This window comes from Lissotriton vulgaris, chromosome 1_1 (assembly GCF_964263255.1).
Source record: "Lissotriton vulgaris chromosome 1_1, aLisVul1.2, whole genome shotgun sequence".
Classification (NCBI taxonomy): domain Eukaryota; kingdom Metazoa; phylum Chordata; class Amphibia; order Caudata; family Salamandridae; genus Lissotriton; species Lissotriton vulgaris.
In genome coordinates this window covers 117,472,976-117,545,064 of record NC_141685.1, presented here as the reverse complement: position 1 = coordinate 117,545,064, position 72,089 = coordinate 117,472,976, and the positions used below count along the sequence as shown (strand labels likewise).

At 45.3% G+C, this 72,089-nt stretch overlaps 1 protein-coding gene and 1 long non-coding RNA gene across 2 annotated transcripts; both read left to right on the top strand.

Moving 5' to 3' along the window:
- Nucleotides 1–25,864: 25,864 nt before the first annotated feature.
- LOC147737691 (uncharacterized) lies at nucleotides 25,865–49,677 on the top strand. The gene is made up of 3 exons (XR_015300642.1): nucleotides 25,865–25,989; nucleotides 37,833–37,935; nucleotides 48,918–49,677. It is a non-coding gene; the product is annotated as an uncharacterized LOC147737691 (long non-coding RNA).
- A 555-nt stretch (nucleotides 49,678–50,232) lies between these two features.
- Nucleotides 50,233–51,168, top strand: LOC147737690 (uncharacterized). Its single transcript, XM_086924875.1, has one exon. The coding sequence runs from the start codon at nucleotides 50,314–50,316 to the stop codon at nucleotides 51,166–51,168; it is 855 nt and encodes a 284-aa protein (XP_086781001.1). The 5' UTR covers nucleotides 50,233–50,313.
- Nucleotides 51,169–72,089: the final 20,921 nt, after the last annotated feature.

Sequence of the window (72,089 nt, the reverse complement as noted above, 5' to 3'; positions counted from 1 at the left end):
TCACATTGGGTGAACAGACTCGTCTCTGCTACATACATCCACTCTGTTCTCAAATTTGCTTGGGGCTGTCAAAATACAAAGAGCTGCAATATATTCTTTACACTTTACTGACTACCTTGTTTTAAAAGGGTGTAACGTCCAAGCGTGATTCTTGGTTCATCTGCAAGCTGAATATTTTGTAGAGGTTCTATTGCCACACAATAGTAGTCCCACATTCCAGTTTGTCCACAGGGTGTTTCAACCCTGCTAGGTTATCAACTGCCTGTTTTGCAGATAATTTCAGATAGTTTCTGTAAGAAACGGAATTATTATTTGTCGTAGATGAGGAACAATCACAACCATTGTCAGAGTGAACTTTCAAAGCCGTTCAATGAATCTAGGATCAAATCCCTGGTACCTAAGCACCGAACAGGCAGGCTTAACTTAAGGTAATATGTAAAATATTTATGCAGAAACCAACAAAGTAAAAGTCAAAATGCAAAACAATAAAAAACCCAAACGGAAATAGAAAAATTTAAGTAAAATGTATTGAACAAAATGACACTAAAATGACAAAATCCATTAAGGGGAATGAGATATGAACTGTAACGCTGTAAGAATCACAAGGTGCCAATGGATGAGGGGCCCGGGCATGGATTAGTCACTCTGGAGTTGACTGCCAAGTCAGAGGAAACCGGAGGCCATGGCCTGCAAGCACAAAGTGCAGGAATTAGAATTAGTGGTCCAAGAAGACATCTAGTGCTCCAGGCTCAGATAGGGCTGCTGGCCTACAGGGGGATTTACGACAGATTCGGGCGCAAAGTACTTAGACTATTGAGAACAAGCAGCAGATGCTCAGCAGGGCAATAGCAGATGGTCGATGGCAGCAAGGCCCAGGCGAGACTGAAAGGGAGTAACACCTCTGGCCCTCACCATCATGCAACAGTGTATTGGAGCTCAGCGGGAGGACAAAACCCGATGACAGCGACCCACTGGGGCTGGGACCCCCACAACAAGGCAGGCCGGTCTGGTGGTGTGGTAAGAGGTATAGCAGCCATGTCCTCAGAGAGAAGCAAGAAGGATCAGAATCTAAAAAATATGCTGACCAAGCTCCTGATGACCGGCAGAGGAGAAGGGAGGATCTCCCCAATGACACAAATTAGCCAAGATGCAGACACCTCTGAAGCCCCAGTTACCCGCACCTTTTTAGAGTCGCTATTTGGTGCATTACGAGGCGACTTGCAGATGCTGAAAAGGGACATAGCGGGGGAGATGAAGGAGATAACCGATGAAGGCCACACGTTACCAAACGGCATCAACGTCCCGCCTTATGATAAGGCGGGACGTCGATGCCATTGGGGACCGCGTGGCCTCCATTGAGGATTAGGAGCAAGCCTGGGAAGAGGAGATGGAGCATCTACAGCAAGAGACACTCGGGCTCAAGGCTCAACATAGCGATCTCCAGGCACACACAGAAGACCTGAAGATTCTGTCTTGGCGAAACAACATCCGCGTTAAGGGAGTACCCCCTAAAGAAGAAGGGCCAGACATCACACAATACCTGCAGGGTCTCTTCAGGAGCATACTGGGTGCCCCCACCGGATATGTTGGCTTACACTCCAGACTTTCAACTAAAAGAGTGAATACTACGTGCTGCCAGGGACAAGCAACACTAAGATATTAGGCCGACTCCATAGCTTTGTACCAGGACCTGGCTCTAATACCCCTTCAAAAGTGTTGGGTGTTCCGAGTGGCAACCACGCGTCTTCGAAATCAAGGAATACCGTATTCTTTGGGTCACCCTTTCCGGCTGATTTTCATATGGCAGGGCAAACTCCTCCAGCTCAGATCCATGCAGGACACTTGCCAGGTGCTGGGCATCGAGAATCCAATCCAGGAGGAGACAGAGGGCCCACAGACCAAAACTCCTCGAGAAAGATGGCATAAGCTCTACAGGAGGCGTAGTGAGGTTCCGTGACGATTTGAACCCGTGTTTTCAACATTGTCGTAAATTCATAATTTTGATACCGATGAACCGCAAATGATCCATTTAGTATATCCTGATGTTTTCGCTACGCTACGAGCAAGAGCACTCCTGTTATAACCACATTTCTGATACACCGATGGCATCCATTTTAGATCATGGCATCCATCTTGTTTTCTTGCCCTCACATAGTCAATGAACACGCAGTGACCTCTGATCATTTGATTTCAATTAAGGACACGTAGGCTTTAGCCGGCGTTTCACCTCTCTTGTGACACGTGCACCTTAGGACAGAAACGCTGTGGCCGCATGACTCGGCAGAAGCTGCCTCCTCTGCCTGAGGCCAGTCCCGCTATACTGGTTCTCGTGTTCGTTGGCCTGATCATGATTAGGTGGCCGAAGCTGGTAGCCTTGCCCATTTATGACCCACAAACAACTCTTATCCTGCTTTTCTATCTTCTGCACCTGGCTCTGCTCCTTTCCTTCTGGGCCTTTATTAGGGGGAGGTAACGAAATTTACGATGAGGCGGTCCGGCTCTTGAATGTAAAGATGACATGGGATTATGATGGAACAGTGGGAAACCTCTCACTCGTAAAGTTTTGACATCAGATATGGTTGACGATTCCTGTATAACGCCAAATATTTATTGTTTAGGACATCATGTTTGAGAAACACACTAGTATGTGGAAAATGTGTCCCCCAGCCAAATATTCTGTATTTAAGGAGCAACCAATTAATGCAATTCGAACAGTCTCCTAGATTCTGCCCGTGTGTAGTTTCTGTGACTTCTGTGTCCCTGCAGTAATAAACCTTTGGTCTTTGACGCCACCATCGAGAAGCCCGTGTTTCTGTTTATTTGTGCACCGAGACAGGTAGAACTCAGGGGTCTTCGGGTGTTGTCCATGACACCTCTGGACGGTACCAAAAAGTCCAGAACTCCAATTGGCGCCCAATGTGGCGCGACGTCATTCGGTTCCGGTCCAAAAGCCTGAAGAGTTCGAGAAGCTTCGTGTGAAGATTCCGGAGGGAGGCGCCCCACTTCATCGATCCCGGCATATCGCAAAAGTGGCCCGACGTTCTCTTCCACGAGGGTTCCCGTTCGGCGGCTACAGTGGTCCGTTGCCTTGACCGTCGCCCTGTCTTGGACCCGAGGTGCAGACCTTAGTACAGCGAGACGTGACAGGTTTCTCCTTGGTGACGTCTTCAGTACCTCAGTTAAGTATTAAGTGGTTGCGAGTTGTTTGGTTACTTCGTAAGGGTTCGGATAATCCTTTTAGTTCCTTGGTTTGGTTTGGTTTTGTAAGATTATCACTGGTTGCTCTAGTTAGGATAATCTTTTGGTTTAGTCTGGGTATCGATACATTTGTTCTCTTTGGTAGGCCTAAGTTCGAGTGCGCACTGTTGTTTGTGTTTGTTCTGTGTTCCGGTTTATAAAATGGTAAGTCGGAAAAGTTGTATGTTTTCATGTTTTGGTTGCAACAGTGATTCCCGGTTGGAGGACTCGTGTTCGGTTCCTCCGATTGGAACTCCCCTTTATGATCTTTATTGCAAATTTGGTGTGGGCCCTATCTCTTATAACGAGGTATGGATCCGCTATACGGAGAAAGATGGTGTCCTTAGTTGGCCACTACATGGTAGTTTCGAACCTGAAATTCTCGATAATCTAGAAAGAAGATTGTTTAAAAAGAAAGCCCGGCCGGCAATGTTTGATTCTTTCCGTTGTTGGCGAAAAGAATCCAAACAGAGAGAGACTAAAAAGTTGAAAAAAGAACAGAAAGAACAGGAGTTGACTCTAGAACAGTCTGCTAAGCAGCTGCAACTCAATGAATCTGAGAAAGCGATAGAGGTAACCGATAGAGAGCGTAATTTAGCGGTAGACAAGTGCTACCCTGCTTTACCATCGAGTACAACCAAGATATTGGAGGATTCTGAAAATGATCCTCTGTTGTCTTATTTGTTGAGGTCACCTCCACCGTATGCACAGGGTGCTACGGCTCCACCTCTACCGAATGTTGTGTTACCGGTTGCTGGACAGCCTGGTATACCTGCTCCTGCTCCCCTGAATCAAGCTCCTGTCGTCCCTGTGGTTATCAATGTTCCTCCGGCACCTCCTCTTCCAGGGTACCCAGCTCTTGCTCCTTTGCCTATACCTGTACCGTTAATACCTGTTACCTCGCAAGCTACTTTGCCTGCTACCTCTACTGTTGCTATTTCTTCTGTCCCGACTACTACTCTCCTTCAAACTTCTGCAAGCTATATGACTCTGCTTTCTGTTCGTCGGAGAATCACTGATTCTGTCACTAATATTCTATCTCCCTTTTACAAAACTTTGATCAGGAGTCCTGTCCATTCAGAGACGTAGTCAGCTTCCTAGTAGTGAAGAACGTGGAATATTAGACTCCACTGCCCTTAGGTGGATTTCGAAAGTTGGAAGATATAGTGTGCGAGATGTACTAGATACATTCATGCAATGGAAGGAACCGACACAGCGCTATATGTTTGATGTCATGTGTTCTCTTTTACGTGAAGAATGGGAAGAGAGCGAATCAGAACAGGTACCGGATGAATTAATCCAAGTTCAACAAAAATTTGCTGCAGGTATGATAGTTGGTCAGGAGATAAAAGAAGCAATGGAATTAATTTTAGATTTTAGATTCGATCCTTCCCTTCGTTCACCAAGAGAGTTAGAGAAACGTAGTACGAAAAAAGGTCGTCAATATCCTATGAGAGAAGTTCCTCCAATATGGCGCAAAGCTGTACAAGCTGATGCGGCCCATGGTATTGCAGCCGCTCCGGACCAATTCCAGAGAGTGTGGATACACATTCCGTGAAAGCGAGCCGAAGTGTTAGCAGTGAAACAGGCCTTGCCAGATCCGCGTAAAAATCCAGCCGGATACTACAAAGAGTTAGCGCAAACAGTTGAAGCTTGTGTAATGAATCTATCGGATATTGATATGCTATTTGGTAATGTAGTACCGCAACCAATTTGGGCTAAAATTCGTAAAGAAAATCATCCAGTTGCCCTAGGTGGTGACTGGGCAGCTATTATTGCAGCAGATGGTCAACAAATTGGGGGTTCTAAACCTGAACCTTTAATTGCTAATTTGCCCGGTAGAATAATTGATTTAATGAAACCTTTGATGCCGGCATTGCGTGTTAATTGGGACAAGTTGTCCGCATGCAGGCAGAAGAAAGACGAAAGTGTCTCTGACTTTTCCACCAGATTCGAAGAGACTTTCGTAGATCACAGTGGTCAGGATATGAGCACGGAAGGAGGTCAGAGATTATTTGTTGATAAATTTGTGCACAATCTATTGCCAGAGCTTAGTAATAAATTGAAGAATTCTGAAAGTGCGTGGGCTGTCTCCACGACTGCGCAAATACTTGCAACTACTCAGTATTATGAAAATAGGGATAAAGAAGAGAAGGAAAAGTCAGATAAAAAGACGAAAGATTTAAAAACTAAGGTCCTTTTGCAACAAGCGTATCCGCCTCGCATGAATCAAACGAATACACAGCAAGGGTCATACCAGAAGAATGACTATGGTTCACAGAGACCGCAATACCAATGGAATCAATGTGCTTATTGCAAAAAGGAAGGTCATTACAAGAATGAGTGTCCGGTACTGGCACAGAATAATGCTGCAGCAGCTCAGAGAGGTCGTGGTGGTTCTATGCAAAATTCTAGAGGTCGAGGACGAGGTGCTATGCTTCCACAAACGAATGATCGCTCTTCTAATTATTTTGATCAACGTAATGGACAGTCTGCCCAACCAAATAGATCTCAACAGTATCACGTTGAAGACTATTGTGAAGTTGTTGAGGAATTTCAGCAAAATGAGTACTAGGACAGCCATGGACAAAGAGAGGGAGTAGTGTCAGTTCCAGTAGACCAGAGTGGGCCTTATGTCGCAGTAGCAACATCAGGTATAGTCGAACCGTTTCTGTTGGATACTGGTGCAGCAAAAAGTTCTATCATACATGCAAAACTCCCTGGCGCACCTTTGTCCGGCTTAACAAATGTTTCTGTAGGTTTTTCAGGCGCCCCTGTTCACAAGCCCGTTTCTGGTCCTTTGTCTATTTCTGTTGGGCCACGTCAATTGAAAGCTCCCTTAATTTTGACGACTGGTTGTAATGAAAATCTACTTGGTTTAGACTTGTTAAAACGCCTATATGCGACATTGTACTGTTCTCCTTCAGGAGTACAGCTTACATTAGGTAAGAGAATCATCTCCCCGATGTATTTGTCAATGGATGCGCTCCCACTGGAGCTGCGTTCTCTCCCTGAAACTCTTTGGGCGACTGGTCCTAACGATGTAGGCCTTTTGGAAATTCCACCCTATGTAGTGACTTTGAAAGCAAATGTTAAATTTCCACGAATCCCACAATACAAAATTTCTAGTGAAGGTGAGCGTGCGCTCCTATTGATAGTGCAAGATTTGATCAAGAAGGACGTAATAGAGGAAACTAGAGGAAATGTCTGTAATAGTCCTGTATTGACTATTCTGAAACGAACGGACCCCACAAAGCCTCCAGTCTATAGATTTGTAATTGACCTTAGAGAGGTTAATAAAATTGTGATTCCACAGTTTCCTGTGGTTCCGGACATTACTGCATTGTTAACGTTGATCCCTGCTACAGCCACGTGGTTCTCTGTGATCGACTTGAAGAATGCCTTTTTCAGCATTCCGATAGCCGAGGAAAGCAGAGATATTTTTTGCTTCTCTTTAGGAGGACGAAGCTTCAGGTTTAAACGTGCTCCACAAGGCTATTGTGAAAGCCCATCCATTTACAGTCAGGCATTAAAAAGTCAGTTAGATTCTTTTGTACTTCCTCCTGGTTCTGCCTTGGTGCAATATGTCGATGATCTTCTAGTGGCTGCCGATGACAAGAAAACTTGCAGAGCAGCTACAATTTCCTTATTGCATCATTTGTCTAATTTAAATCACAAGGTGTCACCTTCCAAAATGCAATACTGTTGCCAAGAAGTGACCTACCTAGGTCATCTCTTGTCAAAGGAGGGAAGAAGGTTGACCCCAGAGAGAATAAAAGCAATTACGCAGATGAATGTTCCTAGCACACAGAGAGAAGTGCGTGCGTTTTTAGGTATTACCTCATACTGTAGGCAATGGATCCCAAATGTTTCTCTTTTGGCAAAACCATTAGTGGCTTTGACTGGGAAAGGTGTTCCGAATCCAGTGCCATGGTCTGACGAATGTCAGCAGAGCTTTTCTGAGTTACGAAATGCATTGTGTTCAGCTCCTGTGTTGGGTACACCTGACTACAGTAAGCCATTTACACTCTATGTCCACGAGAAAGAAGGTTGCGTGTTGAGTGTTCTGACGCAACGATTTGGTGATAAACAACGCCCTTGTGCGTATTTTTCATCAACATTAGATCCGGTAGCCAGAGCGTTGCCTAGCTGCTTGAGAGCTACAGCGGCAGCCGCAGCGTCCATTCGACAATCTGCTGGTTTGGTCATGAACAACATGCTAGTGGTCATGGTTCCACATGCCGTGGATACACTCATGAACCGAACAAAGACGCAGCATCTTACCAGTGCTAGATTATCAGGCTATGAGCTGACACTGTTAGCGAGTCATATTCAGATCAAAAGATGCAATGTATTGAATCCAGCAACATTGTTGCCGACTAGTCAAGAGTCGAGTGATTCCGAACCACATGACTGTTGTTTCAGAACTGAGGAAGAGACAAAAGGAAGAATTGATCTTAAAGACACTCCGTTACCAGATCCAGATGGCACGTTGTATGTTGATGGGTCTTGTTTTACGTTGGAGAATGGTGATGTGACAGCTGCCTATGCAGTAACGACTTTGAGTACGATTGTGGAGACTGCAAGAGTGAGTCAGAATTCTGCCCAAGCTGCAGAATTGATCGCGTTGACTAGAGCGTGTGTTTTAGCTAAGCGTAAGAGAGTGAATGTGTTCACAGATAGTCAGTACGCATTTGGCGTAGCCCATAGTTTTGGACGATTGTGGAAGGAAAGAGGTTTTATTACGTCCCATGGGACTAAGATACAGCATGGTCAGCTAGTTAATGACTTGTTGGAATCTCTAACCTTACCAATGGAAGTTGCGATTGTGAAGTGCAGTGCTCACCGAGCAATAACGGATGATGTTGGTCGAGGAAATGCCTTTGCTGATGAGACAGCAAAACAGACAGCTAGGAATCCGATGAGTAGGATGTATGTTGCAACGTCTGCAAGATGGGTTACTGATTCGGGAATGTGTGAAGACACCGTGGAAAGTGTGAAAGCAATTCAGGAAGAAGCGACTGAGGAAGAAAAGCTTGCATGGAAAGAGAATACGGGTAAATTGGACTCGAATGGATGTTGGATTGATTTGACGGAACAGCAGCGTTGGATGTTGCCTGATGCGTATGTGCTTGCGGTAGTAACGATGGCGCATGGAGCAGCGCACATCAGTTCTAAAGGGATTTGTAAAATGTTGGCTCCAGTCTGGAAGAATGATGAAATTAGTAAGTGTGCAGAAAGAGTAGTGAGAAACTGCATGATATGCCTGATGCATAATCCTGGCAAGGGAACCCCTACACCTGCTGGTCATTTCGCTCCTCCTTCCTGTCCCTTTGAAGTGATTCAGTTAGATTTCATCCACATGGATCGATGTAATAATCTTAAGTACGTCCTAGTGGTAGTCTGTGCTTTTTCAAGATGGATCGAAGCTTATCCACTTAAAGACAATACTGCTTTGTCTACTGCCAAAATTCTCCTCAAAGAATACTTCCCCAGATATGGTATGCCACGGATTGTATGGTCAGATAATGGAAGTGAGTTCGTAGGGAAAGTTATGCAGAGTGTGTGTGCAGGCTTAGGAATAAGGCAAAAATTCCACAGTGCGAATCATCCCCAGTCAGCAGGTTTAGTTGAAGGGTACAATGGCACCCTCAAACTGAAACTGGCCAAAATACAAGCCTCCACGGGCTTGGCCTGACCAGACGCCTTACCTTTGGCCCTGTTATCCACAAGAGCGACTGTGCATTCCCGAGTAGGGCTTAGTCCCTATGCGATAGTGTTCGGTCGCCCTGCTAATATTTGGGGGGGTACCAAGACCTAGGGAGTTTAAGCAGCTGGAATACCCAATGTTAATCGATTATCTTTTTGACTTGACTGCTAAATTGAGTCTCATTCATCAACAGGTTTTCGATGCATTGCCAAAGCCTCCGGAAAGTCCAGGCCATCAGCTGAAACCTGGAGATTTTGTCGTCGTAAAGAACTTTGGACGAACCAGAAATCTTCAACCAAAATTCGTTGGACCATTCCAGGTGCTGTTGGCGACGAGGACTGCTGTACGAGTGGCCGGTAGAAAGAATTGGATCCACGCGACGCACACCAAGCGTGTTCCCTTGCCACTCCCTTACGATAACTGGGTGAGAAAAGGAATTGGTGCCTCTGAAACCGAACCAGTTCCTAGATACATTCCTTTCAGCGATGCAGAACTAATTACTGATTCACCGAACTCTGACTCCCCATCTGAAACTGCCCCTCTGAACACTGAGCATTTGTCCTCTGCACCAAACGAACACTTGTCATCTGCGAACCTGAACATTGTTACTCCTGCTGAACACAATCTATTTCCGGATCAAACTACACCAGGAAAATTGAGATACAACTTACGTTCTCAATCAAAAGACTAATAAAGCAGGAAACTGCCTATTTTTAATCATTTTGCTCTGATACATTGCCTCTAGCCAGGAAGTTTGCTAAACATTGTTCATTGCTATTTGTGCTTAATACCTTGCCGTCTGGGTAGCCGTAGGGTCGTGGCTTTGTGCCTAGTTGAATCTGCGGGGGCCAGACACAAGGTCGGTCTTTCTGTCAGTTCTGGGAACTCCCAGGGCTGGTAGAGGCATTTTCAACTACGTACATACCATCAGTGGTCGCGAGCGGTTGTAGAAGATGGAGCTTCCTGGACTAAACCGAGAGAATGTAATTTATGTTCGCAGAAATAGACTCTACAAGATTCTTCACAACAAATGTTTTATGATACAATGTGCAGTTATGTTTTTAATTATTTTAATAATGTTGGTGGGTGGAATCGTCTTAGGCGTCCATTTGATTTTTGCCCCGATAACAACTACAGTACCTCCCCTTGATCCTGTTTCTTCTACTATTGCTTCTTACCATTCCTTTCATCCGTTTCCTGAACACGAACAAGCTCGACGCTCAGAATTCATAAACAACACTTTTGTACAACTCTTGCATCAACACCAACTGGTAGTTAACACAACAGACTGCTGGGTATGTGGTCTGATACCACACACTATGGATAAAGGCATTCCCTATCTGGTCTTGCCTTTTAGCTATAATGGATCATTTCAGGCCTTTCAGACTATTTTTGTCTATGCCCTTGAGACCTATCCCCCGCGTCCACCACGTTCCACTAAATATAACTCTGCCAATAAAGCTTTAGTCAAGGGAATCATAGACATGATTAAAGACGTCAATAACACCCCATCTCATCCTAGAGATGAATTACGAGTATATCTGAGTTGGAATTCTACGGAGTATCGCATTAGTTTGGGTGAAAGCAAGCGTAAGAGCTCCACTCCAATTTGGGTCGTACCTCACCGAGGTCAAGTCTGTTTGCAAGGAAATGGGAGAAATCCAAGAGCTCAGCTAGGGAAGAGTGAGTGCGTTGAGACTTACGTGTATCCGTCTAACTCTTCCCCTGCCTTCCTTACTGCTAGGGGTACCTACTTCATTTGTCAGGATAGGGCATATACATGGTTGCCTACTGACTTTTCAGGGTCATGCTATATTGCTCGACTATTACCTCCGACATACACTGCCTCTCCAGATTATCACAAGACCAGAGTAGCAAGAGGTGTTTTCAGAAAGGAAGATACCGCTGGTCAGGAAGCCGGAGACTTCTTCAAAGGTTTCCTTCCGTTTTGGGGGCCCATGGCCAATAGTAGAAATATACGTCAGCTAACACGGGTAGTTGAATCTACTATTACAGAAACTGCGGGTGCCCTTGGTAATTTAACAGCTGAGCTCCAGGCGGATCGTTTCATGACGTTGCAGAATCGTATGGTTCTTGACGTAATACTTGCAGATCGAGGTGGGGTATGCAGAATGATCCAATCGAGTGCTGTGTGCTGTGTTTTTATCCCCAATAATGCTCCGACAGTATATGAAGCGATCTCTAAGCTTCATACAATTTCCGATTCTATCCATGTAGACAAGGGAAACTGGTCCTTAATGGAATGGCTCTGGACTCTACTCTCTGCATGGGGATGGAAGGTTCTAATGGTCGTTGGTATTATCTTAGTATTTCTATTCTCGTGCTGCCTTATTATCCAATGTGGTCCCGCTTTGTGTAGTCTCTGTGCTGCAACCTGTTTCAGAAAACCACCTGTGTTTGGAGACAAGGTACGAGAAAGGATGATGATGCAACAACATATCACTGACCTAATGAACATCGAGATAGACTCTGACATAGACTGAGTAATTGCCTATGTAAGGGCAAAAGGAGGGTCTGAGGTTCCGTGACGATTTGAACCCGTGTTTTCAACATTGTCGTAAATTCATAATTTTGGTACCGATGAACCGCAAATGATCCATTTAGTATATCCTGGTGTTTTCGCTACGCTACGAGCAAGAGCACTCCTGTTATACTGGCTTCCAGTGGCGCAAAGGATATTATTCAAGATCCTTGTGTTAGCATACCGAGCACTCCACCTAACAGGCCCAACCTATCTGAGAAAAAGATTCTCTCTCTATGCCCCCAATCGCCCTCTCAGATCAAGCAATCTCCATCAAATGACTGTACCAAAGTTCAAATATAGCAGGCTTGGTGGACAATCCATTTCTGTTAGAGCAGCGAGAGCTTGGAATACCCTGCCTCTGCAACTGAGAACAGCCCCTTCCATCATGGCTTTCAGGAAAGGCCTAAAAACCTACCTCTTCAACACCAATGCCTAAAGGCTGTTCCTCCTTTGCATTTACTGTGATCTGTCCCCTTCTTTTTTCTCATCGCGCCAGGATACTATACTATTTAGTAGCAGAGCGCGCTACAAAAGCCTCTATAATAATAATAATATAATAATAATAATAATAACCACATTTCTGATACACCGATGGCATCCATTTTAGATCATGGCATCCATCTTGTTTTCTTGCCCTCACATAGTCAATGAACACGCAGTGACCTCTGATCATTTGATTTCAATTAAGGACACATAGGCTTTAGCCGGCGTTTCACCTCTCTTGTGACACGTGCACCTTAGGACAGAAACGCTGTGGCCGCATGACTCGGCAGAAGCTGCCTCCTCTGCCTGAGGCCAGTCCCGCTATACTGGTTCTCGTGTTCGTTGGCCTGATCATGATTAGGTGGCCGAAGCTGGTAGCCTTGCCCATTTATGACCCACAAACATCTCTTATCCTGCTTTTCTATCTTCTGCACCTGGCTCTGCTCCTTTCCTTCTGGGCCTTTATTAGGGGGAGGTAACGAAATTTACGATGAGGCGGTCCGGCTCTTGAATGTAAAGATGACATGGGATTATGATGGAACAGTGGGAAACCTCTCACTCGTAAAGTTTTGACATCAGATATGGTTGACGATTCCTGTATAACTGTGAACGACTGAGGGATAGATAAGTGACATTTGTAAGGCTGGGTGGGCGGCGAAGAAGTCTGCGGGGAGCGTAGAGACACGGGGAGTGTAGAGACACGGGGAACTGGCCACACACGTTCCCAACTATTCCGACTTCCAAGGACGCACACGCATGAAAGGCGGGCCCTGGACAATTTGAGGTTAATGGGTTTCTAAGTTGGGGTTAGGGAGGGGAGGGTGGAGAACGGGTATGCAGGTTAAAGGCATTGAAGAGAGGATCAAAGTGCAATGAAGGCCAGGCAGACGTTGGGAGCTCAGGGGGAAGAGGGATCACAGGGACCCACATACTGGCCAAAGCTAGTGCACTCACTATGATACGCTATTTCCCAGCCCACATTGAAAATTCTTACTCTCAATGCGAGAGGTCTCAACAATCCCAATAAAAGGAGGTCCATCCTTTCCTACCTGGATAACATGGAGGCAGATGTGTGCCTCCTCCAGGAGACACAGCTCCTCTCCAAAGATTGGCACAGGAACTATCTTTCTGGTTCTGGGAATTGGCTGAACCACAAGAGTCAAAAAGAGGAACTATCTTGTGTAAAACAGAGACCATCTGCTCTCTGGCTTGCAGTCAAGGACAAGTGGATGAGAGCAGCAGATCAGCACAGGAGAAGAGAACAGGGAGTTAGAGAAGGAGTTGGGTGGAAGAGAGCAGCAGATCAGCACAGCAGAAGAGAACAGGTAATTAAAGGAGGAGGTGGGGTGGAAGAGAGCAGCAGATTAGCACAGGAGAAGAGAACAGGGGGTTAAAGAAGGAGGTGGGGTGGAAGAGAGCAGGAGAACAGCACAGGAGAAGAGAACAGGGAGGCAGAGAAGGAGGCGGGTTGAAGAGAGCAGCAGATCAGCTCTGGAGAAGAGAAGTGAACAGGGAGTTTGAGATGGAGGTGGGTGGAAGAGAGCAGCATAACAGCACAGCAGAAGAGAACATGTAGTTAAAGAAGGAGGCGGGTGGAAGAGAGCAGCAGATCAGCATAGGAGAAGAGAACAGGGAGTTAGAGAAAGAGGCAGTGGAAGAGAACAGCAGATTAGCGCAGGAGAAGAAAACAGGGAGTTAAAGAAGGAGGCGGGGTGGAAGAGAGCAGCAGATCAGCACAGGCGAAGAGAAGAGAACAGGGAGTTAGAGAAGGAGGCAGGGTGGAAGAGAGCAGCGGAGGGCATGAGGGTGGTAGAGTGGTAGAGTGAGGGCGGTAGAGTGAGGGTGGTAGAGTGAGGGCGGTAGAGTGTGGGCGGTAGAGTGGTAGAGAGGGCGTGAGGGCGGTAGAGTGGTAGAGTGAGGGCGGTAGAGTGGTAGAGTGAGGGCGGTAGAGTGGTAGAGTGAGGGCAGTAGAGTGAGGGCGTGAGGGTGGTAGAGTGGTAGAGCGAGGGCGGTATAGTGAGGGCAGAGTGAAGGCCGTAGAGTGGTAGAGAGGTTGGTAGAGTGAGGGCGGTAGAGTGGTAGAGTGAGGGCGGTAGAGTGAGGGTGGTAGAGTGGTAGAGTGAGGGTGGTAGAGGGGTAGAGTGAGGGCGGTAGAGGGGTAGAGTGAGGGCAGTAGAGTGAGGGTGGTAGAGTGAGGTCAGTAGAGTGGTAGAGTAAGGGCAGTAGAGTGAGGGCGGTAGAGTGGTAGAGTGAGGGTGGTAGTGTGAGGGCGGTAGAGTGGTAGAGTGAAGGCGGTAGAGTGAAGGCGGTAGAGTGAGGGTAGTAGAGTGGTAGAGTGAGGGCGGTAGAGTGGTAGAGTAACCGCGGTTGAGTGAGGGTGGTAGAGTGGTAGAGTGAGGGCGGTAGAGTGAGGGCGGTAGAGTGGTAGAGTGAGGGCAGTAGAGTGGTAGAGTGAGGGCAGTAGAGTGAAGGCGGTAGAGTGAGGGCAGTAGAGTGGTAGACTGAGAGCGGTAGAGTGAAGGCGGTAGAGTGAGGGCAGTAGAATGGTAGAGTGAGGGCGGTAGAGTGGTAGAGTGAGGGCGGTTGAGTGAGGGCGGTAGAGTGGTAGAGTGAGGGTGGTAGAGTGAAGGCGGTAGAGTGAGGGCAGTGGAGTGGTAGAGTGAGGGCGGTAGAGTGGTAGAGTGAGGGCGGTTGAGTGAGGGCAGTAGGGCGGTAGAGTGAGGGCGGTATAGTGGTAGAGTGAGGGCAGTAGAGTGGTATAGTGAGGGCAGTAGAGAGGTAGTGTGAGGGCGGTAGAGTGGTAGAGTGAGGGCGGTAGAGTGGTAGAGTGAGGGCAGTAGAGTGGTAGAGTGAGGGCGGTAGAGTGAGGGCAGAAGATTGGTAGAGTCAGAGGTGTTGGTAGGGGTACCTGTCAGACAGTGCTTTATGAGTTGAATATGCGCTGAGATGGTTTCTTGAGGTGGGAAAGCTGGTATGTGTAAAGCAGTGTCCCCAGAGGTGGTAATGGGGCACGTGCAAAGCAAAGCTTCCAGAGTGACATTTGTGATTAAGTTGTCCCCTTCTTCACATTACATAGTGCTTTGCTTAACATTTTTGTCTCTTGTGGTACAGGATGAATTCATGAAAAGAAATTGTGAATTGGAGCACCTCCATCGTAGCAAAATGTCAAAAATAAAACTCAGGAGATTAACAACATCCACGAAACCAACAGAGTCCTGAGAGGTAGGAGAAGTTTTTGAAAAGAAATGAAATGTGAATAAACAAGGAAGGGTCAGTAGTGTGTTGACGAAGGAGAAGAGAAGTGGGGGCAGAGCGTTGAGTAGGGCTAGCAGCAGTGCGAGGAGGAAGGGGAGCAGTAGCACATGGAGGAAAGGGGAAAAGCATTGCCACTAGGTGTTGGAGAGCAACAAAGGAGACGGTGGGGGAAACAATGGTTAGTCGGCAGGTGAGGGAGCAACCGAGGTGCTTGAGACTGACCAGCTGCACGAAGAGGAAGAAAGTATTCGCAGAACTTTAAAAACCGTAACATGCTCCTTGGAAAATGCATTTACAGTGAAGAAATTTGTGAACGTGTTTGGGTTAAGTTTTAAGTGAATTTTACGTTACCCTACAGTGAAGTTACTGACCTTGTAGAATATAAGAGAGCCAGACTGAAGAAAGAAATAAAACAAACAAGTGGGGGGCTGCTGGTGGACACTCATGGAGTGCTTAAACAACAAAAAAAAGTGCTTGGCGTGGCGCAGCCTGCAGTGGCCCGGAGAGGACAAGTAGTTCACGCAATCTGAACACATACAATATTAAATGTACAAAAGCAGCATGTGTCAGTGTTCATACAGCGTGCTCAGCTGGCTACTGCATGCAAATGAGATATGCGTCACTGTTTCCCTTAACAGATCAAGAACATCGCCGAAAGAAAAAACAAGAGTCTAACAGAGGGCAGAAGGGCAGAAAAACGGAAAAAACGAGTCTAATAGGGGCAGAAAGGCACAAAAAGCTAGACTAACAGGGGCAGAAAAACGCAAAATGAAAGCCTTTGATGCAGCAGGGGGCGGAGCGGATCCCTTTGAAGTGAAGCTGCTGGCGGCACCACGCTGGGGAAGCAACAAATGGCTGGCTTTGATGTGGTGATGCCAGGCAGGCAGGCAGGCGGATAGAAGCGCGTGCACTGGACACATGCACTTCTGGAAAGCCGCATTTTTGAGAGCTTAGTTTAGCTCTTAGTTTAGCCCCAATAGTCTCTTCCTATTCTTTCCTTGCGGAATGGAATAGGACGAGACCTAAAAAACATTTGTTTCAAAAAGCTTTACATTTAAAATGCGATTGTCTTAGAAGCATTCAGAGTAATTTTAAAAGCGATACATTCAATCGTTCAAAAAACTCTGGCTTAAAAAGACTGTGCAAACAAGCAAGTTCTCAGTTAGTATTCTCTGGTACCGTGGGTCTGACCTGTGTCAGTTTCTCTGATTCTTCCTGTTTCTCTTGTTAAGCCATGGCAGCTTCTTGAGCTGTGCAGGGTGTGGGCATCTTGAAGGGCAGCCCCAGCTCTACCCCTCCCAATCCCCCCAATGAACGCGCTACGGCTTAGCAAGAGAAACAGGAAGAATCTGATCTGAGCCTCTTGTCACCATACATTAGGAATAAACAGACTTGCTGAATAAATGTTGAAAAAATGTAACAGACTCACTCAGTAACTCGAATGACTCAGCGAGCCTGTCTGCTCTGACACTTCTGGAAAGTTAGGGAAGGATTAGCAGAATGAGCAGCTTCTACTCCCATGGGACCACCGAGAGCAAAGGAGATACAGTGGCCCCGGCTCAACCCAGACCCCTTTTTGAAGAATATTGAAATACACATGTAGCTGGGGCGGTTGGCAGGGAGGATCTAGATCAGTGATACTCAAAGAACGGCCCGGGGGCCGCATAAGGCCCTCCAGGTCTTTACATGCGGACGCCTGGGCAGCACCAGCACTGGGCTGCCGTTTACTCGACTCAGCACTAACATGAAAAAAAAAACGTATGTATACAGCAAACACTTCTTTAAAGGTTAATTGCAGTTAGGAAAAGGAGGTAACTAGGCCTTTAACTTTAGGAACACCTTCATTCTGGCATCAGTGCGGGCCTCGTCACACCATAGACCAAACTTTGAGGCCCCCGGGAAAATGTTTGTGAGTACCCGTGACCTAGATCATCAAAAGGCGGGAGTAGTTAGACAGGAGGACAAAACAGAAGCATGCATCTCTAAAAGGCACAAACAGGAACCAATGAAAACAAGCATTGTCATAGCCAATAGGTTGCACCTTTGGGACCTTATAATTGTTTAGCCATGCAACAGTTGATGTTGTTTCACCAAGGATATTGTGCTGGATAACTAAACACTTATAAGGTCCCAGAGGCGAGACCTACTGGCTATGCCAATGCTTGTTTACCTGATGGGCATTGGCTGACCGCTACCTGGTTACTGAGGCCCTAGTGAGGTGGAGGCATATTAGGGGGAGTTTTAGCCACATCAGATGATGCTGTGCAGGCCCAGGCCCAGGTACAATGAGGCGCAGTCGCTGCTGCCTGGAAGTCTGTTCTTTCACTTTCAATTGACGGGGCTGCCCCCCTTTACTCTGGTGAAAGCCAAAAACGGAATTCAAGTCGATCTTCTCCAGTCCTGTCAAGTATCACGCATCACATGTGACAATCACGCATTTCAGAGTGGTGTTCCGCAACACCGCACTGAAATCATTGTCACGCATTCACAGCTTGCCAGCTGTGTGCCACCGGCGGCGCCTGTGCACGCACCTGTCCGCCGGCTCTGCTTCTCTGAGAGAGGTGGTGCCAGCCAGCAGCTGCTTGCTGGGCTCTGAGTCAGAGTTCATAAATAGTTAAAGAAGATCCACTGACTGCTCTCAGCTCTGGGGCAGCTGCAAGCGCCACAATGTATCTGCCCAGGCAGCTTGTGCAGTCTCGTGCCTGGCTCCAGGCAGGCTGCATTGTAATTATCTCCTGCGGCTCCCCGCGGCTAAACGGACACACAGTGCGCTGCCAATTACCGGGGGCGGGCCTACCCTCAGCAGTCGTTGCTCCTGGCTTGTCAATCACACTGCGGCACTGTGGGGGGTGGCCGGGATAATTATCCAGATGTGACCGCCGTAGTCCCAGTGGTTGCTCCTGCTGTGGAATATCCAGATGTGACATGCTCTCTGCCTCGGCTCCCTCACGTCCTGGGACACAGGAGGAAGGAAGTGAGGTTGGTCAGAAGTGGCAGGGGACTCGAATCTGAGTCGAGTGAATCCTGCAGTGTCTGCGCATATTTGTTTGCAATGGTAGGTGACCGTAGAGCCTGAGGAAGAATGGACTCGAATCTGAGTCGAGTGAATCCTGTAGGGTCTGCGCATATTTGTTTGCAATGGTAGGGGACCGTAGAGCCTGAGGAGGAATGGACTTGAATCTGAGGCGAGTGAATCCTGCAGGGTCTGCGCATATTTGTTTGCAATGGTAGGTGACCGTACAGCCTGAGGAGGAATCGACTTGAATCTGAGTCGAGTGAATCCTGCAGCGTCTGCGCATATTTGTTTGCAATGGTAGGTGACCGTAGAGCCTGAGGAGGAATGGACTTGAATCTGAGGTGAGTTAATCCTGCAGGGTCTGCGCATATTTGTTTGCAATGGTAGGGGACCGTAGAGCCTGAGGAGGAATGGACTCGAATCTGAGTCGAGTGAATCCTGCAGCGTCTGCGCATATTTGTTTGCAATGGTAGGTGACCGTAGAGCCTGAGGAGGAATGGACTCGAATCTGAGTCGAGTGAATCCTGCAGGGTCTGCACATATTTGTTTGCAATGGTAGGTGACCGTAGAGCCTGAGGAGGAATAGACTCGAATCTGAGTCGAGTGAATCCTGCAGCGTCTGAGCATATTTGTTTGCAATGGTAGGTGACCGTAGAGCCTGAGGAGGAATGGACTCGAATCTGAGGTGAGTGAATCCTGCAGGGTCTGCGCATATTTGTTTGCAATGGTAGGTGACCGTAGAGCCTGAGGAGGAATGGACTCGAATCTGAGTCGAGTGAATCCTGCAGTGTCTGCGCATATTTGTTTGCAATGGTAGGTGACCTAGAGCCTGAGGAGGAATGGACTCGAATCTGAGGCGAGTGAATCCTGCAGCGTCTGCGCATATTTGTTTGCAATGGTAGGTGATCGTAGAGCCTGAGGAGGAATGGACTCAAATCTGAGGCGAGTGAAACCTGCAGGGTCTGCGCATATTTGTTTGCAATGGTAGGTGACCGTAGAGCCTGAGGAGGAATGTACCGTTTTTTTGGGGCCGGTGGCTGTATTACATTCAAAATAAGGTTGACTTGTTCTAACAGCTTGTAAGTGAACGCAGTGCATGGTCTCGTACGTTTTTTGCAAACTGCATTAGGACTAAGCATGGCAGTTATTGTATGTTTTTTTGCAGGTGTAGAAAGTATTGTTGCTTTTTATATTTGTATGTTACGGCGTTGTGATCGGTTGCACGTTGTTGGTAGTGTCTCACAGAGAGCAGTTAATAAAAGCAGATTCGCTGCGTTTACCTAATAGGCTTTGACCATATTTAATCGCACTTACACGTCTATCCGTTAGCCTCAAAGATCCCCGTTTTTTTCGTTGCATTCTTCCTCTTCTCGGAACTAATGAGCATCACCGGGCTCTAGATGGGAGAGGGAACAGTTGTGGCTCATTTGCTGCCACATTCACAGCGGTAGTTGTTGACCCAAGCTCTGACTTTGGTCAACCACCACAGCTGTTCAACGTGGCTGCTTAGAAAATATATATCAAACAATGTGCAACAATGGGTCAACGCAGGAGTGCAGCAAACTAAGTGACTGTGTGTGAAAAAGGGACACAATTCCTGAATCCCAAGTATCCTTGGTGAAAAAGTGTTCCCATCAGATACCCGTCCTGTACCGCCCTACATCACTTGGGATCCTTCACCCGAAGGAAGTGGAAAGGACCACTTAGGATTAGGTAGAGTGTAACCTAATCGAAGTTTGAAGGAATGTAAAGTGTGTGGGTTTGAACTGAGTGTAGGTATCAGGGGGTACAAAGAATTAACAAAAAAGCAGTGCATAAAGTGCTCAATGTGGCAACTAGAAGTGAAAAAGTTAATATTGGGTTGTAGGAGTGGAAATTAGAATTTAATGGAGTCCTACCCACACCCAAGGTTAAAACACAGTGCAAGTAGTGGTAACAAATAACTACTCAGATGGTAACTGGGTCGACATGTTTCTGCAGTGAATTGGTTCAAGAGATACCAGTCTGCTTCATCAGGACCTTCGTAATGTTTAAGTGCAACTGCTGTTAACAATGATTATAAATGTATGAAAAAGAGTCATATCACCTGCAAGCGCCAATGGATATGGTCCAAACAAATAGGCAATAGACAAACATACATAAAGAAAAACACACACAGTTATTAAAAGGTTGCTGCACAACACAGAGATATGCTCGTGAAGTATTAATATGCCACGTAGTTCATGGTCAGTATTTGTCATATCAATCAAATGTAAGTGCCAGGTGCATACATCCTGGGCTTGGATCTGGTTGTTTCACTCACCCAAGTTCTGGGGAATGCGTTCTCCACCTCACCCGGCAACAGCTCAGGTACAAATGGAGCACCGCTCTATTGGATGTGAGACAGAAAAAGGAAAACATGAAAGAGGAAGAGGTCACCAGAACTCCATCCGGCACCCTATCCACTCCATTATTGAGTATTGCTTTACACAAGGTGACGTGATTTGTACCACCCAGAAAGTAACCACTTAGTGATGTTAGGTAGATAACAACTCACATTACGATTATGCACTGTTTACTCTGTTAAATCTAAAGCTGCCCGTTTAATGCTGCTCTGCTATAGAAAGAGGCGTGGCTCAGAACAACATCTAGCTCTACATATGCCCAAAACAACCTCGCCTTGACATGGTATGCCATGAGTTTTCCGGAATGCCATACTACCGCCAGGGTTCTGTATTGGACTATTTATGTAGCGTTTACAAAGAACAGATTGTATTTGCCCAAGCAAACGGCTTCAGTGTCTTTGTTACAAAAACGGAAAAACAGCCTTTCGCTCTATATATGCTTTTTACAGTCTGCCCCCAGTGCATTGGCGTTCTCCTCGTAGTTAATTAACGCGCATCAAGACTCGTTCGCCTGACGGCGGTTCCACCCGGGGAAGCCTGGACTCCACAGAAGATTCCTCCCTTGCTCCCCATGGCGCTTACCTGTCCGTCGGTACTCCTCGCCTTCCTCTAGGCTGACTTGTGGGAGGTACCGACTGGACAGGAAGCGAACTACTTATCTGTCTGTTGGTTGGTCCGGTGCGCTCCACGTGGGCTTCGCGTCATCCGGCGCCTCTACCAACAAGCTGGTGTTGACTGTCCGCTGGTTGGCTGAACGTAGCCACGCGATAACGCGCATGCTCCGTTTTTAATCACTATGGGCTGTTTAGCGCGAGGACTACAAAACTAGTGGGAATTGTAGTTCGGGCATGCTTCGTATACTAGAAACCGAGCATAATCAATGCTAAGACTACAAAAGCTGATAGAATTTGTAGTACAATAGTGGTATTCGATCACTATATTAACTTCTTTAACTCAAAGATGTCTAGTTTCTTGAAAGTGGTTTCTTTTAAAAAAATTATTTTAATTGAGAAAGGTTTAGACTGTGAACTATACAGCTCTAAGTCTGTGCCATGGTGTAGTTTTTTGTCAGACCAATATTTTATTCTTTGTAATCTGACTGGAATCAGGATGATGGCTAATGGCAAACTGGCATTATTTAATGATTGAATACAGTTGGCCCTGTGCTCTTGGTATCCATATTTATAGGGACATCCACGGGATATCTTCGTTTAAACCCGTGATGTCCGTTTTAAGTTTGTACACCCACCTCTGTTCTCTGCGGTGTAGAAATGTACTGACATCGGTAATGTGTCTGGGGATCATCGGCTGTTCAAGCACAGTCCATTGGAGGTCTGCTGGTGTATGATGTGCCTCCAAAAAGTGTTTGGTCATACGGGTTGCTTGTTTGTTACACCGTATTGAGCTCTTGTGCTCAGAGATCCTTATCTTTACCTTTCTCGTGGTCATCCCCACGTATTTCTTACCACAGGGACAGTTTATTAGATAGATGAGGTTCGAACTGTTACAGTTCGTGAACCTCCGCTGTTCCCAGGGATATTCTGTGCCAATATCAAGTGTTGTGGATTTGCGGGTTTGAGGACACGCTGTACATTGTCCGCAAGGATGATGTCCGGTTACAGCTGGCAAGTCCCATAAGGTGCCTATGTTTCTAGGGATTTCAGTTTTAGGTCTTGTATGGACCAATTTGTCCCTAAGGCTGGGTCCCCGTTTAAAGGCAGTCGAGTGAATCCTGCAGGGTCTGCACATATTTGTTTGCAATGGTAGGTGACCGTAGAGCCTGAGGAGGAATAGGCTCGAATCTGAGTCGAGTGAATCCTGCAGCGTCTGAGCATATTTGTTTGCAATGGTAGGTGACCTAGAGCCTGAGGAGGAATGGACTCGAATCTGAGGCGAGTGAATCCTGCAGCGTCTGCGCATATTTGTTTGCAATGGTAGGTGATCGTAGAGCCTGAGGAGGAATGGACTCAAATCTGAGGCGAGTGAAACCTGCAGGGTCTGCGCATATTTGTTTGCAATGGTAGGTGACCGTAGAGCCTGAGGAGGAATGTACCGTTTTTTTGGGGCCGGTGGCTGTATTACATTCAAAATAAGGTTGACTTGTTCTAACAGCTTGTAAGTGAACGCAGTGCATGGTCTCGTACGTTTTTTGCAAACTGCATTAGGACTAAGCATGGCAGTTATTGTATGTTTTTTTGCAGGTGTAGAAAGTATTGTTGCTTTTTATATTTGTATGTTACGGCGTTGTGATCGGTTGCACGTTGTTGGTAGTGTCTCACAGAGAGCAGTTAATAAAAGCAGATTCGCTGCGTTTACCTAATAGGCTTTGACCATATTTAATCGCACTTACACGTCTATCCGTTAGCCTCAAAGATCCCCGTTTTTTTCGTTGCATTCTTCCTCTTCTCGGAACTAATGAGCATCACCGGGCTCTAGATGGGAGAGGGAACAGTTGTGGCTCATTTGCTGCCACATTCACAGCGGTAGTTGTTGACCCAAGCTCTGACTTTGGTCAACCACCACAGCTGTTCAACGTGGCTGCTTAGAAAATAAACACACTGCACCCAAATACCTTAACTGTAAAGTAGTGTTTAAGACGTTTTTCATCTGTGACGAACACTTGCTCTAATATATATAATTACGAATTCAGCTTTAAGAGTTTACCCACAGGTGTGTATGTATGATTGTGTGTATATCTATCTCCTACTGGCGGTCGCAAATAAGTTAACTGTGTAGCTTCGGTGAGCCGGACCATTACACTGTGGCTGCTCACTTTACTGGTGTGACATTTTAAAGTAATACTGCTTGCCGTGCTGTGATCGCTGTGTGTGTCTCGCAGCCTCTCCTGAGGCTTACCCAGAAATCAGGCTTCCATGCCACTACTGACTGCGTCCGCCAGAGGCCTAAAGTCATCTGACTAATTAATTTATGGTAGAGGCCCGACACAGCTGAGCTCTGTGTTAAGGCCTCTCACATCCTGTTGTATAGTCCTGTGATTCTGCCGTCTAAAGTCCTTGCTCTTGTTGGATGGTAATTCTTAGCGGAGCCATGTGAGTCCTGCTTTCTAGATGTTCTAGATGTTTCTAGATGCATTTTGTTGTTTTCTAGTGGTGATGTTGAGGCTCGTATTAGTAGTTACTTCACAAGCCTTACATTAATACTGCTTACAGCATTCGCTTATGAATAAGGTTGCCCCTGCAGTGGCAGCCTTACTAACTCTGTTGTTCACCCCAATCCAAGTGACCTGTCATGTACAACAAAAACCACCGATAAAAGTGTTTTGTTTTATACTCCTTGTTTCACCATGCTCCTTATCTTTTATTTTGGCATTTTTTTCCGCCTTTTTATCCTTATTCCCCTTATGTGCCATCCAAAATTCACAAGTTTATTATATGATCAGCATTGTACAAGAGAAGCAAATAAATAGCAATACAATAAACACATACTTCCTATCACTTTTATGAAATATGTAAGTAAAGAAGACTCGGTGTCAAGAACAGGAGAATGGGCACGGTCTACAATGCTATGTCATGTGAGGTGATGCCCGCCCTCTTTCATAGCAGCCAAGCTTATGTGTGACATTTTGATAATTTCATTATAATTATGAGTTACCCACGCAAGCCTTTCTTTCTCATTGCTCAAATAGGTCTAATTTCTGATATTTATACGTTTCCCTCGTCCTCATTGCTTGATTTTTTTGCTCACAAGAAAGTGTCACTCATAGTTGTTGAAATGTCACTCATAATTTTCCTGAAGTTATGAAAATGTCACACATAGCAGTCTGAAACCTTGGCAGCTATGCTTCTCATCACAGGCTTTTCAGGCGAAAAAAATGTCAACGTTTGCTGAGGCCTTCAAAAGAGTGACCAACTCCAGCAGTGAGGGCCAATGAGCATTGTGGATACAAAATAATCATGTCTAAGGAGCGATGCAGACAACAAGAACAACAACAAAAATGAATCCCGGAGAGCAGGCTCGAGACCCACCAGCAGCAGACAATCTGTGTATCTCTGGACCTCACCTGGGGTTCAATGTGGGGTCTGTTGTGCTCCCTGCTGTGGGTCTTGACCTCACCTGGGGTTCAATGTGGGGCCTGTTGTGCTCCCTGCTGTGCGTCATGACCTCACCTGGGGTTCAATGTGGGGCCTGTTGTGCTCCCTGCTGTGGGTCTTGACCTCACCTGGGGTTCAATGTGGGGCCTGTTGTGCTCCCTGCTGTGGGTCTTGACCTCACCTGGGGTTTCATGTGGGGCCTGTTGTGCTCCCTGCTGTGGGTCTTGACCTCACCTGGGGTTCAATGTGGGGCCTGTGGTGCTCCCTGCTGTGGGTCTTGACCTCGCCTGGGGTTCAATGTGGGGCCTGTTGTGCTCCCTGCTGTGGGTCTTGGCCTCGCCTGGGGTTCAATGTGGGGCCTGTTGTGCTCCCTGCTGTGGGTCTTGACCTCACATGGGGTTCAATGTGGGGCCTGTTGTGCTCCCTGCTGTGGGTCTTGACCTCACCTGGGGTTCAATGTGGGGCCTGTGGTGCTCCCTGCTGTGGGTCTTGACCTCACCTGGGGTTCAATGTGGGGCCTGTTGTGCTCCATGCTGTTGGTCTTGACCTCACCTGGGGTTCAATGTGGGGCCTGTTGTGCTCCCTGCTGAGACTGAGGCTAGGACTGAACCATGAGCGCGGGGTTCAAAGGGGGCCTGATCATAGACAACTGCGCATGCGCTGAGGACAGACACTGCTTCCCACAGTGCAGCTTCAAGAGACCTTGGATTAACTGCGCATGCGCTGAGGACAGACACTGCTTCCCACAGTGCAGCTTAAAGAGACCTTGGAATAATTGCGCATGCGCCGACGCCGGATAGCATGTAAGAAAGATTTTTTCTTTCGTTCACAGCACAGTAAAGGGCGACAGCTCAGCGCCAGCACAGGTCCGCGCGGGACACAATGAATGAGAGACAACAACTGCCTCCGGCCACGGAGCACGAGGCGCCTCGCGACACAGCACGCGCTGAGATGTATTTCAGTGCAAAGCTCCTCGGTTCGGCTCCTCTATTTGGGGGGTAGTGTCTTTTTTCTGCGCAGGCGCAGTGACACTGAATATCCTCTATCCAGGGCAGTTCACAGTCTGTACCCCGTGCAAGGTCCTAACTCGGCGCTCGGAAGTAGTATCTTCGCACCGCACATGCGCAAATGTGACGCGCGGGCCTGCGTCCGTGAGATGCCATATTTGTTCGCGCGCGCGATGGTGACTCGTGCTGCGGCCATTCCGGCGGGAATAACTCACCGGACCCCACTCCTCACAGGCAGCCGGGCCCCGGTGCGCCCCCACCCAGGCCCTGCAGCCCCCACTGAGCGATGCATAAGCAGAGGTGAGGGAGGCCTCTGATCCTGCATGTAAAATCCAATGAACACACGTTCAATTAAGAGCATCAATGCAGCTGCAGCAGCAGAGGGAGCGATCCCTGCACTGTGGGTGGTGAAAGCTGAAGGGGATCCCTGCAGGGTCTGTGTGTGACCTCGAGGATGCATTGGAGACCAGGAGCATGGATTGAAGCGCTGTGAAGCCCTGGCCTCTGCAGCACTATGGGCATGCATGACATCATTTTCAAATAGTATCACACAGAGTGTAAGAGAGGCCACCATAAGAATGAGCATTAATAACCAGAGACTATAACAGCACCTCCCGACCACAGAGTGTAAGAGGCGACCGTAGAAATGTGCACTAATAACCAGGGACTATTTAGGATTTGGCAAGGGTATAACAACACCCTCCCTACCAACAGAGTGGAATGGACCCCTTGGGTCCCAGCCCTGAAAGCGCCACCGTAGCAAATGTATGCATGCAGGATGGTGTCTGCTGTGTAAATGTATGCATGTGGGATGGTGTCTGCTGTGTAAATGTATGCATGTGGGATGGTGTCTGCTGTGTCAAATGTCTGAATGTGGGATGGTGTCCGCTGTGTCATATGTATGCATTGGGATGGTGTCTGCTGTGTCAAATGTATGCATGTGGGATGGTGTCTGCTGTGTCAAATGTATGCATTGGGATGGTGTCTGCTGTGTTAAATGTATGCATGTGGGTTGGTGTCTGCTGTGTGAAATGTATGCATGTGGGATGGTGTCTGCTGTGTTAAATGTATGCATGTGGGATGGTGTCTGCTGTGTTAAATGTATGCATGTGGGATGGTGTCTGCTGTGTTAAATGTATGCATGTGGGTTGGTGTCTGCTGTGTGAAATGTATGCATGTGGGATGGTGTCTGCTGTGTTAAATGTATGCATGTGGGATGGTGTCTGCTGTGTGAAATGTATGCATGTGGGATGGTGTCTGCTGTGTTAAATGTATGCATGTGGGTTGGTGTCTGCTGTGTCAAATGTATGCATTGGGATGGTGTCTGCTGTGTTAAATGTCTGCATGCGGGATGGTGTCTGCTGTGTCAAATGTATGCATGTGGGATGGTGTCTGCTGTGTAAATGTATGTATTGGGATGGTGTCTGCTCTGTCAAATGTATGCATGTGGGATGGTGTCTGCTGGGTTAAATGTATGCATTGGGATGGTGTCTGCTGGGTTAAATGTATGCATTGGCATGGTGTCTGCTGTGTTAAATGTTCAGCATGTTCTTTAGTCAGTCCTCGAACAGAAATGAAAAACAAAGTTAGTTTGTCATTCAGTTTGGCCAGTCTCGGAGAGGCCTGATTTATGGTATAATCTCCATATTGCACTTGCTATGCTATGAACTTTGTTTTTTAGGCTAGCATGCTGTCATGAATGATCAAATCAATTAGATCTTCTGAGCAGCTGCAGTGCCTGCTTGCCTTATGTTACTGAGAGCTGCAGTCACGCAGTCTGACTCTGGTTAGTGCCCTTCCATTTCTGGTGCTTTGTAGTAGTTTTAAGATCTTTTTAGAGGTTCCTATTACTCAAGTGAGTGTCATTTCTGATTTTTAGACGTTTCCCTCATCTTTATCGCAGTAAAGTGTCACTCATAGATGTTCAAATGTCACTCATAATTACAATGAATTTATGAAAATGTCACACATTGCAATCTGAAACCTGACAGCTATGAAATAGTGAAATAAGAATTAACTTGCAATGCAATCTAATCCTTCATATACATAAATTAATAGTTTACTATTTGTCCTGGTAGAGCCTAACCGCATGTCTGTGTGTTTTTATACCAGGGTCTCCACCTTTTCAAATGTGAGAGCTACTTCTGATCGAAGAGAATCAGATCGAAGAGAATCATCCTAATCTACTGCCTATATTATGTGGCTTAGCTAAGGGTAGATAAATGCCAAGCAACTTAATTTCTGCCCTAGAGCACCCAGTCCTGCTGCAGTAAGTACATAGCATTTGTAGCACAGGGTTACGGAAGGTTTACCTGTAGGGCCCCTAAGCCTTTGTAGCTCTGTTAGGAACCTGTGGGTTCCTCAGAAGTCACAAACAGGTGACATCTGGTTACACGTAACACTTTTTATAATGATAAGGGCGTAAACACAGCATAAACAAAGTGTAGATTAAACCGCAGGGTATAAATACACCTACACACACACACCCACCAAGTTTAAACCTGTACTAAACACACAATCCTCAATAACAGGTAGATAATACAAAGACTGATGGGCATAATTAAGCAGACCTAAAGATACATGCATAGCACAGACAAGATGAAGGTCTTGATTTAAAGTTTGGTGAGCAGGGTACTCCTTCACAAGCGTGGTGGAGTATCCTGTCCAACAAATGGATGGTCTGCCTGACCTAGTGCAAGTCAGGTGGATTGTTTTACGTCCAGCCTGACTTGAGTGCCGTTGGTGTAAATACATCAGACGGCCCTTCCTCTCTAGATCAGGCTGCCTGTATTTTTCTCCTATTCAGGACACCAAGGAAAACGTGGCAGTCATGAACAGAAAAACTCTAAAATGAACCCCACTCCCTGGCAGAAAATGTCAGAGGTGGGAGGGTGAGTAGTTATTTGTTTTTAAAAACAAACACCCACTTTGGGAGCGTGTTTAAAAAAAATACCAGCGTTGGTGAGTGGCCACCTGAAACATGGCAGCCGCTCACCAATCTTTCCATGCCTTCAGAGAAACCACAGTGGCTCCTCTGAATGGACGGAGTGCCCCCCAGGGCCAGCGGAAATCTCTACACAAGACAGGCGGCCCGTTGGACCTAAAATCAGGTCCAGAGTATTGATCACTGGCAAATAGAAGAGTAGAGAAAAGAAAAAGATAATAAGAAAGCTGTCTGTATGATATTTACTGTATACGAATAAGTAAATGACAAGACACTGCTGTGTCTCTTGCCAAAGGCCTTAGCTTGACAAACCCTAGCAAGGGATTTTCTTTCCAGCCTCTATGTTCAATCCAGTTCAGGTGGCACGGTGTAGGCAGGGGCTACTGGGTTGAGGTTATTTTCCTTTGATGTCCCGAGACCTATCCCAGTATGACTGTGCAAACTGGGCTGAGTAAATCTTTTTTGTACTTGACTCAAGGTAGCGAGGGCGAGCAGTTAGATTTCCCAGCTTGGTAATGTTGGCTGCTTGAACTCAGCGCTGAGCAATAAATCAAGAGTCTTAATAAAATGAATGACCGGCACACTGCTTATCTTGCCAAAATAAAGTACTTTACTCTCTCAATTGCACCCAATACTACATACTACATAATCAAAAACAAGTCAATATCTCTCGCCTCTACGTTGGCAGGTGCTGCTGTCCCTCATGGCTATCCCTCTCCTCCCTAGAGGCATGAATATAGTACAGGTGCCGTTCATTCAACCTCATACACAAGTGCTCTGTTAGATCTGGCACCATTGGCATGGGTCTCCCTTCCATTTTTTTGCTATTGCCTCCTGTATTTTTGCTATGTTTTTGCGTGTCTAGATGCTTTGGGCACGTTGCCACTGCTATTCAGTGTCAAAGTGCAAGTGCTCCCTCTTGTAAATTGTTGCACTGGATTAGTGACTCTATGATTGGCTTCTTTGATTTACTTGTCAGACGCTAGTACAGTGCACCATGTGTGCCCAGGGCCTGTAAATCAAATGCTGCTGGTGGGCTTGCAGCACTGGTTGTGCCACCCACAGAAGCAGCTTGTAAAATGTGACTTAGGCCTGCCATTGCAGAGCCTATGTGCAGCTTGGGGCTGCCATGTTGACTTGGCAAGTGAACCCACTTGCCAGTCCCTAAACCTTCCCTTTTCTACATATCAGTCCCCCCTAAGGTAGGTCCAAGGTTCCCCCATGGGCAGGGTGTATTGTCTGTAAAAGGTAGGACATGCCCTAATATGTGTGGCTTGTCCTGATAGTGAATTACAGCCAATTTAGTTTTTCACTGTTGCAAGGCTACTTGCTCCCATAGGCCAGAATGGGTAGTTTGATTATAACATTTTATAATCCCAACTGACCCAGGGAACTAGATAGAAATTCGAGTTTAGTATGCCTGAACTCAGAATGATAAAATACACCTTTTAGTGAAAGTGGTTTTAACATTCTTTGTTTGAAAGTACCACTTTTAGAAAGTAGGTATTTTCTTGCCTAACCATCCAGCCTGCCTCTGCTAGTTTGTGTATGCTGTGAGAAGTTATCCTGGCATATGATGTCCACTAGTTCTAGTGGGCACCTTGCATCAGTCTAATCAACCCTTATTGATGATGTTTGTAAAGTCAACCTTATAGAAAGCTATCCTAGTGGTAGCATGGGCCAGCAGTCATCAGCCTAAGACTTCCGTTGGCTAGTTAAGCGAGTTGTTTTACCATTTATAATCTCTTGAGTACCAAATGAAAGTACACCACACAAGGTATATATCAAATATATATATGTATTTATTCTAAACACAACCCCTCTGCACTCTTTAAGAGGTCAGAGGTCAAAGTACATTACAAGAATCTCAATCTCAATCACAAATACAGTTATGCCCAGGGGCCTCACTAACCATGTACTAAAATAGTGGTATAAGAACCACGTGAGGATTAGAAAGCAGGCCTGGGGCCTGTGGAATCGCTGGGGCTATTCTAAACAACCAAAGGTTAGGAAGTAGGAGGCCCACGGGAGACGCGTGCATTGTCTAAACACAGCTGCGGGTTACCATTGACTTTCTATGGGAAACGAAGAAGTTACAAATATACAATTTAAGGACACTTCCGGATGGACTTGGGTGGAACCCTTTTAAACTAGGACTCTTCGAGAGTCAAGATCCACGGGAGCACGGGAGTACTTGTGTTACCTCACCCAGGGAAGTCGGGTGCATAGGTGCCTTTTAGTGTCGGGTTTCGTCGTCGTTTTCTATGGAGACCTGTAAAGTGCTGCAGGCGACCAAAGGAAAAGTGTCCGGGTGGATCCAAGGGTGGATCAAAGATCTGTAGACCTGAAAGCAGAGGGGACAGAGTCTGGGTCACTAGCCAGTGACCAGGAAGGTACCAGGAAGGAACCAGGCGATGTTGGGTGCTTTTGAAGTGAAGAAGGTGAGCTTGTTTCTTCAGCCACATGGTCCAGGAGGCATCGACGATGACCAGGCGCTGGATTCGAGCTGTCCCACAAAGGATCTAGTATACTGCGGTGTCGGTATCCGGATTGGACCCAACAAGCCTTGGTAACCGCAACCCACGCAGGAAGTTGAGATGAGCTCTGTTGCAGACCAGCAAGGTCTGGGGCGCTTCTCCTTAGTAGGGAAGCAGGAGTAAGCTTGGAGCAACCAGGAAAGCAAGTTAGTTGTTAAAGGAAGTCTTCCAGGGGCTCACTAGCCAACAGACTAGGTACCGGAAGGACGCATCGAGCAGAAATGCAAAGCGGGGCCCACGGGACACTCGTGGGGTGTGCGGGCTTGAGCTTCGGTGCAAATGGTGCTCGGGGCTGGGGCTTCAAGTACCCCAATGCACAACCTCGAGTTACCTCAGGAGTCGATGCAGTGAGCAAAATGCAGGATTTCCAGGAGTCCCGATCCCATGTCTCTCGTGTCCACCACGGGTCTAAACTTTGCTGGGATCGAAGGTCGGGTCAGAGAAGTCTGGAAGTCTGTGTCCTGTGTCGCAGTCTCTATAGGATCCGTCGGGAGCCTCAAAACTGCAGACCGGCAAAGTTACTTGTGCTGCCTGTTTGAACAGGGTGGTCACTCCTTGACCACAAGGGAGATGTCCTCAGTCTTCCAGTTAGAATGTCGAAGTTCCGGGATATGTCAAAGTTCCGGGATTTCAGCATCAAAGTGTCGTCCAGGTGAATCTAAAGTCCTAGGGACACAGCTCCTATACTTATACTGAGTTAGGGGGCTGGACTACCTGCTAGGTCCCTCCTATGGGTGGACATGGGAAGGAGGTGGTTACACCCCCTTCCCTTTGTCCAGATTCGCGCCAGAGCTGGGGCTGTACGCACCAGCAACCGGTTTGAACTGGGCTATGCATGGAGCACCTTGTGTGCCCCAGGCAGTGTCTGGAAAAGCATTCCCTGAATGCAACCCTCCCTGCCCCAATACACTACAGGCTGTCTGGAGAGGTGCTGGCACCTCCCCTGACAGGAAACCTATTGTCCAGGCCTCCCCTGCCGGAGTTTCGTCCAGCAGCAGGAGGGCAGAGTTGTGTCTGTGGCAGCAGCATCCATTTTGTGATGCCAGGGCTCTGTTTAACTTTAACCGGGTAAACCAGTAACTACATGTCTTCTCCCTCTAGAAGGGTGGAATGCTACCCCCGCCAACAGGACTGGGGGATGTGGGGGGGTAGTATTCTAAAGTGTTTGGCACCTTACACAACTTGTTTTGATAAAGCCAAACCAAAGTTAGCATTAACCGCGAGGATTATAATGCACTTAGCTGAAGGAGAAGTGTTGTTGGGGTTGGCCTGCAGTGGTTACTTTATTGCCAAGGAGAGGAGAAAAGGAACTTTGTGTGTACTTTTACTATCTTGAGAAGATCTCCAAGGGCTTGATGCTTGAAGCTGAGCTTGCCTCCTGTTCTGAAGTCTCAGGGACACAAAGACTTCACCACCAGCTTCCCTTGAATTTACTTTCCTTGCTGGGAATTCTACTTGCCGAGAGGAACCTACTGTTGTTTGGGCCCTCTGAGAAGACTGTGTGTCGCTTGGAGCTGGAAGCGTAATGCAACAAGGAGAATCGTGTCGCCCCCACAGCAGTTGCCGTCGCATCACCGAAGAAGCATGCCGCCACTGCAGCTGTTCACCGTCACATCACAGACGAAGCTTGTCGCATCACCGGAGAAGCGTTTTGTCACCGTCGAATCACCGGAGAAGAGTGTTGCAGGGCCTGTCGCTGGTCAGAAGTTACTGAGTTCGCCGTCTGGCGTGCACGCATCGCATCCAACATTGTTGCATCACATGAAGGACTCTATTTTATTGTACCAGATTGTCGCGTCGCATCTTCACTGGGCTGCAGTAAGAAACAACGCATTAACTCCCCACATAGTAAGGAAGCAAACTCCCCTGCTCAGTAGATAGGAACCACACATCCACCCCCCCTGAGTGTAAGAAACGGTGCATCATCTTCCCTGCGATCCTTTTGCTTGTTTTGCGTGACGCATCTAAGGTACTTTGAGAGTAAAGTGTCGCAGTTACCATCCACATTGAATTAAGCGATTTCTACCATTTTAAAGTCTATTTTTGATTATAGTATTGTGGATTTTTGTTGTTTGGTCTTTAAATCTATTAAGTCTATTAAAGTTTACTTATTTTTCCTTACTGGTGTGGTGTCCATTTGTTGTGTTTTCACTGTATATCCTGTATGTGTTTACACATTGTTACATTCTCTTATGCTATGTAGTATTGTTTCTTTAATTGCATGTTCCATGCACATGCTCTGGCATGAGCTCCTGCATGAGCCAGGTTATTCTTTGAATGCATTCCAAGTTCTGATGCTGTGGTCAACAGTACAGTCTGATACAGTTATAACATTATAAGATAGATGCTGGTTGGAGTTTGACCTGTACAACGTGCTGCAATAAAGAAAACCTTTTAAAGCTTCAATTCTCTTCTTAATTACAACAAAAATTGGCGACGAGGGACACCACTCTGCAGCACGTTTAAGAGTGGTGAAGAACCTACTTATGAACGTTTTTACTAGTTTCTGATCTCTGAAGAACTTCGGTATGTACAATATGTTTTACTTGTTCTCTTGATTGAACCAGCGGCTGTAACCATAACCTTAACGTACTTTTGATGGTACCAGCGGCTGTATTTCTACGCATTTCAACGTATTTTCGTTTTTATCTACAACCGTTACTGATTTATATTGATTTTTGTGTATTTTTCTCTACCTAGAATTCTCATCTATGCGTCAAGTATTTACATGTTAATTCTCGTTAAACATTCAACATTGTTTTTCCTAACATTTAAAAGAAAACTTGAATTTACTTGTACGAGCGGAATTTGATGGCGTTTAACATCATTGCAACCCGGCAACCATTTACGTTCCTAACCTGGTAACCATCGCGTCTATTGTTTTGTTTCTCCTACGCTTCCTTGAAACAACGTCCTATGTCACACGCACTCGGCGCAACATGTTACATCACACGTACGCCGTACCACGTCAAGCGTTGTCCACCATTTTAGGGTTGCCTGGACAAAGTGGAACATACAAAGTATTGTTATACAATTTTTGCAATATATATATGGTTTACATTTTAACAATTGACTTAGTCTAGCTCCTTTATTCAAACCAGTATTTACAAGGAGATTTATTCAATTTTTTTTTTACAAAGATAAATATTACTTTACTACAAATATCACATCAACTTACCATATTTGACCATGCAATTTGATCCACCTGCTAAATTTCTTCAATTAAAGGGCGACCCCCCCATGCCTTGGTCGAGATGGAAAGAAGAATTTGTTACATATATGAAAGCCATTGACGGAGAAAGGATGGATTCAGAAAGGAAAAAAAGTATTTTACTTCATTGTTTGGGTTCTGATGGACAGGTTATTTTTAGGTCTCTTCCCCAAATTGTTACTCCTAACGATGGATCTGGCGATGCTTTAAATGTTTATACAGAGGCACTTGCTAGACTTGAGAAAAGGTTTAAACCTACTGTCAGTATTGCTTTGAATCGTTTTAAATTTTATACGAGGAAACAAAAGGATGATGAGTCTTTTGATTACTTTTTAACATCTCTTAGGTCTCTTAGTGTCCATTGTAATTTTGGTACCATGACGGACGAAATAATAAGAGACCAAATTAGTGTCCATGTCAAATGCAAAAAGATTCAGGACAAGTTATGGGTCTTGGGTAATCCTAATTTAAGTGAGACCATTGCTACAGCTAAAGCTCAAGAACAGTCGGATTTATGGATGGATACTATCAGGAAAGATCCTATCAAAAAATCTCAAGAAGAAGAAATCTGTTCTGTTGGAAAAAGATTTGATTCCAAAAAAGATGCTATTCCAAGGTCTAATTTCAACAAGTCAAAATTTACTTCACATCAAGTTTCCACTTCTCAAGGTGTCTGTTTTAGATGTGGAAATAGGTCACATTTTGCAAATTTTCCAGGATGTCCTGCTCTTCAAAGAGAGTGTAAAATATGCAATAGAATTGGACATTTCAGTAATATGTGTAGAGATAAGCGTCCTTTTAATAAGGGATCTGTTTCTTTTATTTCAGAGGGGAATAACGATACACTTTCTGTACTACATAATGTTCCTGATACTGATAATGGGTTTGTGGTGTCTATTATAGAATCTCAAACAACATCAATGTTCAGTTCACCCAAATGTAGTTTTCAGGTACTAGGTACTGATTTGCTGTTAATGGTTGATTCAGGTTCACCATGGACCATTATTACTTTTGAATATTATAATATCACTTTATTAGATGTTTTACCAATGATCAATCTCAAAGAGTCTGATATCAATGCCAGTGGTTTTTCTGGTACCAAGATTAATTGTATTGGTTTCTTCCATGTTAACTTAACTTTCAGACACAGGAAAGCTGATGTAAAACTATACATTACTAACAAAGGTGTCAACGTTTTAGGATGGTTTGATTAGTGGAAACTTGGCATATTGCTTAATCCACGTGCAAAAGAACAAATATCATTATGTGATGATAGTCTAATGAACACTATTTCTACTATTGAAAATTCTGATGTTTCTATTAATTCTGAAAAGATTACTAATTTTACATCTCATTTTCAAAATGTTTTCTGTGATAAGTTAGGTAAGCTTAAGAATTTCTCACATAAGATCGTTTTAAAGGAAAATCATACACCAGTTGTGTTCCGATAAACATCAGAGAAGAACTTAAGAAGATGTTAGATGATTTACTTAAAGAGGATATTATAGAACCAATAGAGTCATCTGAGTGGGTTTCATCAATTGTTTTGGTACGAAAACCTGACAAAAGTTTGAGAGTGTGTGTGGATTTGAGAGCGGTAAACTCGAATATTGTAATTGACTGTCACTCTTTGCCGAATATTAATGAATTAGTATCTCTGTTTGATGGTGCTAAAATTTTCTCTACCTTAGATCTGCGTTCCGCTTACCATCAAATTATGCTAACAGAAGATTCAAGGAAGTTAACTGCATTTATAACTCCACAAGGTCTTTTTCAATACAAGAGAATGCCTTTCGGTCTTGCTTCAGCTGCCTCTGTTTTTCAGAGGGTAATGTTTCAGATTTTTAGAGATGTAGATAGTTTTGTAAAGTGTTTTCAGGATGACATTTTAGTTTTTTCAAAGGATAACATAGAACATGAGAAACATTTACATATTGTATGTTCAAGATTGGAACAAAGTGGGTTGACACTCAAGGCACACAAGTGGGTTGACACTCAAGGCACACAAGTGTAATCTGTTCAAGAAATCAGTTGAGTACTTAGGGCACACCCTTTCGGGTGAGGGTGTGGTTCCAAAACAATCTAATGTTGAGGCAATTATTAAGGCACCTGCTCCGGAAAATAAGGATCAGTTACTTTCATTCGCTGGTCTTTGTGAATATTATAGCAAGTTTGTCACAAACTTTGCCACAAAAATGGAACCTTTGAGAAGGTTACTTAGACAAGGAGAAAAATATGAATGGTCTGAGGTGCAACAGCGTGCTTTTGAGGATATTAAACATGACATCATACATGCCCCTACTCTTAAGCCTTTTCGCATGAACAGGGAGTGCATAATTACGGTTGATGCAAGTTTATATGGCTTGGGTAGTGTTCTTTCCCAAAAAGAGGGTAATGATGAGTGGAATGTTGCGTTTGCCTCAAGAACTCTTAGTGAATGTGAACGAAGATATGCTGTGATTGAAAGGGAGTTACTTGCCTGTGTTTGGGCCATTGAACATTTTAGATTATATGTCTGGGGCTCAAAGTTCACCCTTAGAACTGATCATAAGCCGTTAGTGAATATCTTGTCAGTAGGGGGAGGTTGGAATGCAACGGCTAGGATAGCTAGATTAACTTCTAGACTGCAGGAATATAACTTTACTACGATTTATGTTCCAGGAAAGAAAAATGTTACAGCAGACTGTTTATCACGCTTACCATGTGTACAAGAGGAAGTTAATTCTGTAGGAGATGATGATTTTGTTCTTTCAGTTCAAGATATTGTTTGTGGTAAATTTCAAGATATTTCAGAGACGTTATGGGAAGAGTGTGTGCAGAAAGATCAAAAGTGGAGAGACTTAAGAGAATGTGTTAAGAATGGTTGGCCAAGAAAGGATTTAGTGCAACTGGAATTGATTTCATTTTACAAGGTTCTGGAGGATTTAGAATTAGATGGTGATTTCCTATTTAAATCAGGGAAATGCATTCCTCCAGAAGGTATGTATGAGGTAATTTTACGCATTGCGCACAAAACACATCCTGGCATTTCTTCCATGAAGATGTTGGTGAGAGACTATTTTTGGTGGCCAGGAATTGATAAGTTTGTGGATAGGGTTGTCAGAGAGTGTGAAGAATGTTGTTCCAGTGAAAAGATGCTCAAAGTACACACACCTCCAATGAAAATTGTTAAATGGCCTTCTCAACCTTGGAAGAGGGTAGCTTTTGATATATCTGGTCCGTTTCACATGTTGCCTGAAGCATCGCGGTATGCTTTGGTTATGATTCATTATCATTCTAAGTGGCCAGAGGTGAAGTTTGTCCCAAAAGCCACCACTGAAGCTGTTATTAATTTTTTCAAAGACATTTTTACTAGGGAAGGTTGTCCTCTAGTTTTAGTAACGGATAATAGAGTTCAATTAACTTCATTGGAAATTAGTGTTTTCCTTAAAGAGTGTAATATTATCCACAGGTTGACGTCTGTTTATGAACCACATGAAAATGGTCAAGTCGAGAGATTTAATCGGGTCTTGAAGAATTTTGTGGTTGATTCTATCAAGTATGGTGTGAATTGGGTAAGTGCTTTAAGAGAACGTTAGTGGAATTATAAATCACTCCGCACTCAACTACACAAGTAAGTCCTTTCAATTTGTTAAAAGGAAGGAATCCTGCTTCTAAAGTTCTACCTTGGTGGCTAAGAGAAAAATCTCATTATTTTGTTGGTGACAAAAAGTGTGTTGATGATATTGTCAAACGTGTTGAATGTAAACAGTTGAAAGTTAAGAAATGGTATGACAATAAATGGGGTGCTAAGACACAATGTTTTCAAGTAGGAGAGTGGGTAATAATTCGTAAGCCTGGCTTAATTAGTAAGGGTTCAAACAAGTTTAGTGAACCAATTTTGATCAAAAGAGTTTTCATCAATAGTGCCATGACTCAAGATGGTAGGATATGGAATTTTAAAAGATTAGCCAAATGTCATGTACCTGATGTTTTGCGTAAAGAATTTTTGCATAAGAATGTACAATTTAGTAAAGATGATTCAATTGCCTCTCGAGTCAAAGAAACCAAACGCATTATAAATGTACCAAAGAGGTTTTTACATTCAGATTGACTGCTGCTATTTTCCGGTCTCCTATGATTTGTTTTCACATGATCTGTTCCTTGTTTTTTTTATTGTCTTGTACATATGTTTTGTTAATGGGGAGATGTGTTACATTCTCTTATGCTATGTAGTATTGTTTCTTTAATTGCATGTTCCATGCACATGCTCTGGCATGGGCTCCTGCATGAGCCAGGTTATTCTTTGAATGCATTCCAAGTTCTGATGCTGTGGTCAACAGTGCAGTCTGATACAGTTGTAACATTATAAGATAGATGCTGGTTGGAGTTTGACCTGAACAACGTGCTGCAATAAACAAAACCTTTTAAAGATTCAATTCTCTTCTTAATTACAACACACATGCTTTACACACTGCCTCTGAGATAAGCCTGTCTGCTTGTGCCAAGCTGGTAGAATTTTCCTTGGAACTTTTTTTTGAGAACTACCAACTGTTTTTCACCATGAGCAAAGCATCATCCATTGCATCTGTTGACATTGATTTTGAAGACGTGTCTTACCTCAAAGCTGCTTGCTGGAAATTTAAAGTCTCTATGAAAGCCTCACCAAGAAAGAGGTATACCAGAAGGCGCTGAAGGCCTGGGTAAAATGTAGGAGTGCCACTGAGCGTCCTGAAGAGCATAGGGAGGAGGTAGAGAATTTAGATGGGCAGCTAGAGGGCTCAGTGGGCCTGGATGGGAGGAAAGTGCCTTCCAGAGCAGGCAGCAGTGTTTCTTCAAAGGACCTGTCCCCAAGAGAGTTGGAGGACAAGGAGAGAGATAGAGTGCATAAGATGGAGCTGACCAAGCTCAAAATAGACGGGCAGATGGAGTTGGAGAATAATAAATTGGCCTTGGAGGAGGAACAAAGAATGCATGTGGAGCATGCGAGAATGTTGAGGGAATTGGAATTGAAAGTTAAGACTTTAGAAATTTCTCCCTTTGGTGGCAGGGCACCGTCCATGCCTGTAGAAACAAGTGTTTATTCCCAAGGACGTCATTAAGGAGTTTCATAAGAATGAAGATATTGGGCAATGGTTTAAGGCCTATGAGGTAGCTATGACATCCTGAGAAGGATTGGGGATCGTTGTTGTGGGGGCGGTTTCTCAGTGATGGGCGGGATACCTTATTGGATTTGCCTTCTGAAGATCAGACTTCTTATGTGAACATAAATGAAGCCTTAATATCCAGGTATGGTTTGACCCTGGAGCTTTATAGACAAAGGTTTAGGAATTGTAAGAAACTGGAGTCTAGCACTTGGGTAGAATATGTTTCTTTCTTTGGCAGAGCATTGGATTGTTTGGTGAAGGGTAGCAAAGTGAATGATTTTGAAGCGCTCTATAATTTGATTGCATGGGAGCACTTGTCCAATAATTGTTTTCCAGAGCTACACCAGCACCTTATTGATAGCAAGCTGACTAACCCTCGGAAGCTTGCTAAGGAAGCGGACTGCTGGTTGAGTACCCGGGTTATGTGGGAGACTTTGCCAAAGGTGGGCAGGGTCCCCAGCAGAATCAATCAATCAATCATTTGTAAAGCGCACTACATACCCGCGAGGGTCTCAAGGTGCTGGGGGGGGGGGCTGCTACTGATCGAACAGCCAGGTCTTGAGTATCCTCCTGAAGGTCAGCAGGTCTTGGGTCTGTCGTAGGGTCAATGGGAGGGTGTTCTAGTCTCCATACAGACCTGAGGGTAATAGTGTAGTGGAACGAATGAACCGTGACTTAAAGCAATCATTGACAGCTCGAGTTATAGGCACTAGCAGGAATTGGCTGGCCCACCTCAATGGCGTGCAGCGTGCTCTTAATAATCTCCCTAGAAGTTCTCTGGGTGGGCGGGCCCCATACGAAATGGTCCTTGGTATCAAGATGTATGTACCGGACCTTGACGGTCTAGACTCGGTGGCTGTTGCTGCCTCCTTTGACGTAGATGAACATTGCAATGTTTTACAGAATCTACAAGAGACAAGAGACAGTCTTGCGAAGGAACATTTGCCCTCCACTACGGATGATGCGTTGCAGATCCTGGTAGTTGGCTGGCTACCCCAAGTTGGAGAATTGGTCCGGGAGAAAATGGAAAACAAGAAAGAATTCGGTCCCTCTTATCGACCTCCAGTTCCAGTGCTTGGTGTGAAGGGCACAAGAACAGTCATTTTACCACCACTTCCAGGTCGTAAAGAAAACAGGTATATCTCCATTGACAATGTCAAGATACACAGAGTGGCCGATTCTTCTTAGTATGACACCGGCAGTCTCATGTCCTCCGATTGTGAGAAATTCTGTATTGGCCACTGCTTTGAATCCTGAGCCTGAGGTGGCATTCGAGATGCCTGCAATTTCTAGTCCTTTATTGAGTACATTGCCTGGTACTCAACTTGATGAAATTGACTACACCTACCCAACTGGCTTATCGATGCCTGATTTACTAACTCGTTTGGCCACAGAATCTAGATTTTCTTTTGACAGTATTTCACACACATCAGAAAAGCCCTCGCGGATTACAGTCTATGCAAGATTATTTAAAAAACATTTTTTGATTCCCCCTTGGACATATATTTGGCTGGTGCTTTTTTCGATTTACCTTTTTATGTCAATTGGTTTTGTGTTTTATTTTTTCCGAATGGTCAATGGACACTATGTCGAAGAGAGAACATGCATTTGACATCTCAATGGAACATTGGCACCCCATTCCTCCTCGCATACTGCACACAGATTGAAGAGAGACTTGGCTTTTGTTAACATCATTGCTTGGCCTGTCCTGGATGGGATTGTATGGGATGCTTTTACATTTCAAATCCATGGCCCCACTGAGGTTATAAATGTCCCTAATGTGCTTAGAGTTAACATGGGGTATGTAGTTAAACAAAACATACGTTCTGATGATTGGGATGTTCGGGCTGTAGAAGCGGTGTTTTCTGATTTGAAATATTATGCTGATTTTGATGCTGAAGATTTGTATTTAGAATCTGCTAATTATGGTGATTTATTTTGTTTCCAACATTTTGGTAACCACTACCTACATAAAACTAATTCCAGGAGGAGCACTGTAAATTATACACAATGGGAGCATTGTCCAGTTCCTATGCAAGGCAGTTCGAGTACCTTTTTGAAAAAGTACACTTATTTTACTGACTTTAATCAGTCCACTCCCACATCATTTTATTTTAAAGTGACAGAAAAGTCCATGTCCAAGGTTAGACTTACCGATACTAAGTTATTGTACTTGAAGTCCTTTCTAGACCAGCTAGCTGTTGGAGGCTACGAGTTGTGGAAGGAAACAGTTGACCTTAAATCAGTTTGGGGTTCTAAAAATTGGCAGGTACAAGGCATTGAGGCTTTGCACCGTGCATGTCTCATCCCGAATCATATGTTGTTTTTGAATTCTACCATTTCACAGACAACATGCTTTGGATTGGCTACTTCTAAAAAATTAAATACTCCTCCTTTCCCTGATTTGGAAGAATATTCAGGTTGGGGTAGTACTACAAAGTTTTTGATCAGAGAGTTGCAAACTCTATTGCTAAATTCGTCCTTTAACATATCCAGTTTGGTTCCCAAGGGTTGGTTGCTGTGGCACAGAAGTGCTGACTCGTGCCAACATCGTTTTCTGGGTTTAGCTGATGGCTTTACACAGGTCAGGGTCGATCCCCGTTTTGAGAGTGACCATTCTGTAACCACCTATTCAGTAGGCAAATTATGTCAGAATTGGCTCAAACATTCTACCTTGGCGTCAGTTAAACTGCATTTATCTAAGCTGACTAACAATGTTGATCTGAATGATGTCATAAAAGGCCCGGCTAGGGGTAGATCTAAAAGATGGATATATGGAGTTTATAATGAAATCTGGAAAACATCACAGATTGAGGCGGCTACCCGCCTTAGGTCTATAGATCAGGCTAATTTAGAAAAAGTGCTTGCAGTTGTGGATAATAGCATTAACACGCTTTCTTCCCGCATTTACACATTGGATAATATCGTGTCATCTGTTGTTGATATTGTGCAAGATGAAGTGTCTGTATTATACCATGGTCAAAGTCAATTGCGTTCTGTTATGCAGTTTGCATGGACCCTGCAGACGCTTAAGGCCGGAAAAGTGCAGTGGAATTACATGAATACCTCTTCTCTATTTGCCCCTTTTAATTTGACTGATAAGCAACGTTTGCTTTCAATGAGAGATGCAACTTTTTCCATGTTACACATTGAACGATTGGAGTCATTACCATTTTCTGTGGCAGCGGCGTCTACTGCAACGTGGCTTATCCACGGATTAATAACTTTACCGTTTGCTCTTTTAGAATTTAAAGGGAGGGCAAGGAAGTTTATCTGAAAAGTGAAGAGTGCACCGAAACACCGGATCACTCATTAATGTGTAGACATATTCAATTACACGGCTCTTGTAATCAAGAAGAGCCTAATTTAGACTGTGTTTTGAAAGGCACCCCCGTGCCCGCTGTCGTCCCCACATTCACATTACTGGCAAACAGCAGTTATTTACTTTTAAATAATGAGGATTGCTGTGGGTTAATAAAAGACATTGCTTATGTCGTTACAGTCAGTGAACATGTGGTTTGCTGTAAAAATGTGTTGTATCCACCCACGCATGGGAACTAGGATGTTTCCATCTGGCCGAGGATTCCGACCTTGAAAGCAGAGTTCAATAAGATGAGTCGCATAAGAGCTCTATTGTCCAAAAAAGAAGTTGCCCTGACATCTGCTCATGAAACATTTGTCCTTCACGTAGCTAACACCTGGACAGAGGTGCATGCTTTATTAAATACTGACCTACCATTGCATTTCGGTGATCTGATTCATACAGTCTGTAACGCATCCTCCACAACGGGGCTGGCGCACTTTTTTAAAGTAGTTAGCAGTGGGCTTGTGACTTCATTTCAGAAGATATTTGGGGTCATTCCTGCATTCTTCCATTCTATCTTTTCCAGCTTATTTGGAGGTTTTCCCCCTTTTACTGGCGCTGGCTGCAGGCGTACTTTCGCTGTTTTGTTTCATGCAAAATGGATGCACATCCTGTGTTACAAGACGAGCTATCGCGGCTGGCACTGTATCGCAACATGATGCTTGAATACTATGGAACGCTGCCGCTCGCCTCCTTAAGTGCAGTTTATGGATTATCATTTCGATTTTCCTATTTTACATGTGTCCAGCCTGTCTTTCATTGCCTGAGTTGTGATTTCGACTGGGCCCTGGATTTGTGTCTCTGCAATGTTGTGTCTCCTGAAGTGGATTTTAATCAACTCATGAGCCCCTTAGTTGCTCATGAATTGCTTTGTTCTGATGGAGGGATTATGGCCTTTGCAGCGATGCATGGAATACTGGGTCGTTGGAATATATTCACAGTGGCGCAAGATTTCTTGGCACACAGTTTCATCGAGAACCCACCGAGTTGTCCTCTGATGGTGCTAGAGGCTCCGGTAATTGAAGAGCATGTATGTTCTTTCCCGCTATTAAATTGAATGGCTGAATTATTTTCTGATGATAACAGTGACTTCTTTTTGGAAGCAGTTGCTGCTTATTTTGCATATCCGGTGCTAGGCTGAGATCTATCGATGCCTTTGTTGACATTGAACTTTTTCATTATTTTTTTGCAGCTATTAAAAACTTTTTAAGCCCCGGACCTATTAAGTTTGATTAAGGCGAACACTAAATTGTCATGATGGTGAGATTTTGGTTTTTCGGGTGACGAAAATATTTTTTTTCTAACTTACTCAAATTTGAACTGACTATCGTTATTGAACTCTGCATTTCAAAAATTAGACCCTTATCTTATCTTATCTTATCCGTGCTCGGATCATGGCAGGGTGTCATATTGATATGCTTTGCCTATATGCAGTGTTAAGTTAGCATGAGCTTATTAGGAGTTTAAACGCCATTTTACCTTTCTGCTGCTTCTGCGAACGACACATAACTCTTACTTTAGCTTTGAGCCTAGTAGAGTGTTTTGATTCACATGAGAATAATATGTTGTTACTCTGATATCAGCTTTGCTTGGTGAGCTGTGTCTGTACAGTGAGTCCTGAAACCTTCAAGGATATCTCGACACAGTGGTTGTTGTGAAGTCTCATCTTCGCACGTTCCTAGACATAACATACATGCAGCTGCGGCCAAATTCTGGCTTTTGGCGCGTTTTATATTGCTTTGCACAGAGCATACACACACACTTGATGGTGCTTTGCACGCAGAGAGCTGGTGGAAGATGATGTGATCCCTTACCACTAGGATCTGAGGTATGGGGCCGCCCTGCTAAAAACCAAAGAGACCTTCTTAGATATAATATAATATACTAGCAAGGGAGGGTGAGAATTAGGTGTTGTTTAGCCTTCTTCGCTTTAGCATTTTAACATGCTTTCACCTTTTGTACACTATGGACTAGTAACTATGCTGATTACTTTGTTTCTTATAATATGTTTGCTTGTATTAGCTAAGATACTGCGCTTGAGAACACTGCATTAGAAAATAAACATTGCAAATGTGCATGCGTCCTCATTTACTCCTTGTTCTGGATTGAAATGATTGTATAACGAAAGAGTGTTCATGTGTTCCACGTTACCTGAGGTGTTCTAAGTCCATTTTCTGGTTTGTATAAACATTGGGAGTTTGTAATAACCAACGAGACAGTGTAGCTAGTCTGGTAGGGGATTTTGGGTACTAAGGTGAGATTTGGTACACCCTAATTCAATGAGGTTCCAAGTCTCTATGCACAGTTCTGTATGAGAACGGAATCACTGCGACATGCCGATGTGCAGCACCACACACATGCATCCCCGACAAAGTTTGAAAGGAGCTCTGAAATGAGCCTCGGTCCTCTAAGAGCACCCTATAGAGACCGGTGTGCAGCATCACACCGATGTAGCCCGTCAAAGTTTGGAAGCCGCGTGAGGAGCACTGAGACGTGCCTCGGTCCCCTATGAGCGCCCTTTAGTGGCCTGTGCACAGCACCACACACATGCAGCCCTGTCAGAGTTTGAAACACGCATGAGGAGTGGTGAGATGCGCTCCAAAGGCTGCTTATGAAAATGATGCATTGTTAGAGCGCGCAACAGCAAAAATTTCAAAATAACTATGTAGACACCAGCAAAATCACCAGTTAACCGTTTAACAATGAATTTAAGTGAGGAGACAATGAAACACACTTAACTGATAATCAGAGATGATGGACTATATTATATGGAGTATTTAATGATTGGTTACAATGTTTTTTCATTCCCTAATGGTTTTCTGGGTAAAGTAGTTGTTTGTGCTGCTGTATGAATTAAAGTGGAGAAAGATGAACAGAATCCTCGCCTCTATTTCTGACATCTAATTTTTTGCATTCTAAAAGTAAAGATATCTCTGCAGTCATCCCGATTACAAAAAAGATGAAACACAAATGAATGAATGAAATGCTTTACGAGGCTGAGCACTCAAGTTAAGGAATAAAAGAAAGGCAAGAAGATGGGAATAGCGAGAGACAGAAAAAGCAATAAGAAAAGAGCAAAAAGTATAAAAAAAGATAACTAAATAAGAGAAATAGATAAACAAGTAAAATGGCTGCGGTATAATATATTCAATGGCACTTATAATACGGCGGCCAGGATATCCGTCACGTTTGTTACGGAATAACCCAACCACCGAACTCTAAATCAGGCTCTTAATACTTTGCAATGATGCTGCTGTTAACTATGCAACATTACTCAGTAGTCATGACCAAGAGACATCTGGTCGTGCATAACACACTTTTTATAATTACAAGGGCGTGAACACACTGAATGAACTACAAGTGTAGATTAAAACGCAGGGTTTAAATACACCTACACAAACACCCAGAGACTAAACCTGTAATAAACACACAAGCCTCAGTAACAGGTAGATCATACAAAGAATGATGGACATAATGAAGCAGACCTAGAGATACATGCGTAACACAGACAAGATAGGTCTTGATTTAGAGTTTGATGAACTGGGTACTCCTTCACCAGCGTGGTGGAGTACCCTGTCCAACAAACGGATGGTCTGCCTGACCTAATGCAAGTCAGCTGGATTGTTTTGTGTCCAGCCTGACTTGGGTGCTGTCAGTGTAAATACATTGGACTGCTGAGCCTCTTTAGATCAAGCATTCTGATGTATTTTTCTCTCATTTGGGGCCACCAGGGAAACCCGTTAGTACTGAACAGAAAAAATGAACCCCACTCCCTGAAAGAAAATGAATCCAGGAGAAAACTCCAAGGGTGTGAGGGTGATTAGTTATTTGTTTATAAAAACAATCTCCTGGTTTGGGAGCTTGTTTTTGAAAAACACAAAAGTTGGTTAATTGCGGCCTTAAACATAGCACCCACTAACCAATCTTCTCATGCCTTCAGAGGAGGCACAAGGGCTGTGGCTCCGCTGAAGGTACAGAGCGCCACAGAGCCCGCCGAAATCTTTAAACAAGGCAGGTGGCCTATTGGACTTAAGATCAGGCCCAGAGTCTTGATAATTGATAAGTAGAGGTGTGGAGAAAAGAGAAAAAGGTCATTAGAATGCTGCCTGTATGTGATTCATTGAATATGACAAGACGCTGCTGTGTCCCTTACCTTAACGCTGACTATTTAAAAACAAAATTGCTATATATGCTTCATTTGTTTATTTCTCCAAAGTCAGCTGAACAAGTTACTGGTTATGTTAAATCATGTCATACAGGACAAAAGATTGAGGTTAAACAAAACATCCAGTTGTCTAGAAACATACAAGGACCAAACGCCTTAGCCTGACAAAGACTATAATAAAAGTGCCCTGCTAGGGTTCATGTTCAATCCAGTTCAGGGACCATGGTGTAGGCAGGAGCTGTTGGGTTGAGATCATTTTCCATTGATGTCCCAAGGCCTGTCCTAGAATGGCTGTACAAACCGGTCCAACACTGGCGTAACGAAAAGTGATGGGGCCTCCCTGCACGGTACTTAGAGGGGCCCCCTCCGGGCTCAATCAGGAGCTCTCCGGCCACAGTCCAGTGCCAAGGGGGCCCCTTGGAGCTAGCATCCCCTCTGCACTGCGGGGGCTGCGTGGGCCTGTGTTACGCCCCTGCGGTCCAAGTAAATTCTTTTTGTACTTGACTCTCAAGTTAGTGAGGGCGAGCAGTCACAGAATTCTCAGCTTCCTAATGTTGGCTGCTCGAACTCAGAGCTCAACAACAAACCAACAGCCTCAGTAGAATGAATGACCAGCACATTGCTTATCTTGCTAAGAAAATTTACTTTACTCACTCATTTGCACCCAATACTAGATCATTCAGAAACAAGTCAATGTCTATAGCCTGTTAAGTTGGCAGGTGCTGTTCTTACTCATGTCTATCCCTCTCCTCCTATTATCAGGTTCCTTCTCCCTGTTCTGATCCCCTCTTCTCTAGTGGCTTTTAGGAGTAACATGAATACAGTACAGGTGCAGTTTATTCACCCAATGGGCATGTGCTCTCAGCCCTAAGGGTTTATCCCCTTCACAGGTTGAGTCAGTCCTTTCAGGGTAACTTTCCATCTGCCCAGCACTCGAAGGGCATACCTGCACACTTGAGAGAGCAGTGGCCCACCAGCAGGCTTTTGTCAAGCTCTTTCGACCTGGGTGCATGTCTGCATTCAGTAGGGCACCCACTCCTCCTTTTCGTTGCAGTTGCCTGAAGATCAGCAGTCCCGAAGGTATAGCGGTCACACCTGGCCTGTTGGTAAGTGCAGCCCATCTGGACCTTCCCCCCATCAGCAATTTAGCCCAAATTGTGGCCGGCTGGACCACAGGCGTAGCCTCAGGCAGGGTTTTCGACACGTGGGCAGTTCTAACAGGGCAAAGCATTGTATGTTCCCCCAGTTACTAAAAAAACAGCATACGTCTTGGCTGCTTTATGCTACAGCCAAAGTCTTCTGCAGCTTTTCCGTCTAATTTTTCAGTCTGCAAAAAAATGATATCCTGTTTTTCTGCACCCGGTAAATCCAGGTGCAGAAAAACCTCACAACTGATAATCAGGTGGAATGAAATGAACACATGAAAGTACGCCTTAATTTCATTGCGCTTGGTTCGCCATAGTTGAGGGATAGGTCTAGGCATAGGCCTCGGAACACACAGTAGATCAGGGTGAAGCTGGGGCTATCAATCGAAATCCTGGATATCAGAGACAAGTAGTGGGTAACTCAGGGCAGGGGAAAACGACTGTTATCCATGGAGGGGACATTCCCGTCCCAGAAATCTACATTACAAATGAATTAATAGTAATATATATATCTGTTTTGTGCCAGCGCATATGACTTTAAAAATTGACAGGGTACATGTACCCTTTATGAACTAATTAAAACTGTGAAAATTCTAAAAATCCTCTCAGTTTACCATTCTACTCTTTGCTGTGTCGGAAAACTAGCTCAAATTTTTCAAAATTCTATATTGATTTGGCTTGTGAATTATATTTTTGCAAAACTACACGTATTAACTATTTTATTTTAATACTACAGGTGATTGAAATTATGAACGAAGAAAGCAAGATTTAGCACCAGGCAACTGAAGGCCGATACCATAAGAAGGATTGTTTTGAAAAAATTAAGGATATCCAGCGTTCTGAGTTTGAAACTGTTTCCAAAATCTAGGTGTGGTGAGGAACCTTACGCTGATAAAAGTACTGTTCCTGTAAGTGAATTTTCCAACTTTGTGTTTCATTAACCCAGAACAGAACCATATCTGAGCACACAGCATCAGAAATAATGTGGAAAGATCAGTTACTTCAGCATCCTCATCTGAAATATTACCAGAAAGACAAATTGCCTCAGCATGACAGAATAATGTTCATCTAAAGACTCATCCAATTCCCGAGAAGAAGCACACGCTGGTTAAAAGAAAGTTATAACAAAAGGTTTCTTCTGCATACCATTAAAGAAAAGACTCTGAAAGAAGACTCTGAAGCTTACAGGTCCAACAGCCAAAAGCACAGAAATTCAAAATGACCCTTGCTCAACAACCAGTTTTAACTACTGGTGCAACTTTGAGACTTTCTGCCTCTGAATATAACACCTCGAGCAACTCTCCTCACTTTAACAAAACCCTTAAAAATTCACCACTTTATTTTGTTCAAGACCATCTCACATATATGTTTCCTTTTTATTCTGTACTGTTCTGCAATTCTATGTAAATTGCCTCAACATTATCTGTTGTGCAGGAGTGATGTGTAAAACTTTTGAATATAAAACGAATTAAGTGAACACCGTGGTGCTATATGTAATGTAAATAGATCCCCATCATCTGAACAACTAGAAACTTGGCACCAAACACAGGAAGGTTAACAGGAACTGATGTTCTGCGACTGATGATCACAATACTACTGTGCATGTTCTGGCGTCTTTAGTTACCACCATTATGCCAGTGCAAAAATGTACTTAACGTTTAATCATTAAATATCTGATTAATACCTTATCACTGCTTTGCTAAGAACCTAACAAATGAATGTGAGAAAAACTTCGGATACAAAATAAGTTGCTGCCGGACAGGCCATAACCTAAAGCCCAATATACTCCGCGAAAAACATTTTGGCTGGTGCTATAGATCTGCTTCCATATATATTTTGCTCATTTCAAGTGTTAAGATTACATACAATTTCATTTAGAGATTAATGCTGAACATTATTTAAAAAAGCCCAGACTCTAGAATCTGGTTCACTCTTACCATTGCATATAAGCAAGAGAAAACCAAACCTGGAGCATTAACTCTAGAAATAAATATTATAAAAACATGGACTGCAAGAACTAAATCAGTCTATACACCAGCTTCGCTCATCGCACAGTAACCCAAACTAGGGAAAAAAGATATAAGTGCCAAAAAATATTTAGCAGAAAATCTCACTGCACTGAACATGTGAGAATGCACACTAGGGAAAAACTCTCTCAGTGCCCTGAATGCCCGAAAAGTTTCAGCCGTAAATCTTATCTCATTGAGCATTTGAGAATTCACACTGGGGAAAAACCTTATCAGTGCTCTGAATGCCAGCGAAGGTTTTATATTAAACAGAGTCTTTTCCGACATGCAATAATTCACTCTAGGGAAAAACCTTATCAGTGCTCTGAATGCCAAAAGAATTTCAAACGTAATTTTCTTCTAACTGCACATCTGAGAATCCATACTGGGGAAAAACCTTATCAGTGCTCTGAATGCCAGCAAAGGTTTCGTACTAAACAGAGTCTTACTCGACATGCAGTATCCCACACTGGGGAAAAACCTTATCAGTGCTCTGAATGCCAGAAATGTTTTAGTGAAAAAAGAAGTCTCACCCTCCATACAAGAACCCACACTGGGGAAAAACCTTATCAGTGCTCTGAATGCCAGAAATATTTCCGTGACCAAAGTGGTCTCACTCAGCATACAAGGACCCACACTGGGGAAAAACCTTTTCAGTGCTCTGAATGCCAGAAATGTTTCAGTGGCAAAAGCAGACTCACTAAACATACAAGAATCCACACCGGGGAAAAACCTTACCAGTGCTCTGAATGCCAGAAATGTTTCAGTAAAAAAGGCACTCTTATTCAACATACAAGAATCCACACTGGGGAAAAACCTTATCAGTGCTCTGAATGCCAAAAATATTTCAGTACCCAAAGCAGTCTCGGCCAGCACACAAGAACCCACGCTCAGAAAAAACCTTATCAATGCTCTGAATGCCAAAAATGCTTCAGTGGAAAAAAAAGTTTCACTCAACATACAAGAACCCACACTAGCTAAAAAGCCATAAGTGCTCCGAATGCCGGAAATGTGTCCGTGCCCAAAGAAGTTTCACTCAGCCTACAGGACCCCACACAGGGGAAAAACCTTATCAGTGCTCTGACTGCCATACATGTTTCAGTGACAAAAGCAGTCTCACTCAGCATACAAGATCTGACCCTGGGGAAAAACCATATGAGTGGTCTGAATGCCAGAAATATTTCAATGACCAAAGTGGTCTCACTAAACATACAAGAACCCACACTAGGGATAAACCTTATCAGTGGTTTTAATGCCAAACATATTTTAGCCATACATCTCTTACTGAACATGTGAGAATCCACACTGGGGAAAACCCTTATCACTGCTCTGAAAGGCATACAAGATTGAGAGTTGAGATTGTTACAAGCACCATATCAAACACACATGCTCCAAAATGATCATCAGTGCCCTGAAGGCCATAAAAGCTTCAATTTTAAACACAATCTCACTCTACATGAGCAAACAGACAGAGAAAAGTGAATGACAGAAATACCTCTCTAAACATGGGAGACTCCATTCTGGGGACTGCTGGAAAAGATTCATTCAGAAAAGGTATCTCATTCTTCATCAGAGACTCCACAGTGGGGAAAAACATTTTCATTGCTCCGAATGGCAGAAAAGCTTCTATCTGAAAGCCATTCTTATGTAACATGAGAGAATCCACACTGGGGATAATCCTTATGAGTCCTCGAAATACAAGTAAACTTGTGGTTACAAATTACTTCTCACTTGACATGAACAAACTCACACAGGGAAAAAGCCTGATGGATGTTCTGAATGTCAGATAAGGTTTATATGGCCGGGATGCCCGCCACCCCCTCTCAACACAATCCCCAAGGATGGGAGAGAAGTCGGACACAAGTTTGAACTTTTGGAAGGCGGGAGGAAGTCACCCTCCCAGCCGTATTTATTAAAATATGAAACAAAATTTAAAACATTAAAATAAAAGTTTCATAATTATGTACAATTTTACATTTATTACATTTCGATGAAGACATGTTCTTTGGCTAACCTTAACAGATCTCTAATACAAAGGTTTCCTAGCCGAGTCTAACATCCTGCAAATGCAAACATTCTAAATTAAAATTGTACATCCTAGCATTAAGGGCCAACGGCAAGGTCTTAACTGGTGTCAGATCCCTACTACCAAAACTCTCGCCCTCACAGTGTGAGTGGCGCATGCGCAGAGGACTCTACCCTCGTTGCCAACTGTAACTTCCCTTGTCGTGGTGGGGGGCCCCCTTTCCACTCGACGCCATCTTAAAGGTCGTCCGAGTTCCCGTGTGAGGTATCTGTAGGAAGGACAGCGTGGACTCCCCCCATCCCCACACTCTCTATCCGCCGTCGCGGATATCCGGCCCCCGGGAAATTAGTAGGAGGGGCATCTAGCCGCCTCCCCCCCCTGGGAGGGGCCTATGGCGTCTCCCCCTAGGCGACCCATCCTTAGTGGGTGCCGCCTCCCCGTAGGAGGGGCCAATGGCCGCCTCCCCTCGGGCGCTCCCATCCATTGTGGGTGGCGCCCCCCTCTAGGGACCTTGAAATTACTGCTCACCGATCATGACCTTACCGCCCGACCAAAATAAATACGACAGTTGTTTACCTACTAAAGGAAAAAATTCTGACATTTCCTCGATGCGTCATCGACTGCTCACTCCTACCAAGAAAAAACATTATCCTACAGGCAGAAGTCATATCCTTATCATAAATATTCCTTTACTTTTCTACAAAGGAAAAAAGGTCTACTCAGCAAAACTGTATTTAAAACCAACATTGCCATAAGGGGCTGGTGGGTGGGTCAAAATTATTGCTTGTTCCGTCGAGGGCTCACGAGCAACGAGTGGGTGCAGCCTTCAGAGCACAGGAACAAGAGGACGCTTCTTCGGATTCCCGCTCTATTTATTCTTCTGCGGGAGGGCGTGTACCCTCCTCCGGTACGCCTACTGGGCGTGGTCTTCGGTGTAGGTGTCTAGGACAACCCCTCGGGCGGGAAAAGGCGCGCCCGGGCTACGCCGCTTCGGGCATACCAGCCGAGCCACGCCCCCCACCCAAAAATGGCTTCCCAGGGGGATCGGGGCACCCAACCATACGTTCGGGGGGACCGAGTGGTCGCCCCTTTCCATATGGCCGGGATGCCCGCCACCCCCTCTCAACACAATCCCCAAGGATGGGAGAAGTCGGACACAAGTTTGAACTTTTGGAAGGCGGTAGAGAGTCACCCTCCCGGCCGTATTTATTAAAATATGAAACAAAATTTAAAACATTAAAATAAAAGTTTCATAATTATGTACAATTTTACATGTATTACATTTCGATGAAGACATGTTCTTTGGCTAAACTTAACAGATCTCTAATACAAAGGTTTCCTAGCCGAGTCTAACATCCTGCAAATGCAAACATTCTAAATTAAAATTGTACATCCTAGCATTAAGGGCCAACGGCAAGGTCTTAACCGGTGTCAGATCCCTACTACCAAAACTCTCGCCCTCACAGTGTGAGTGGCGCATGCGCAGAGGACTCTACCCTTGTTGCCTACTGTAACTTCCCTTGTCGTGGTGGGGGCCCCCTTTCCACTCGACGCCACCTTAAAGGTCGTCCGAGTTCCCGTGTGAGGTATCTGTAGGAAGGACAGCGTGGACTCCCCCCCATCCCCACACTCTATCCGCCGTCGCGGATATCCGGCCCCCGGGAAATTAGTAGGAGGGGCATCTAGCCGCCTCCCCCCCTGGGAGGGGCCTATGGCCGTCTCCCCCTAGGCGACCCATCCTTAGTGGGTGCCGCCTCCCCGTGGGAGGGGCCAATGGCCGCCTCCCCTCGGGCGCTCCCATCCATTGTGGGTGGCGCCCCCCTCTAGGGACCTTGAAATTACTGCTCACCGATCATGACCTTACCGCCTCAGGCCGGATAGTTGACCGACTATCCGGCCCCCCCAACTCCTCCTAAAGGTCATGCTTCCTCAAACCCCTTAGCCATGCTATGAAGTCTCCTATGAGTAAATCATTCCCCTCCCTGGACAGGTGAAGCCCATCATTCAGATACATGAGATCACCCCGAATACACCCGTGAGGAATGCTATGCAACTGCGAAGAGCGAAACAATTTACCAATTTTATTATTAACCCTTTTCACCGAATGGTTCAGTGCTGACACTGAAATGCCCCCCTGGAGGCATTACCTTCCTGGGTATCATGTGGGACCAGGCAATCGTGCACCCCGGGATTCTTTTAGCCAACCAGCTAACAGCAGACAAAATTTGTTCGAACAACACTCGTCTACCCAGTGTCACCAAGTCATTGCCCCCCAGGTGTACTATGACTACAGATGGCGGTGACCTTTTCCGCCCTAGGAGACCCTCAAAAAATGATTCGAATTGGTCAAAACAGAGCCCGCCCTTCCCATGAAAGGTCAGTCTGTGCCCGTATTCCCCAGCTGCGTGAGTCGTGTCACCTGCTTTGAATACGTCCCCGGCGCGCCTCACATATGAGTGGCCCACGACCCATACCACTCTCTCTCCAGACGGTGATCCTTGACCGCTGGTCTCCTGGTGCTGGGTCGACTGCAAATTCCGCCCTGTGTGATGAGGAAATATGAATTTTTATGATCAATTGTGTCCCCTATGTTAGACCCCAACGGCTCCATGTACGTGCTACAAGTACATGTATGTTCCCTCCACTTCCAGCTATGAAGACGCAAATACATTTGCGTCCAACGTTAACATGTCCTCTTTCAGACCCACCATGAATGGGTCGAATATTCCGTTCCTAAGTATGCCTTGCCAACGTCTTTATGTGGTGTACTTTACACGTTTTTCAGCTCTGGCGAGTTAGGCCCTGAATTCTGCCATCGAGCCTTTTCTTGCCTTCTGCCTCTGAATGCTTCAGCCTGGACCTGCATCTGTATCCGTGACCTTTGTCTTACTCCCTGCGCGGCTAACGGTGCTTGGCTCGGCCTGTTGCCTGCCAAGACTGTATTCAGCCTTCAAGTTATCTGCTCCGCTCCTCGAAAAATACATTCCTGTCTAGTAGTTAAGGTAAACATCCTTCCAGCCGCAGAGCAAAGGGCCCGGCCTCACTGTCTCCATGCAAGTAATTCATAGCTCCTGTTACCATGGTAGGCCCATGCTCCCTCGCATCTCATGCAGACACGTAGACGCTTATACACGCATTAGCAGTCAGTATAGAATAGCCTCTGCCCGAGAGACCTTTTCCTTCTAGATAATACAGTTCCTTAAACACAAGATATTAGATACGATTTGGGATTAGGTTGATCTGACATCCCAGACTTCTGTCTCCTCATGTAGGGCTAAATGTCAAGTCCCCTTCACCCTCCAGTTTACACGTCAATCACACGTCATGCTGCTGCGCGCACATCTCTGCCATATATTTCTGCTGACACTGCAGGATTCTTCTATGGATCCACCCACTTGTGACATCCTCATAATGACGTTTCTAGTACACGCCTATTGTAACGCCTTTTTCATTACGTATGTGTATTCTTATCTCTCCTCTCAGCTGTTACGCCTTCTGCATCTGCCTTTACTGTAATGCATTGACTATATATATGATAAACTGTCAATAAAGTATTGTCTGTCCCTTCCCGAACCTTCGTGGTGACGGAATTGTGATATACCTGGTTCGAACCAATTCCTTTATAAGGAATAAAACCCCTTTTAAAACCTCAAATACCACGGATTCTGCCTCTTATTTTTGACTGAGTTATTCTTATTGAACTTTACCGCATAAATTCCATATAGGTAATTAAAATTTACCACATAAGACCCCTCCCCCACCCCACGCGCCGGAGGTGCGTTGCAGGCCCGGTCCCCTGCCACAGCCGGACGGACAACTACGCGTACCCGCAGGATTTCCTGTACCTCCCTCAGGCCAACGGAGGTGACTGAGGCTGCGATCAACACCCAGGCGAGGCGGTGAGGAGTGCGGAGGATCCCGACCAGAGCCTAGCTGAGAGAGCAAGATCCGAGGTATACAGAGGCCCACCAGGTTCCGAAGTTCCGAAGTACCTACGTCACGAGTCGAGTCGAGTCCAGTTTGGTCCAGTCCAGTCCAGAGTTTCCGAGGCCTTCCGTTCCGTGCTTCCCGGTGAGTACCATTGCTGGGGACGCATCTAGACGTGCGCATTAATTTGTGCCGGTCAAGACGGGTTTGGGTACACAGACCTGGTCTGCACTGTTTAGCAGTGTATCTGTACTGTTTAGCAGTACATCCAGTATTATGCAGTTAGCCAGTTTTATTCTAATCATTGTTGTTCGTTTTAAAATGTTTTAATGTGTTTCAAAATGTCGTGGTATGAATGAGTGTTCGATTTTCATTACTGTGTTTATTGTATTAACTGTGTTCAAGTCCGAGTAGGAATCAAGTAGCCAGATTTTTAAGATGCCGCTATTCTCCAAATTAAGACAGATAAAAACTAGAAAAGGGGTACTCGAGGAAGCCGTTCCCATTCCACCTAGAGACACTCCAGGGTACTTTATGTACCACAAACATGGCCTAGATGCTGTATTATATCTTGATTTATGGGTGGACTACACCAAGGATCTAGCAGAGAATCAGAGATGGCCCGCTGCTGGGACATGGGACGCAGATTGCATCATGAGAGTAGAAGAAGCATTATGGAAAAAGAAAGCCAGACAGTCACAGAAAGATGCCATTGAATTATGGCGTAAAGAATCGCATAGGCGTACAGAAAAAGCACTCAGAAAAGAAGAGAAAAGTAGAGAGGATCCAGACAAGGCCCGAGAAAATGTATTAGTTGAGGAAGGTATTCGAGTAAAAACAGAGCAAGTAGACAGACAACGAAACACCCTTATGAATGGTATGTATCCTCTTCTGGCCGAGGGTTTACCTAAGGCCACCCCGGAAGTACCAAAAGATCTGCCACCTCCATTGCTCCCGACTAAATTGCATCACAAGACCGCAAAGGACATTTTCCTTTCTTCCTATCTAGACGATGTAGCCCCCGAATATGTTAATGTCGCACCGCCACGCACACCTCCTGCTGGTGGCGCTCGAGCCCGAGATAATCAACCCCCACCTCCGCAGCAAACTACTCCTCCTCCCGTTCCAACTCTTGCGCCCGTTCTTCCACTTCTTCCTGCACCTATTCTCCCTACTTTACACCCAACGAATCCTTTTGGATCTGGCACCTCAGGAGGTGCAACAGGTTTTCAAACGCCACCACAAGCACATCGATTGACTTATAGGGATTTAGCGCAGCAACGTACACCTCAATCAGCCGATTATGACATATTTAGAGAACGTCTCGCAGACTGTAGATATGATCCAGTACCCGGTAAAAAGAATGACGACAGAATGATGCTCGCATCAGTACGATTACGACGAGTTACAAACTTTTTATTGTTATTACCCGGAATGGTTGATCATCTAGACAGAATATATCATTTTGTTCAAACTGGGGAAGGCCCTGAAAGTATTGGCGAGGCCATGGCTTACCAAAAAGTTGACACTCAAGGCAAGATATTACGGTTTTTCATAAACTGCCTAATAAGAGAACAAGATAGGCCGGGTGTAGACCCGGAAGAAATGAAAGCACTTAATAGATGGGGTCAGAATATAGCAGACGGGAACCATGATAAACAGAGTTGTATAGAAAACATGTACCGAAGGATCAGAAATGCAGTAATAAAAATACATGAAAGAAGACAGCCAGAACCAGAAATAGATTCAGACAAGATCGAATCCTCAGAGGAGGAGGAACCAACAGAAAAGACAACAGGACAATTACAATTACCAGCTAGAGAAATGATAGCTTATGTAGGTAAAGGAAGATCCTTTAATAATTCAATGCGTCCAGTACGTCCAGAAAGTAAAAGAATTTTTCAGGCAGCCATGTCTAATCCGAGAACACCTGAACACTTATTTCAGGCCACTGATAAAATACTTCAAGAACGAATGGGGTACCATGTACTCGATTCTATGGACGAACAAGAATTAGCCAGGTCAGCAGTACAATGGGCTGACAGTTCTGATAAATATAGTGATGATGCGCTAGCACACACGTTTTTGAATCTTACACCAGGCGAACAGCGCTTAGCTGGTATGTATATGATACAACACCTACTCATATTGTATAAAAGCCAACACTCCGATCCAGGTCCCCTGCCTGATATATTAATAGAACTACTCATGAATAAATGGAGAGGTCTAGGTACCGATCTAATTAAAATAATTCTAGAACATCGGCACAGATATAGTGCCTTCCTGTGTCCACAGCCTGATTCGGCTCCATCCATGGAAAGAAAAATGTATTACATAGACAGACAGAATCCCTTACGAGAAGTGCACCCGTTTAAGAATGATGATAATACTTTTAGACGCGTGTTTGTGTACACGCCCATAACTAAAATAGAACTATTGGAAATGAAAAAATTAGTGCCCAGCCATGACAAAGATCCAGCAGGTTTTCACCGTGAAATAAAAGACATGTTACTCATGGGTGATTATACCTATCCTGACATTATGAAAATATTGAAAGTATTATTGCCCGCCGGTATTTACGAGAAACTTAAGGAAAAAGAATGGGAGGTGGGAGAGCAAAAGATTGATTGGGCTGCATTAGAAAACGAAGAAAATACCCGAGTCGCCAGCCTAGGACTTGGGGATAAAGTTAAGGCATTACCAGGATTGTTAGTACAAGTATTGCCACGTTTATTAACTACGAAAAAGGAAGACTGGGGTGCAATCTCAGCCTGCAAACAGAAACCCGATGAAGACACTAGTGATTTTTATACCAGATTCGAAAAATGTTTTGGTATTAATAGCGGCCTGAAAGCAAGTAGCGAATCATATCCACATCTTTTTGTAACAAAATTAGTCGAGAATTCCGTGCCCCAGGTTAAGAACAGAGTACTGAAAGTCGAGAGTACTTGGCAAGCTAATACCCCTTCACAAATGTTACAAATGTTACAGTACCACCAGAATAGAATTAGAGAAGAACAAGAACACGAACAAAGACGTATGAAAGACACTAAAATGAAAATGTTAGTTGCTCAGTCAGTTCCAGCTGACAGTCATAAAAAGGGTGCGACACAGCCCAGTAATTCGACGGCTCCTGTTAAAGGAACATGTAACTATTGCAAACAGCCAGGTCATTATATAAACGATTGTGCAGTTCTGAAACACAATATCTCCACGGGTAAAACCAAGGAGAGACCGCGTCCACCTAGACAAGATCAGGCCCAACAACAAGTACCCCAGAATATACAGCCTATGCAAGGTTCACAACAGACCGTAGCAGTACCACAGCCACAGCCTATTGCCGCAACACAAAACACGACACAACAGATGTATCAGTATGCACAAAATGACTACCCCGATTATCAGCGATACACATGAAACAGCCTAGAGAGGGAGGTTGGCTTGCCTCTTATTGAGGTTCCTGTAGATCAAGAGGGTCCTTATGTACACAGTCAGGTATTAGGGAAAGACAGAAAGTTTTTAATTGATACAGGGGCAAGCAGAACAACTATTAGTCACGATGAGGTTCCAGGGGCACCCCTCTCAGGCTCACAGAATGTTTCCCTTGGATTTTCAGGAAAGCCTATTATTAACGAAGTATCGCAACCTCTTCCTCTTGCAGTTGGTCCTCTGACACGGACTACTGATTTATTGCTTACAAAATCATGCCCAGAAAACTTGCTAGGTATAAAGACACTGAAAGCTCTAGGAGCTATAATATGCTGTTCTCCGGAAGGAGTACGATTATTCTTGCGAGATTTTAAAGGTCACTATGTGTTGAGAGACATGGATCACCGGTTACAGAATGTCCCTGCACATTTATGGGCACAAGGCCCTACTGATGTAGGTTGTATGCACATTACACCATATCGAGTCACACTCAAGGCAGGAGTGGTATTACCACGAATTAGACAATACAAGTTACCTCCAGATGCTGTAGTGGCTTTACTGCAAATCATTGACGAGCTCATTGCACAAGGAGTGGTCGTGGAAACTGACTCCAATGTATGTAATTCTCCTATCATTCCAATTCTTAAACGTACTGATCCAAATGCATCACTAGTTTATCAATTAGTTATTGATCTGCGCGAACTGAATAAATGCATTGTACCACAGTATCCCGTGGTTCCAGATATCTCTTCATTACTGACAGCTATTGATTCGGAAGCAACGTTCTTTACTGTAATTGACCTCAAGAACGCCTTCTTTAGCGTCCCAATCGATCCGGAAAGCCAATACTTGTTCGGATTCTGTTTAAATGGACGAAGTTTCAAATTTGCACGCGCACCTCAAGGATTCACAGAAAGCCCCAGCATCTATAGCCAAGCACTGAAAAGACAACTTGACAGTATCCAAATGCCGGTTAACACTGCCCTGCTTCAGTATGTCGATGATCTGCTGATCACCGCCCAAAGCGAACCTGAATGTGAAAAAGCATCACTGACGGTTTTACATTTTCTGGCCGACAAGGGGCACAAGGCTGCAATTCTGTGTTCAGCAAGTTGTGTACCTTGGTCACTTGCTGTCCAAAGGGGGGAGACAGCTCACACCTGACCGCATCCAGTTAATTGTAAACATGTCACCACCCAAGACACAAAAGGAGGTGTGGGCCTTCATAGGCCTCACTTCGTACTGCAGACAATGGATTCCCCAATATGCATTTCTAGCAAAACCACTCATTCAGTTGACAACCCAGGAGGCAGCGACATCGACTGTCCTCCCTTGGACTCAAGAACATACACAAGCTTTTGAGGACTTAAAGAAAGCCTTATGTCAAGCACCTGTCTTAGCAACACCATGTTACAGTAAGCCTTTTACACTTTTTGTCACAGAGCGTGAAGGTACTGCATTGTCAGTACTCACTCAGGAACAAGCAGGTTCACACAAACCATGTGCTTGCTTTTCTAGCACATTAGATCCAGTAGCCCAGGCCCTGCCTGCGTGCTTAAAGTCAGTTGCAGCAACAGCTCTAGCAATCAGACAAAGTGACTCAATAGTGTTAGGACATCCATTGACAGTACAAGTTCCACATTCTGTGGAAGTTCTTTTAAACCGTACACAGACCCAGCACTTGACTATAGCACGACTGACAGGTTATGAATTGACATTGTTTCAGCCACACATAGAAATCAGACGCTGTAGTACACTAAATCCTGCCACACTTTTGCCATTAAGTGGCACAGACCCATTGGCACATGATTGTATTGAAGTCATTACTATTACGACGAAACCCAGACAAGACTTGACAGACATTCCATTACCAGATCCAGACCTGACACTTTATGTGGATGGTTCATGTATGAGAACAAGTACAGGTGAATTAGTGGCCGCTTACGCAGTCACGACAGACACCGAAGTTGTTGAAACAAATTGTATCGACACCTTGTCAGCTCAAGCAGCAGAGCTTATCGCTCTGACACAAGCCTGTATTCAAGCCAAAAATAAGAGAGTTAACATATACACAGATTCACGTTATGCATTCGGAGTCGTTCACGACTTCGGAGTCCTCTGGCGAGAGAGAGGTTATTTAACTTCTCACGGTGCCAACATCCAACACGGTCCCCTCATTCAAGCTTTGTTAGATGCAATACATCTGCCTACTGCGATATCTATCATGAAGTGTAAGGCACATACAAAAGTCACCGATACCATCTCCCAGGGTAACGACCTGGCAGACCGAACAGCTAAGCAAACTGCCCAGAATCGAACTCATGCAACTGACTTGACAAAAACAATAGTTCCGACATCGACACATTGCATGACAGTCAGGGATCCCGCCCATGATGTAATTGACATACAGACACATGCTACACCAGACGAAATCAAGAAATGGACTGAACTAGGAGGGATCCAAACAGATCAGGGATGGATGACGAAGGGAAAATCTACATGGTTTCTCCCCGACTCTATGGTTCAAGTTATCATTAACACGATACATAGTCCAGCACACCTAGGAGAAAAAGCTATGCTAGACAGTATTCAAAATATATGGTTCAATAAACACTTACGAGCAGCAGCCAAACAGAAAGTGCGTACTTGCATGATTTGTTGTCAGTTCAATCCAGGTAAAAGCATTCCTGTAGAGCAAGGTGGATTTCAACCTCCCGATCACCCTTTTGAAGTCCTCCAGATGGATTATATCCAGATGGAACGTTGTCGAGGATTCAAATATGTCCTCGTAGTCGTATGTGCACTTTCCCGATGGACAGAAGCATATCCAGTCCCAGATTACACTGCTCCGACCATTGCTAAGCAGCTGGTTCGCGAATTCTTCCCACGGTACGGTTTGCCCCGTATCGTGTACTCAGATAACGGTCAGCCATTCTCATCCGAGCTTGTGAAACACATTACACTCCTGTTAGGCTATCAGTGGAAATTCCACTGTGTCCGGCATCCCGAGGCGGCAGGTCTCGTGGAGCGCCATAATCAGACTCTGAAAATCCGACTTTCAAAAATCTGCAGAGAGAAAGGCGTTGACTGGATAGTAGCTTTGCCAGTTGCGCTCTTCTACATGAGAATGATAGCGCATTCTCGAACAGGGCTATCCCCGTATGAGGTGGTCTTCGGTAGGCCACCGAATATGTGGGGGACGCCTATACCTCGTAAAATAACGGATGTTGACTGTATTATGCTGACAGATTACCTTGCTTCCTTGATGTCTGCACTACAATCTTGTCGTTCACAGGTAGCTGCAGCCTTCCCCGACAACACCGAGGTGAAGCCCCATGAAGTGGTTCCTGGGGATTTCGTTTTTGTGCGGAATTTTGACCGAAGAAGCCCGCTGGAGCCCCGCTGGCAAACACCGAAATTGGTTCTTCTGACGACGAGGACCGCCGTGAAAATTGAGGACCGGAAAGGGTGGCTGCACTCGAGCCACATAAAAAAGTTTCATGGACTTCCTTCTGATTTGAACTCTCAGTCCTGCCCTCCTCCACAGACTGACTCAAAACTCCCCCTGGTTGAGAAAACCGCTTCCCAAGAGTACAAACTGAAACTCCGGTCTAGCAAGTCAGACAGTTTAATTGTTTAAGTCCTCCCCTAGGTGAATCGGTTAAATTAGTTCCTGACATGTATCCCCTAGACCGAAATAGAGAGAGAGAAAGACAGAGACAGCTCAAGAAACGTGCATATTGTAAATCACTTCGTAGTCACTGTATAGTGACATTACTGATTATGTTTTTTCTAAGTCTTCTGATTATTGCTGCCAGTATACTATTGCACATCTACTACCCTATTTTCAAGCGTGCACATTCTGCTTTCAACGTCACTGCCGAGCATTCTTTTAGTGAATTACCTCCGCATGAATTGTCCTACAGACTTGCGCTGCGCAACAATACATTCATTAGTATGTTACATCACTCCCATCAGACCAACAACGCTACAAATTGTTGGATATGTGGCCGACTCCCTCCTTACCAGAAATACAAGGGAGTTCTGCCCCTCTTTCCGTACCCGTTCACACACAATGGATCCTGTGGTGCATGGTTTAGATTGATTAATTCCTTGAATTCAGATTCCGTAGTTTACCAGGGTAACTGGGTATGGGGAAACCTGAACACAGTTCTGCATAAAGTATGTTTCCCTGACAAGGAGGGTTTACCAAAAAGGACAGGAACTGATCTAGAAAATTAAGTATATGGATTAGGTAACTTTACACTTAACCTCATGATTCTCAGTGTTGAATCCGAAACAGAACCAGTCTTGCCCGCCATGTCCGTACTTCCAGTCAAAGGTGAATTATGTGTCAGAAAGAATGGTTCAGTACACCTGGGTCATAGTAGATGTACTACTGTGATTGAATTCAGTGATAAGGGCAAGTCTACTTTCAAAGCTTCACGTCATTCCTACTTCATTTGTGGTCATACCGCATATATACGTCTACCTCTAGATTGGGATGGTACCTGTTACATTGCATTCCTTCTGCCACCTGTTTTCCTAGCCCCTCCTGATTACCATAGGAATACCCATCTAGTACACAGTAGACCCCAGAGAGATCTCCCGATTGTCGACTACACTGAAACGGCATGGGAGCAATACACAGACTTCAATAAAGGTTTCTTTCCCTACTTAGGTGCTGTTTTTAATAGTAAACTGATACGCAAATTAACTAGAACCCTCGAAGCAGTAGTGAATGAAACTACTTCTGCCCTAGGCAACTTAACAGAGGAGCAGTTTGCTATGCGGATTGTTGTTCTTCAAAATCGTCTTGTCCTTGACGTCATCCTAGCCGATAGGGGCGGAGCCTGTAGAGTCATCGGATCGAGCTGCTGTGTTTTCATTCCAGAAAACGCGCCATCAGTATATAAAGCCATAACCCGTCTTCATAAGATTGCAAGTTTGATACACCAGAATCCAGGCACCTGGACTTGGTCCGGTTGGTTCTGGACTACGTTGACAGCCTGGGGATGGAAGGTCCTATCCTTCCTAGGCATTACCCTTCTCATAGTATTCAGTTGCTGCCTATGTCTACAATGTGGGCCAGCGATTTGCGGCCTGTGTGCCACATCATGTATTCCACATTCAAGTTCCCATTCAAAACGCCATAAGAAGAAAGAAGAGCAAATGATGTTACGGGAGCAGATTGATAGGTTCATGAGGATCGATATATCATGAAGGGTCCGTAGGGGACAAGGAGGGAATGAGGAAATATGAATTTTTATGATCAATTGTGTCCCCTATCTTAGACCCCAACGGCTCCATGTACGTGCTACAAGTACATGTATGTTCCCTCCACTTCCAGCTATGAAGAAGCAAATACATTTGCGTCCAACGTTAACATGTCCTCTTTCAGACCCACCATGAATGGGTCGAATATTCCGTTCCTAAGTATGCCTTGCCAACGTCTTTATGTGGTGTACTTTACACGTTTTTCAGCTCTGGCGAGTTAGGCCCTGAATTCTGCCATCGAGCCTTTTCTTGCCTTCTGCCTCTGAATGCTTCAGCCTGGACCTGCATCTGTATCCGTGACCTTTGTCTTACTCCCTGCGCGGCTAACGGTGCTTGGCTCGGCCTGTTGCCTGCCAAGACTGTATTCAGCCTTCAAGTTATCTGCTCCGCTCCTCGAAAAATACATTCCTGTCTAGTAGTTAAGGTAAACATCCTTCCAGCTGCAGAGCAAAGGGCCCGGCCTCACTGTCTCCATGCAAGTAATTCATAGCTCCTGTTACCATGGTAGGCCCATGCTCCCTCGCATCTCATGCAGACACGTAGACGCTAATACACGCATTAGCAGTCAGTATAGAATAGCCTCTGCCCGAGAGACCTTTTCCTTCTAGATAATACAGTTCCTTAAACACAAGAGATTAGATACGATTTGGGATTAGGTTGATCTGACATCCCAGACTTCTGTCTCCTCATGTAGGGCTAAATGTCAAGTCCCCTTCACCCTCCAGTTTACACGTCAATCACACGTCATGCTGCTGCGCGTGCATCTCTGCCATATATTTCTGCTGACACTGCAGGATTCTTCTATGGATCCACCCACTTGTGACATCCTCATAATGACGTTTCTAGTACACGCCTATTGTAACGCCTTTTTCATTACGTATGTGTATTCTTATCTCTCCTCTCAGCTGTTACGCCTTCTGCATCTGCCTTTACTGTAATGCATTGACTATATATATGATAAACTGTCAATAAAGTATTGTCTGTCCCTTCCCGAACCTTCGTGGTGACGGAATTGTGATCTATCTGGTTCGAACCAATTCCTTTATAAGGAATAAAACCCCTTTTAAAACCTCAAATACCATGGATTCTGCCTCTTATTTTTGACTGAGTTATTCTTATTGAACTTTACCGCATAAATTCCGTATAGGTAATTAAAATTTACCACAGTGACAGGCTCGCAAAACTGTAATTCAAACAAAAGACAAGAAGCGTGAGTGCATGTCAATTGATCTTTACAACATGTGCAATCACACATACCTTTTGAAGCAATTCGAGGACCATCGTCCCAACTGTTTCACTTCCTCCGCACTCTGACCCCTGGCTGTAGCCTCAGTAGCAGCCCCTATCCTAAAGGAGTGGTTCCCAAAATCGCACGGGTCCATGCCCGCAGCAGCGATTGTCAGTGCTAGCACCCTCTGGAACTGAAACCTCATCAGTGGGGTGCCATCCTTGTGCCTCAGCAAACTCCCCCCCCATGTAGCCGCCCTTAGTGCCAAGTATTCCTCTATACACTTTATCTGGCACGTGGGGGACCCTCGCGCGCGCTGCACGACAACACTATTCCCCATAGCCCCCTGGTCGGTCTTGGACCTGGCTATTGAGACCACCATCGAATCACCCCTAATTTGGACGTGATCCCTGCTCAAGCCTCCCTCAACGTCTTTCTTATTCCTTGCGACCAGTTCGCTCTCCCGCATAGCCCCATGGAATGCTAATGCGAGAGCTGCCCGGAACAGAACTGCTTCGAAATGGGAGGAGCACGTCTCGTCTAGTTTCGCTACAAGTAGAGCCAACCTGTGTAAGCCAATCGGGCGTCTCACATCTTGCTTGCGACCCTCGAGGCGCTGCCAGCCGCGAAGGGCCTTCTTAACCAAAAAGGAACCCGTTGGGTCTCTTATGCCATGCACCTGCGCCATGAATGAAATGGCCGCCCTATGCCTACTGGCCGTTGACGCTGATCGGCCTTCTCTGTGCAGCGCTACCAGGAACCCCAGAAAGGATTCCTCCTGACCCCAGCTCTGACTCCCTGTTGGACCCAAAAATGTGCAATAGGAACGAAACGCTCCTTCGTATGCCTACCTTGTCCTGGGGGCTAAGCTTGCTGCCACGAGGTCTTGTAGTCCGGGGCACCGATTAACCATAGTGCTTCCGGGAATGGTGCCGCCACTAGGTCCGCTGTAGGTAGATAACCCCTGAACGCCTGCATATGTGAACGAGAGAGTGCATCAGCTGCATGATTCAGTACGCCTGGCACATGTTTTGCCCTGAACTGTACATTCAGTCTCATGCAAAGCAGCACAACTTCTTTCAACAATCTCAAGATCCATTTGCAGCGTGCTGCCTGTTGGTTAATGCATTCGACCACAGTCATATTATCAGACCAAAACACCACCGTGGAGTAGTGTGGCTCACTGGTTAGAGGCGGCAGACCCGAGAGCAGAGGACGGCCCGGGACCAGGGTTCGATTCCCAGCGCGGCAGGTTTCTGGAGCAGGGTCAGCGGACTCGATAATTCTCTCGCCTCGGTGCCCACTCTGATCAGCGATCACACTCGGCAACTCTGGGCATTAGCTTGCCTCATCTTCACTAACGGCCCCACCAGACCGCCGGGGATGCCTGGTCTCACCCTGGAGATACCCATTAAGGGACCATCTCTCAGGGAAGCCAGGAAGTGTTTCGCAGCGGTCGAAGCGCCTTGGGACCCTCCGGGTAAGTAGTGCGCTATATAAATGCCTATACATACATACATACATACATACATACACTGAGCGGTCCCTGAAGTCGTCAGGCCATGCCATCAGAGCAACCCAAATGGGGAATAACTCCAAGAACCCAATGTTACCTGTGAGACCGCTGGAGTGCCACTAGGCCGGCCATGTTTGCGCCGACCATCGATTACCTAAGATGGCCCCAAATCCCACGCTCCCCGCTGAGTCAGTCCACAGACCTAGTTCATCTGAAGACGCTGGCGGCTTGTTCCACACGACTCGACCGTTGAAGTCCGCCAGAAATGCCAACCAAATGCGCATATGTGGTGCCCCTCTTTGAGACCGACCATAGCTTGTGCAATAGAGCGTGAGAAGGGGCGGGCCATTGGTATTACCCTCAAAGCAAAGTTAAGCTGACCCACTGTTTGCTGTAACTGGTGCAGGGTCACTTTCTCCTTACCCAGGCATTGCGTCAAGGAAGCCCTAAACTTGGCCACCTTTTCCATCGGTAAACGGAAACATCCCTCCACAGAATCGAGCTCAATTCCCAGAAACTCCAGTGAAGTAGATGGTCCAACCGTCTTACCTGGTGCCAATGGGACTCCAAACTCCCTCATGAGGTTGCAGAAGTCGTGCAGCGCCTGCGCACATCTCGTATCGCCGGCTGCTCCCAAGAACAGGAAGTCATCAAGATAGTGCATAACCTGCCTATGCCCTGTGGCCTCGGTGAATGCCCACTCTAAAAAACAACGGAACATTTCAAATTAGGCACAAGAAATGGAGCAACCCATAGGCATGCATTTATCCATGTAATAACTCCCTTGAAATGCAAAACCTAGCAAGCGCTGATCTTGTGGGTGTACCGGGAGCAACCGGAACGCCGATTCGATATCTGATTTCGCCATCAGCGCCCCGGGGCCCAGGCGATTTAACATGGCCACGGCATCATCGAACGATGCGTACCGTACTGAACAGACTTCTGGGTCAATGGCCTCGTTCACCAAGGAACCCCTTGGAGCAGACAGGTTATGGATAAGTCTAAACTCCCCCGGGTCTTTCTTCGGGACAACTCCTAACGGGGAACAGATGAATTCCGCCACCGGCGGGCGATGGAAAGGCCCTGACACTCACCCTAAGCTGACTTATTTTGCTATTTTCTTCTCTGCCACGCTTGGGTTGTGCTGTACCGATAACTGGTTTTTACAGGAGTCCCCCGGAAAATCCCCCGCCGGGATGTGGAAGCCATGTAAGAATCCGTTCCTCAACACCCCAGCGGATACATGATCAGGGTATCTGTTCAACCAAGGAGTCATAGCCATGAGATCAACGGGTGTAGGCAATCGGTCACAACGTTCTACCTCACTCCTGCTTAGAGCCTCCTTTTTCTCCCGTCCCGCTATTTTTAGATTTACATGAACTCTCCGGGTATGAGAAGTTCCCACAGCCTGCACACACATGCCTGAACCTACATGTTCCCTGCGGTCTGTTACAGTTGCCTCGATTGAAGCCCCAACAGACCCCCCGCTTGCCGCCATTCCCGCCGGTTTTAGGCTGGTAATCCCCACCGGCGCCCGCTCGAAAGGGCACTGCGGGCTTTTGGCGGATGACCCCCGACCCACTCCCGCCTGGCAAAGACGTACCTGCCGCCCCTGGCAGGAGCTGCTTGTGCCATGACACCGAGTCCAGGCAATCCCAAGTCAAAGTAGCATCATATTCTTTCGCTTTCCGGAATTTCATGTCATAACCTTTCCATTCCTCCCCCTCATACATAGAATAAAATCCATAATACGATTTTGATAGCAAGTCAACTCAGTCATCACCTCGGGTTTACGTTCCCCCATAACTGGAGTAAATATAGAAAAGGCCTTAAGCCAGTTCGTTACTGTCTCATCCACCCTGAATTCCGTCATCTTGGCGCGCCAGACGCTCGGGTGCCACAAATCCTTCTGGATTTTAGCATATTCCATCTCGCGATGGTCAGTTAATAAGGAAAACATGTTAACATATTTGTCCCCCATATTAACTCTTTCGTGGCCAAAGGGATGTGCTGTGCCACCTTCTCCCGCCTCGAGGGTAATGAACCCTCCCCCGCCATTGGCAATGCGAGCTTACCCGGTTCGGCCGTTGTTCCCGCCGTTTTCTCGTGACCAACTGCAGGTCCTACCGGTGCTACCTGTGGGGAAACAAGAGGAACATTCGCCTTTGCGACATCTCTCGACTGCCGCAATTGCTCGATTAGTAGTCTGGCCTCCTCGGCCGGATCTCCAGGGGCCACTGATCCCCCTGCTTTCTTCTTGAGCCATGCTGCCAACTGGATGGCCAATTCGGGAGGCATATCCTCATCATTATCGGGAGTAATTACCACCGGGATCGGCTGCCCCATATCAGGATTTGGTACCGGGTTGTCTACCGGCATGAGGGGGGCGACTGGGGGTACCTCTGGGACCGGGACCTCCCCCAAAACCGCCGTTTTCTTGACCCGTTTCCCTCTACCCTCAGGGACGACTCCCGGCAAGGCCGGGCCTATTACCTTCTTAGGGTGACCCGGGTTGCTCAGTGCAGCCAGCTGTTTTTTGACCTCCGTCAAACCTCTACCGATCGATTGGACTTGTCCGAGTTTTCGGTTCATGCAAGCCATCCGGTTCGACAATAGGCGTAACATCTTGTCCGTCTCGGAACTCTTTCCCGCTTTCTTGCTGGCCATGATGTCGAGTATTCTGCTCCTAGCCGATCGACGAGGTTCCGGACTCTTCGAACTCCAAGTAACTGAAAGAGAAACAACAAGATTACAAGTTCTCAAAATTGCTGCTTGTTCCGTCGAGGGCTCACGAGCAACGAGTTGGTGCAGCCTTCAGAGCACAGGAACAAGAGAACGCTTCTTCGGATTCCCGCTCTATTTATTCTTCTGCGGGAGGGCATATACCCTCCTCCGGTACGCCTACTGGGCGTGGTCTTCGGTGTAGGTGTCTAGGACAACCCCTCTTGGGCGGGAAAAGGCGCGCCCCGGCTACGCCGCTTCAGGCATACCAGCCGAGCCACGCCCCCCGCCCAAAATGGCTTCCCGGGGGGGATCGGGGCACCCAACCATACGTTCGGGGGGACCAAGTGGTCGCCCCTTTCCAGTTTCAAATACAGTCTCTTTCCACGTGAGAGAATTTACTCTGGACTAAAGCCTTATACATACTCTGAATGCCAGAAAAGTTTCAGTCAGAAAGTCAGTCTCACTATAAATGCATCCACACCAGGTGAATAGGAAGCCGGATCCTGAGTTGCTGAACAGCTTCTAAAGCGACCTCACTTTACATAAAGAGCGAAAATTGTAGTTGCAATAGGAATAATCAAACAAGTCTTGCAGGATAACTTAGGCTGCCCACATGCAACCTCCGGAGAAATATCAGGGTTTGAAAAAATCAACTACGTGTCACAAAATCCGTAATTTAAGTATCGGAAAGTAACAATGCTCTGAAGGTCTCTACTCGATTCAGAAATGTTAGTGCTTGAAAAAAATCAACAAAGTGCCACAAAATTCATAATATGAATGTATTATATGTTTTCAACCCCAATGGTTTCTACTCACCCTTGTTTGTTAACATATGACTGAAATATATATTTTAGGTGCAGTGTTTTGTACACTTGTTAACATTATTGAATATAGAATTTTCATCATAAGATACAGCAGCAGTAAAAAGTAACAAACAAGTTACGTTTGATAATGCTCTTCCTGGTGGATACTTCTTTACCTGCAGATTTCTCACCAGGAGCCCGACTGAATCCTGAAAGTTGAAAGCAGTATTGCAGCATCTTCGTAGATGACTTTGTACAGCTCAGTGTCGACGTCCTTCTGCTCCAGAAGTGATGATTGGAGCTGCATATAATCACTACCCATGAGAATAAACACTGGGGTCCGAGGGTTTCATTATCTCACTGGCCTGTATCACATATGCAGGCCTGGGCAGCTGTTAATTCACCATTTGTATCAAGAGTAGAATTCAGACTAGGCCTTTTCCTTTCTAATAACTCAAATCGTATTCTCAGCAGCAAGTGTGTATATAGACATATGTGAGTGATGACGGTGTGGTGCACAAGGTGAAAGGGATATGATAGAACAATCTGATCCACATATACACAGAAACAGGGCTGAACATTATTTTTGTACAATACAAGTTAAGCAAAGCTGATTCTTAGAAGACATAGTTCATGTGAAACAGTCCCTGTATAGTTGATGTTTCAACTATTCCAGTTAATCAGTTAATTATCATGGTCTCATCAGTAAATTAGCTTGCCACCTCTCCCGTATACTGCTCACACTGTATTCATTACTCCTCAGTAAAGGATCTTCTGTATCACAGGCCAGCATTCCCAGGAGGAAGTCAAATTCAACGAAGCAGTTCCAGCGCCCCGTTCGCTTGACCAAACACCTGAAGCCATTGAATCTTCTGCTTGCTGTCAAACAAGTTTAAGTCTGATACGTCCTGATGAGATCCTCGTAATTGACTATGTTGTCCAGGAGAAGCTGCACCAGCCCCCCTCTGATGA

Bases quoted from the DNA above. Each gene is read 5' to 3' on its own strand.
- LOC147737690 (XM_086924875.1), top strand. From the start codon at position 50,314: ATGCACACTAGGGAAAAACTCTCTCAGTGCCCTGAATGCCCGAAAAGT.